Here is a 63,352-nt window from a genome sequence, read left to right on the forward strand (position 1 = left end):
CAAAGGGCCTATTGTACACTTCCTGGGCCCCTATTGTTCGCCGCCGGAGGAAGTTCGCTCTTTTCCGTGACCCGCACGCACTGTCTGAAGAAGCCGGCCCCAAAAAAAAATGGATTCCCTAAAATAACTGAGCAACGCACCGTGTCAAGAACCGGTTCGTTCATTTTCCAAATAGCTGAAGGGGTCAAGTTCAGAACCAGGTAAAATCAAAACCAAGTTAGGGGCCGTCAGGAACCGACGTTAAAAAAACAACAAAAAAAAGTCAAAGCCAAGACGGGAAGCAGTTAGGAGACTCAAGTTAATAACTTAATGGTGTCGCGTTTCTTGAGGTCGTGACGGGACGGGCGCCACAATGACGCAGGTGCGCCATTCAGCCCCGGACTTGATTAACAAACGGGCCGGGCCGGGCCGGGACCCCGTGTAGTTGGCGGATTCCCTTACGGCAATCCGAGCGGCCCCAACAAAAGGCCGGGCGGACCCGACCGAGCCGCGGGTTCCGACCCCTGGACCTCCGGGGCCTGCCGGAGGCCCAGGCAGAGCGGGCAGGGCAGGTGTTCCCCGGGAAGACAAAGTGGCTGCGAGCGAGCGTGGCTCCGTTGGGGGAATTTCATCAACTTGACGGACTTTATGCGAGTGTCAGGAGCGAAGTTGCCCGAGCGGCGGGGTCGTTCCCACAGCCCCTCGCCGGTAACACAAGCGCAGCGTTTTGTTCGGCCTCCGTGTGTGTTTCTCCGGCAAGTAACAGATACAAGACTTTTTCTTGTCAGCCCATCCGCGCACTCGATAGCGGACGGCCATTTTGGGGCGGCGGAACGGATGACGGGCCTTTCCATTGGTTTCAATGGAAAAAGGCGATTTGTCTCCAGAACGGCAACAAGTGGACTTTTTGTCCGCTGGCCGAGACGTAACATAAACGCAGCGACGAATGTTGTGTTTAATTACGGCCTCCCGGCCTACCAAACACGACATCAAAAGGTGCAGCGCTCAGCTGAACGGCGCTGCGCCCGGCGCGCCAAGGCAAACACGGCCGAGGCCAGAGGAGAGGCTTCATTCATTTAGGGAGCGCGGACCCCCCACCGCCCCTCCCCTCGGGGGTTCAGTGCGAGGTTAGTCAAATAGAGGCAGCGCCGCCTGTGCGCACTGTCCATTAACTGGCAAAACATGTGTGGCCATTGTTTTCATTCACAGGCTGACCTCAACACCAAAACACACGGCGGCCGGCCGGACGGACGGACGGCCAGCCAGCCTTGCAAAATGACTCCGATAGCAAACATTTGTCACGATTGCGTCCAAATGAACAAATCCATTTCCATCGGGAATTGCGTTTTTGCCAATATTCCACATGGGAGTCGTGTTCGCAGCACTACTTTTGTCTAAAAGAAATGCCGGCCGGACGGCGAGACTTCCGCTGCGGGTGTGGTTGTTGATCCAAAAGAAATGCGGCTTTCGCTGACTCTGCAAAGCAAACAGCGCTGTGGGAGCGAGCCGTCGCTCCGTTCGCAGCCCCGTCGCTTCCAATCAGGCCCCAGATGAGACTCGCTAAAGCAAAGCCGCCGCCGCCGCCGCCGTTGCTCCCTTTGGCTCATTCCGCGAGCCGCCGTCAAACATCCCGAGTCAAAGCCATCGTTTAAGAAGAATATATGAAAGAAATTGAAATCCAATCATCGCAATTTGTTTTTTACAGTGAATTTGCAAGTGAGGACGTCTGCCCACAACACAGTCACTTTTTTTTTTTTAAATTAATTGACAAAAACAGGGGAAAAAAAAGTATTTTTCCCCCCATCTAGTCCAAAGTTTCCGCGTTAAGAAGTTGGGATTATGACCCAAAGGAAACACTTGGCAAGCAATTTGAAGGATTTGTCACCAAGACCAAGAAGAAGATTTAAAGTCCCGACAATCCAGCCCCCCCCCCCCTCCCATCAGAAAAAGTTAAGAACATTGCCGGGTGAAAAAAAAAGAGAGAGAGAGAGAAGAAAATAAGCAAGCCTTTTCCTGCTGGCTGTCCATGAACATTCCCAATGTTGCTTACGTAACCTTTGACCCCTCTAATGCATTAATTGAGGCGAGTCCATTTGGGGTGAGAAACGGGCAGCCAGCTAAAAAAAAAAATCATTTCATTTGAAAGACATTGACATGATGTAGTCATTCATCAGTGGAAAATAAATAAATAATAGATGATTATTATTAAAAAGCTTGCGTTATTGAACAACGTCATCCATTAGCCGCAGAGCGAGCAACAAACAACAAATAGCGTTAGCCGGCCATTAGGAGCCCGATACCAAAATGAATGTTCACCCTGGGAGCTGCTCCCTGACCTTCACACTTGACCTGCGTCCGTCCGTGTGTGTGCGTCTAAAGGCTATCATCCAACTTTTTAGGAAAGTTTCTTTCTTTCTTTCTGCAACTTTTTGTGTCTTTGAGGCGTCAGGTGTCATTACGGCTTAGCTTCTCGCGCTTCCCGCCGTTGACGTGCTCAACATCTTAGGAGGTTTTGCTCTTTTTGCTAAACTCCCAAAACGCACACACTCGTGTTTGCGCCAGGGAGGAAAAATGAGCACGTGTAACAATAAATATTTCCATTTATATGCAAATGACGATCTGGTGACCAAGAAGAATGGATCAAGCTCAAATGAAAAAAAGCAAAAGAAAAAAAAAGCGCACGGCTCGTTTTAACCCCAAAAAACGCGTAAAAGAGGTCTGATAGAAAAGAAAAAAAAAATTGGAATTTACGACACTTAAAAAAAAAGAAATGTCACATAGAAGATCATTTTGTTCTTGTTTATCTTCAAGAACAAACTTTTGGCGCTCTGTCTAATTGTGGCAATCTTGCAGATTCAGATTTGGTGGCAGATAGAAAATAATTTTTGCAGAAAAAAATTGTTTTGAAGCATCAAATCCTATTTTGCCAGAGAAAAGAACCGTTTCATTTGTGTTATCTTTGGTCAAAAGTTTGGGCCTGCAAATAATCTTTGACTGCATTCTATTATTTTGACGGCTGCCTTGAAAGCAAACTTCTGAGTAGTTACTCTAAACTGCTCGCGTGTGTGTGTGTGCTGTGCTTAGCTGACTTCCTCCCAAATTGCTGACATAATTACATGAATGTCATTTTTTATGACTCGCAGTAGAAGAGGGGAGCGGCGGCGGCGGTGGCGGCGGCATCTCCACTGAAGCAGATAATTAGAGTCGGAATAAAGCAGGGGCGGAATAATTAATACATCAAAACTAGATGAACTTTTTCTAATTATTTTTATTTAATCTCCATTCTAATTATTGTTCTAGTCGGCTGAGCCAGATTGGCTGGCCTCATTCACGGCTGTGAAATGCACCCGTGGCGCTCAATCCGCACGCAGCCAAACATCAACTGCGCCGGCAAATGGCGGGGTCGCCCCCCCCACCCCCCCACACCACTATGTGATTGAACTGTAATTTAAATTCCGCCAGTGCAAAACAAACAATTTGCATCCACCTGCCGCACTCCTCCTCCTCCGCTTCTTGTTGTCTTCTCGCCGAATGGATTTGTTTATCGCGCTCAGCTTGTTTGAAATGAGTTTGGTCATTAGCATCGTTTATCGCGCCGTGTGACGTCCCGCTCTTAAAAAAAAAAAAAAAAAAAAAAAAAAGCGAGGAAAAAGTTGCAATCTGACAAGTCTTGTATTGTTCCAAAGGCAAAGCTTTGCATTTTGAATGGAAAAAAATGGTCTAGCAAAAACTTATGAAAAGTTGTTTAAAAAAAAAAAAAAATGTTTTGGGGGCAAACCAAGTTTTTATTTTGTGTCTTGTTTTTGTGTGCGCCTTTGAAAGCGCTGACTTGGTGAGATGAAAATCGACCAAGAAGAAATGCGCGGGAGATGCTCTGATTGCACAAAACGAAAGCGAGAGGAAAAAGAGGCGGGGCTTGTGTTGGGGGGGGCTTTCGGGTGGTTTTGGAGGCGCGTCAGATTAGGAAGCAATGCAAGTCAGCTAAATAAAAAGCCAGAGCTTCATCACAAGCATGAAATTAAAGTCGTGCGTGGCGCCCAGATTCAAATGGAAATAAAAAGTCGTGTTGACGAAATTCAAATTGCTGCTTGATGAATGCTCAAAACAAGATCAGATTTAATTAACATCAGATTTAATTGAGGCTCCCGCAATTCAAGATGGTTTTTTTTTTCCCAGCTCCTCAGTAATTAAACGCCGTCTCGTCGGCCCCGATTGAGGCCACAAATATATTCCACTTATTATTATTATTTGCATTATTATGATGATGATGATTGTGCCTTTATGGTTAATTTGGGAATAATTTAATTAAAGAGATCATCTGCTTTTGGAGGAGATGCCACGCAGCTTTCTTTGCTGTCTGCCACTGATTGAGCGAGCGAGCAAGAGCTTCCTTCAATGCTCCTCATTAAGCTCATTTGCTGTGAGAACCTTCTTGCAGGTTCTGCTGGTGTTTCTTTTTCCTCTTTTCTTTCTACTCCTTCCCCTTGTTTTGGTCGGAGAAGGCCGGATCTCCTGCCGCTTGGTGCTCAAGCGGAGGCCAGGCCGTTGAGTCCTGTTGGGTCGCCCTGGTGCCGACCGGCTCTCTTCAAGGGGTGCAGTGACACCTCGTGGCCGGGTGTGGCGGTGCAGCCAACACGTGGACTGTCAAGGCACACCTTCGCCTATCCGGTCGGTATGTGTGTGTGTCATATTTGGTTGCGCAGGTCTCTGCGGCGTCACGCTCCGTTAGCGATGACGTGCGCGTGCGACCTGCGCGTCTTGTTGGGGAATGCGCTTGGAGGCCTCACCTGGACTTGACCCCGGCGGAAGTAAAACAAGCCAGCCAGCCAGCGCCGTCCAAATAGTTTTCCACCTGGTGACAAGCAACAATGCTGTGGCAGTTGGAAATTCACCCCGTGACTGACAGGCAGCAATCATCACCTGCAACAAGGAAGTGAAAAATATTGATTCATAGCGTGGAAGTCAATCGACCTTAAAGTATGGCGAAATGCTTGAAGCATGTGCAATCAATCGTTTGCCATGTTGACCTTACAGTACGCTCAGTACTCTCTTTGCCAGCAAAGTGTCCTTTCAGCCTTTGAGGCCGCAGCAGGTTTTGCTTGCGCCGTATCAACCGAACCGCCGGTTCAATTAGCCATCGCGACCTTGACCGTGAAGGTCAGCTGGCTTTGGAGGGAAAAAGCCTCACAAGACCACGGCGAGGAAGATGGATGTGTGTGCGTTTCCCTGCCTGCCTGCCTGCCTGCCTGCGTGTGTGTGCACGCGTCTCTTATCTGTGCAGCTTGCCGGAGTTTTAAATTATTCATCCTCCTCCTCCTCCGCCTTTGCCGCCTTCCACATCTCCATCACACGGCTGCCCGCATCCGCCCGGGGAGCAGGCGGTCGCCACGGCAACCTTATCGGAGATCGCAGATTTGGGGCTCCAGAAATGAAATAAAAGAGGAAATTGGCTGTATTAGCATAAGAGGAGTCAGCCCGGAGTTGAATACACACATCACCGCCCCCCCCCCCCCCCCCCCCCCCCCACACACACACACCCATGCTCCCAGCAACAACCCCACCCACCCCTTTCCTTTCTCCTTATCTGATGCCAGCTATATATAATATATATATATATTTTTTTTTTTCTAATTCGACTCTCCTTTGTTCCTTCATGAAGAAGACGAATACGTGGGGGGAAGTAAAGCGTGGAAGCGGCCGCCGTCACCTCTCGACGTGTGTGATTGACAGCTCACTTTATTCCCTTCCTCCTCCTCCTCATTTTGTTTGCTAGGTGTTTATTTGCTGCCGTTGAGTAACTTGTCTCCGTCTCGGAGCGTCTTAACACCCACCGCCTAGGAAATGCCCGATTTAATGTAATATCTTCGCCAATGAATTCAAGCGCGTCGTGTCAGCGGAATATCGTCAAAGATTGGATTCATTCCTGTGAGTTGACTCGCGTCATTAAAATTGATCCAGTCAAAGGAAAAGAAATAAATAATAATATAGTCAGTAAGACCTCCAAATGATTTTTCTTTATTTTAGTATCATTTCAAATGAATTGCTATTGTCTTTTAATGTTCTATTGTTGTGAGTGCTCGTCGTCCTAATTGTGTTGCTACCGATTGGCTTGTTTTCCCAGATGGACTGCATCTTTAGCAAGCGGGGGGGGGACCTCTGCTTCCACGGCTGCCAGCGACGTGGGCCGCAAACGCCCCCACCCTGCCTTCTCCCCTAATTGAAGTTAAACAGCTGACAAATAGAACCCCCCCACCCCATCCCGCCCGCCCGCAGATGCTTATAAATGTCAACATACGCTCCCACTTGGACTGACACTCCCCCGGGGACAACAGCAAGTGTCTCTTATGCTAATCACTTATCTTCCTCTGGCGGCCAGCTTTTGGTGCCGGAAAGAAAAAAGAAAAAACGGTGGTGGATGATAAGACCACCGTGTCTCAGCTGGGCTTAAGTCACCAAAACTAACATGTCAAATCCGACCTGTGGAAATTCAAAACTGGACTTACGGAACGATAACGGGATGCCCAGAACCGAACCACGCAACAGACTCGAGTCCAAAAAAGTCAAAAACCTGCAGAGGGAAGCGAGCGCTTCTTCTGCTCTTTGTGCATCTCACCACTTGGCGGCGCTGCCCCAAATGCAATTTGAAGTGGCGCTCGCACTTCCTCGGTGGTCCTCGCCATGCGTGGTTCCTCATCACCGTGGAAACGGCGGCCGGGCGCCTGTGGCAAAGGCCCGCCCACACGCCGCCGCCGTCTCGTGTTTGTGTGTGCGCCTGCCAATACGTCAGGTTGGCTAACAGGAAGTGACACGGCGAGACGGGCAGACAATGGATCTGCGCCGGCCCCGCGTCCCACGCCGGTTCGGACTCCCTGGCCCCGAGCAGATAACCGCTCCGGGATCCCATCCCGGGCGTGTCCTCTGAGCGTGGGCGCGGTGGGCGCAAGACTGCAGGGGCTTGTGGGGAGCGGCGTCAGAAAATGCTTGTCCGGTCAGGCGGCAGCGGTCACGGTCCCATTGCCGGAGCTTCACGGTCCCACGCTGTGTTTGGGCCGCTGGCTTGGACGGCGTCTGGGCGCGGTGGGCTGGAGATAGAACCTTTGGAACAAAAGTGATTGTCAAGAAGGAGGAGGAGGAGGAGGAGGCCTTGTGTTGCTTGTTGAGATATTCATTGCTTAAAGCGTCAAGGCCGCGACATCAATGCTAACTTTGTTAGCCCGGCGCTTTGCATGATGTGCCGGTGTTATGCTATCTTCCATATAAAGGCAAAGGCAGTGCTAAAGATGGGCATGCTAAGGATGAAGATGTTTAGGATTCAAGACAGAGATGCTGAGAAGGAAGATGCTCCAAGCGGAGGAGGACCTCACTTTGTTTGGCAAAGCGTTTAAGAAGAAAAGTGAAGAAAAGTGCGTCTAATGCCGAAGATGAGCGTGATGGTGAGAAATGAGGAGGAGCGACAACAATGACAAGACGGCCACCGCATCGCAATTGGCGTGCGAGGATCATGCGAAGACGAGGAAGTGTGGGCGCCGTCTGGCTCTGCTTGAAAGTTGGACATCAGGCAGCGGCGAGTGGGAACGGCGCCGGCCTTCTGCGGCTCATCTGATTGGCCGGCGTGGGAAGCGCACCACCGTTCCCGGGCGGACAATCGAAGCAAACTCGGACACGGGGATGCCGGCGCAAGGCGCTTGTTCCCGAGGCGTGGGGGCGGGATTTGTCCCACTTTTCCGCAAGCGATGGCCAACGGGGTGGACTCGGGAGATTGCGGCCGCAGCGCCGCTTTCCAAACGGGCTTTTCTCTTAGCGTGCAGTTTCTGGCCTCGCCGCTTAACGGCATCAGCGACAAGCGCCCCCGACGCGTCTTGTGCGTGTCCTTTTGTCTGCCTTTTGCAACTACTTCTTTTAGTCTTGTAACTTGTCGTCTTCGGCCTCTTCCCATATGAACGGGATCGACAGAATTTTCCATGACAAGCGTCGCTTCTGATTTTTTATGTTTTTTCTCACCAAATGGAGATTAGTGAGAAATAGCCGCATGGTGGAAGCTGCTATTCAAGTAACACCCGTGCGCTTGAAGCCAACTCTTGTGTTGACTTTCGTCCCCCATGATGCTGCCATGGTGACACCCGTGTTTGGGCCAGACTTCCACCCGAGTGTGGCGGCGGCGGCGGCGGCGGCGGCAGCGGCGGCGTCTTTAGTCCCGCTCAGTCAAAACAAAACTTGTTACATCAAAAGCCGTCCTTTTCCCGACCTGGTTTCGCCTCTCGCTATCCGGGCCGGCTCCAAATTCCCCCCCCCCTCCCTTGCACGTGAAAATGTGCGCGTACAAACAAGGGCGTCTCGGTGGGCCGCTGGCAAACAATACAGAAACCGCGTGTGGCGTCTCGCCGTGATAAGATGAGCAAGGTAATCAATGCTGTAATGAAGGAGGGGGGGAGGGCGGGCACCGTTCCTATCGCATGCCCCCATCGATGCAATTTCTAAAAGTGTGTCAGTGTGTGCGCGCGTGCGCGGCAGCGTGACGAACACGCCATGGCGTGCGCGCCGCAGATAAGCATGAAATAATTGCGCTGTGACAGCCTTGAATAATGTCCAAATTAGACAGAAGGTGCACGTTATTCCTCTTAAGGCAGGCCGTGATGATGACGAGGATGAAGATGATGTTGCTGGAGATAGCTCCTTCTTCAACGCAACAATCAATCTTATGCGTACACACAACACAAAGCAGACGCGCGACCCGCTCCCCCACCCCTCCCTCATGTAATGGGCCTGGCTGGCTAACGCCATTTCATGTTTTGTAGCTTGCGAGCTAAGCTGCACTTTTGCCCGGGAAGAGGAAACGGCGAGCGATAAGGCGCACCGGAGGCCTTTATCGGCCGGCGCGCTCATTTCCAGTACCGGTAGCGCGCCGGCGGCGTCCGTCATCATCAGTGTCGCCATTAGCCGGCATTGGCTGCGCCCCAGCGTCGTTAGCGCCGACGTTAGCGCCGGCCTGACTAATGACCTCTTCCTCGTGCTAGCTGCCCGCCGCAGTTCCAAAAGGTTATAATGTGGACAAGACAACCCTTCACACGCATGCTCCTTTTGGTGTCATCGTTTGGTGATGACATCGTCACCATCATTCTGGAACAACTGAAGTTGAATTCCAGCCCCAATTGTAAATGTCATGCGCGTTGGCACGCCACGGGTGACCTCCTTCCTTGCCGAGGGCTCCCTCTGCGGCGGAGGCGCCCGGCTGGCGGCGGCGCCATGAGGGACAGGCGGAGAGGAGGCCGAAAAGTGGACCAGATCAAATGGAAAGATAAGCCAGGAGGAAAAATGGGAAAGTGGATGGATTGCCACGGAGGAGATGGGTGGGGTGGGTAGGGGGGGTGATGCTATTGATAGGAAACGGGAGAGGAAGGCGGCAGCCATTTTCTTCCTGCTGCTATCGGAAGACGTACGTTACCGTGACAACACGGAGACGTCCGCATGAAACGCGGCGGCCCGAGTTCATCCACTTTCTGTTATCTACGCACACGCAGAGACAAAATGGAGGCCATGCCGCAACAATGCCAGCAAAAGTTGACAAAATGGCGCCTCCATTCCTCATTTGGCCTTCTTCAAAATTGTCCATTTGGAGCCCCCAAATGGGGAACGCACACGTGCCACTTTGCTTCCATGCAGCGCCACCTGCAGCCAAGGAGAATGTCACATTGCAGATGGACGGCTGCTAAAGTCCAGCTAGGATGTCGCCTAATGGACCGAGTCAGATCTAATCACGGACACTCAGTGAAGTTTCCTCTCCGGCTTTCAGTCGGCGGAGAATATTTGAGGCGGCGTGAAACTCCATCCCGACGCCTGTGCGCCATCCAATGACGTGTTCAATAATTCACCAGCCCGCTGGCCCGCGGCGTCCAACCGCTGTGCAGTCACAAGTGATCCTATTTTGATTCATTGCTTCCAAAAATATTTACTACCAATGCTGAACTTTTAATGTTGCCATGAATCTGGTCCAGACCCGCCCAAAAAAAAAAAAAAAACCCAAAGGTGTGGCCGGCCGGTCTGAGTGTCCTGCCCTCATTAATTGGGTGAATGTGATTAGCAGGTTATCAGAAACATCACAGGAGCTGTCGTCCTTATCTCCTCATGCTTCCTGGGTCGCTCGTGACAGAGTGGACCAGTAATGGGACAGGACGGCCGCTAGATGCACATCAGATATACGGATTCAGTTTGTTACATTTAAAAAAAAAATCCAATAAAGCAGCTGTTACTTTGAAAAAGTTGAACTCTGACATCTCACTTTAGCGGTGACCTCCAACAAGGCCTAACGCGTGTTGTAGCGTGCGACTTTTTCACACGCTCGCTGTGGACAACAATTTAACGGTGCAACACTGACCTCTGGTGGAATGAAGTAGTACTGCACCTTAACAGGCGTCATCAGTCGCTTCCGGATTTGGGTTCGCGTACGTACGGTAACCGAGAAAGCTCAATTCAAATGGAACCAAGCGCTTTGGGTCGACGTTTAAGCTTCCGTGGCATTAATTTGTTTTTCTTCAGACGTCGTGCAGGTAATCCTGTTGCGTTTTTTAAAACCGTACAGAATATGAAATTCAATCAACCGGAGGGCGACAATGACAAACTAAGATTGTTTTCAATATTTATAAATACAACAACAAAACAAATAGCAATATATTTGTTTGACGCGTTGGTGTCAGTCTTGCATGTGCAATAAAGATAACGAGCGTTGTTAAACTCGGTTGGGTTCATCTTGTATCTATGATTCAAGTAGATTTTGCCACAAAAGGTATTACCCATTTTAAACAAATATGTACAAACCCAAATAATTCAAAATCACTCAAAACCATTTGCAAAGATAATTTAAAAAAATATAAAAAGTGTCTTTATTGTTGCTCAGCAGTGTTGGCTTACATCTCTTTTTTTTAATGTAAAGAATGTCTTTATTGTTGCTCAGCGGTGTTGGATTATCAATCCAATGAATACTTTTCATCTGTCCCTTTTTGCTCCATGAATTCCTTGTGAAATTACAGTCATACAAAACTTAAAAGCACCTGTAAAAGTACTGGAGTTGAAATATCATTTCAAAACTTTTGGGGAAGAGTACAAAACGAATACTGGAAATGTTAAGAGTGCTTTCCGTTAGATACAGTTTCACCAGCAACTTGGTATAAAAATAAAATTGGCTCGGGTAATCCATCGCCATGTTGAAAAAGTGGAGCAAAGGGCTTGTCCGCTGACGTAGGCCGAGCAGCATCTTGTGAAATACTCCGGCTCTGCTCTGCTCTGCTCTGCCCTCCCCTAGCGCATCTCCGTCTTCACCTGCAAGGTAAACAGCTGCCAGAGCAGACGAGACAAGACTCGGTTAACCGTGAAAGAAGGCCCGTTGAAAAGCAACGCAAAGGCGCCAGGCTGACTTTAAAGTCGTTGATGTAGGTGAGGAAGAAGCAGACGAAGCTGAAGGCCACCATCCACTCGCACACGGCGCTGGCCACGTGGAAGGGATAGTCCTGAAAACACACGTCAGCGCACCTGTCAGTCAGTCACGTCAGCGACGGCGTCGCGCTCATCTTCGCCACCCACCTTGCTCTTCGTGTCTCTGTGAAGGTCGTTTTGTTTCACGAAAAACGCACAAATGACGGCTCGGAGGTTTTGGTCGTCAAGGGGGAACGTACATTTGACATGGAAAACGACGTTCCGTTACGCCAAAGGATACTCGGGAAGAAGGCCAGCGAGGCGATGACGGCCACAACCAGCCGCGCCCGGCACACCGCCACCGACGAGCAGTACGGGAAGGAGCGGTAGGAAATGACGGACTGCAGGAGGATGTAGAGGACGCCCGTGACGAAGAAGAGCAAGGCGCCTATGTCGTGAACCACCATCACCGCCGTCTCCTGCCGAGCAAAGCCAACCACCGGACTGTCAAAAGCGCAAACCGGGGCGGGCGGTCGGACGGACGGACGGACGGACGTGGAGACTCCACCTGGAAGGTGGCCACCACGCACATCCCCAAGCAGGCCAGCAGTCCCAGCACCAGCGCCGTCTTGTTCAGTCGTGGACTCCCCCTGATCACGTCGCCGCTCATCCTCTCCACAAACTTAAACCTGGCGTAGATGGTGGCCATGCCTACACACGTACGCAAGTGCAGCCTTTCCTTTACCTTTCGTTTTCTTCCAAAAGCAGAAGTGAGTCATTTGCAGGATGTGTGACTAAAGAGCATAAGAATGAACTCCCGTGGCTTTCTTCTCAGAAATGTGTGACTAACAAGAAATGACTGCATAGATGTGTTGTGACATACAAAGTGTAAGATGCACCTGTTACAAATATTGACTGCAAAAATCACAGTTTGTAGCTGTCCAAAAAAGTTCCTCGTTTGCCTTTTTTTTTTTTAATGGAAACAAATTGACGACCAATCCGATGCGGTGTCAATGAATCAACAACAAAAATGGAAGGCCATATATTGAACGTTTGACGAGTACAGCAATACCTGCACATGCAGAAACAAATGTCATCAAGCCGAAGATGCAGCTCTCTGGAGGTCTCGCTGCCGTATCACTGCAAGTTTAAAACTCATTTATTTTTTACAAATAAAAATGGGGAAATAAAAAGTTGTTTTTTTCCCCCTCACTGTCATGCAAACGTTACAAAATGATGTTGTGTCATTAAAAGTTTATTCTACTTAAGTGATCGAGCGAGAAAGAGTTTCAGTTTCCGTTCTGGAGAAGTTTGGGTAGCAGCCAACGGAAGCTGGAAAACGAAACTAAACTTGTCAAAAGTCGACTTTACTGCTTTTATAAGAAGTCACTTGAGAAGCTCATCTCACCTGATGTAGGGAAACAACACGTCCACGTCGCGTCGAAACAACGCGATCACGTAGGACACGATGAACGTGCAGGAGGACCACAGCACCAAAAAGACGGGCAAGAAGCAGAAACCTTGCGTGAACCACCACATGGTAGTGACCGCGGGACAGCGACGGACCATACAACGCGCTCGCGTGGACCCGTCCTGGGGTGACCTTAACTTAAGCGCCGGGCGGGCGGGCGGGCGGAGGCGGAGAGGTGGGGGGAACAAGTGTCATTTTTCAAAAGTGTCCGTCACGTGACTGGCTTCCTCAAACATGCCTCCGCTTCGTCATGGTCCTCCTCCATCTTCTGCATCAGTCGCGACGTGTGCGGTGCAATATCACTTGCTGTCTGTGCCTTAACATGAAATCGGCCAAGTGACAAAAATGTTTGGATCTGAAAGTTAACGTGATTCAGAAGGGCACAAATTGTTTCAAGATGACAAAAAGCAGTCTCGTTTAAAACGACAGCCATTTATTCATCATTGTAAAATATACGTAGTACTTCACAAAAGTACTTCACGGGAATGAAAAAGAGGCTAGCACCACCTGTTTCACTAACTTCACATCAACATTTGATGACGGCTCCTATCAAAGCTGGTCCTCATGTGCAGGAGAGCTGTTGGAATTTTGAAGCTCAAACTCAGATGGTTGCGGGAACTTTGATTGGTAAAATTGGGTCAACTTCTTCTGCACTTCCATAGCTATGCTTTGGGTGTGGTCAAGGTCGTCATTGATGCAGATGAACTTCCTGTTGGACGAAATACAGAAGCCATTCAAAGGCCAAGACCAGAATTGCTTTACGATTGGTTCTTCTCACCTTGGGTTTCTCTGTAGGTCATTGAAAATGCGATTGGCCTCCGCCATGTCATTATGAAGCATCTTGAAATGGACCTCCCCTTGCCCCATGACCTGATATCTGTCGGCAAGTTGACGTATCAGCAGAAGCCTCGATGGAGCTTCTGTTTCGGCGTCGGAGGAGCACTCACCTATATTTCTTCTGGTCTTTAACGGCACTGCGAATGCGATCTGTGACGGGCTTGCAGTTCATCACGACTTCTTTGGTGACCCGAGGTTTTTTTGCGCAGTCGCGCAACTCAGTATTCAATCTTTGCAAGTCCTAAAATGAACCACAGAATATCTATCGGACGTCTCGTTTGATCAAAATCACTTTTGCTCCGGCGGTATCTCAATAAACGAACCACCTCGGGTTTGGGCTGCTTGTGGATTTTCATGAGCAGATCTTGAATCTCCCCAGCGGACAGAACGCCAGAACGGTCTTTGTCGACGGTGTCGAACATGTCCGAGATGTTAACCGGCCGCTTGACGCTCATCAGGAAATAAAAGTAGGCAAACGCAAACTGCATGTTGTCCGGATGGCGCAAACGATGACTCGAGGTCTTTTGAAATTCTCCTGGGAATCTGCGGGAATAGGAAGGCGGTCGATTCAGCAGTCAGGAGGCCCGGAACTGGGAAGTGGTCAGCACTCACGTGTCCTGCAGCTCCTGCATGACAAGCTTGTCAATCATATAAGGAGCGTGCGAGATGACTCTTCGGCTCATGCCGCCAAACTTTAAGTTGTATAGCCGGTCGACGTACTTCAGCGTGCCGGCAAAAGTATCTCGTAGCTTTCGGCCGGTCATCGCGCCATTGGTCTCGTAGCTCAGAGCTTTTTGGAGACCACGGTCCTCAAGTAGTTCTTGAAGGAATGTCTTGTCAGAAAGGAAAAACTCTTGGAGCTTGTTGCCCAATGGAGTGTTCCAATCTTTTGTGTCGATTTGTTTTTCTTCTCCAAGCTGGTCGCTTTGGGTTTGAGGATCTGAGAAGAAGCTTGACCTCTGTCCGTCACCGGTGCTGCTTAGAGACCTGCGTTTTCGTCCTTCAAACATCACGCAGAGTGTATTTCAAGGCGGACTCTTCCGATTGCGCGAGTGTTGCGGTCGCTACCTTTGCAGTCTCCTCCGTCCCATTGGCATTTGGCATTGTTGCACGCTTGGTTGCACTGCCCGTTGTTGATCAAGCTTGATGGACACTGTTTTGAACAAGGGCCTACAGGCCAGGCGAGATAGACCTCCATGGAAGAAATGATCAATCAATCAATCCATCATCAATCCATCATCAATCAATCAATCATTCGGAATGTGGATTACTTTCTGGCCGTCCCTCGGGGTGTAGAAGTCGTCCAGAAAGACGTCTTTGCCAAACATCATGTCATCGTTGAGGTAAAGAAACCTCTGCGAGATTCCCGGGATGCGGTGAATGTGGCTTTCGATGGCGTGGGAGTTGAAGTTTGGGAGATGGCTCATGTTCAGGAAGATTTCCTGTCATTCACAACAAATATATCATCTTTAGGCATTTCGGTCAATCCATTTTTCTTTTTTTTTCTTTCTCTGTGTTTGATGCTTTGTCTGAAAACAGCTCTGTATCATTTGTAATATTTGAATATTGGGAATAAAAAAATTCCATTCAATCTTACCTGATGCGTGACAATTGAAACTCGGGGGTTTTGAAGGTTGAGCCAGGATGGAACCTGCCCGTTGGTGACGATGAAGACGTGTCGCACCCACGGAGCGTGCTTCTCCAAAGAGCGTAAGGAATACATGAGTGCGCCGTTGTCCTGGAAACGGTTCGGCGTCAGAGAATCCCTAGTCTCTTTTTTGGGAGGGACAGACTGGAAAAAAAAGAAATATATATATACGTATATTTGACATTATCAGAGAGGGGATCACGTTGCATCCTGTGAATTGGCAACGTTCAACCTGTTGGATGGCGCTCATGTTCCAGAATAAGTGAACAGGACTGATGGTCACTTTCTTTTCATCCACTTTCAGTTTATTTGTAGTCTTTTGGAGATCAGTCAAGTCTTGTGGAGTTCTGAAGAAGAGCAGAGCGAGGCTGGCCTCCGGGTACAACTCAAACTGAGGAACACATTGATATATTCTTAATAGCTCGTCTTCGGGGGGAAAATGAGAAACGGAACAAAAATAGCTTTACCGCTGTTATCTTTTCCGTGACGGCCGGCGGCAGTTTGCCTCGCAGTTCCTCTGACACCTTGTAGGAGTTTGGAAAGCCGTGCAGGTAGGCCAGGGTCTCCATTTGGACTAGACCCGGAGCCGCTTTGTCCGCGGTCTGGAAAACAGGACAGAGTGAGGCGGTGACATCGCGCCCAGACACAAAATAAGACGGGTGGGTGAGAATCAAAATTCACCAGGTAGCCTTTGTAGATGGATAATGTCTCGTGTCGGAGCGTTTCCGTCAAGGCCTTTTCAGCTAGAAGACAAACCATCAAGTTCCGTGACTGGTCGGGGTGGTAGAACCCGACGGCGTCGCTTTACCGTCAGCTTGCGAATGGAAGACCACCACGGTGACTCTGTGGGAGGGTTGCTGGGGTTTGGCGAGCTGCAGCACCGCCTTGGCAGTGGAGAAGGAGGGCAAAGTCACGGATAGGTCTTCAGAGGTGATGTTTGCCAGTAGACCAGGATCAAACACCACCACGGGTGCCGCCACGCATTTGGACAGCGGGCATTGCGGCTTGCCACTGGAATGGAGAGCTTTTCACACACACACGCACACACACTTCCCATCTGGTCAACTTGGTTTGCCTAACCTCAGAAGTCCTTGCTCTCTATCCAGTTGCTCTTTGGCCGCCCTCAGGTTCCTCAGTAGGGTTTGGTCTGAGCCATTGACCCAGGTGTATACCAGATCGATGGGAATGGGTGTACATTCTCTGCGAGACCAGAAGAAATGGAAACGATGTCATAGGTGTTAGCGCAACCTTGTCATCACTTGTTGTTTTTTCTTCACCTGCTGTGGAATGATGTACATGGTTCCGCCAAAATGTCAGTCAACCGGTGGGCCACCTTCTTGTTTTCTTTGGGAACGTCAGTTAACTTGTAAGACCGGTCCGGATTCTGCCGTGGTATGGACTGCGTACATGAGAGTAACGTCTGGTGTTGACTAACATTGTGATGACATTCGTGCACGGGCTCATCTTGGGTTTAAAGTCTCGGAATGTACCCGTGTGACTTGCGACACGTTTCGCTTTGGCGGTTCACCAATGACGAAATGATAAAATACAATCAAACCAATACGAATAAATATCATTTCATATATACATGGATTGAACAATCGAGAGCACTGTGTGTGTGTGTTAAAATCACATTCAGACATTTTGGATCAACCAGAGTCGACTCACCTCTCCTTTTGTTTCGCTTTGGTGCCTCACAAATAACGCTTGTAAAAGGGTTTCCGTTTCCTTCCAAAGTCAATCATAACAAATAATCAATCATAATAATCACAGTAATCATCATAAATAAATACAATAAAGGTAAATGATAAAAAATGAATAACATATAAATAAAATAAAAACAAGTCAGTTTAGTCCTTACTATTCAAATCACATTGCAACATTTTGGATAAACCAGAGTGGACTCACCTCTCCTTTCTGTTGAAAGCCCAACATCCCGAGAAGAACAAAGAAGGCGCAGCAGACCAAAATTCTGTATCGCCGACCGGAACAAACGTACAACAGCCTCCGAAATGGCCTGAGCGCCATTGTGATGCCTGACACGCACATTGAAACACACACTTCACGATATCTAAATGATCAAATCATTTATTTTTCTTCCAATGTCTGTGGGCATATTTTGTGACCTCAAGATTGAGAGCGTTTTGAAAACTTTGCAGGGCTTTTTCACACGGCACTTAGGCTTGATGTTGGGATCATGGACACTATCAACGTGACTTGCAAGTGTGCTTTCCCTCTTGACAGCAATCTGATTTTACATCTGCAAAACGTGCTGCGAATCTTGCAAGGCAAGTACGATGGAAACCGACCGACTGGTATGACGAGAACAGTCATCAAAATGACATGTCGTCGCATCTTGTCTTCTGCGTGTACGCGCACAAAAGCCATTTCGCAAAGTCTGTGTTCAAGATTCTCTGTCGCTCGTTAACATTGCGTTTGTCTTCGATGTCTTGTATTCTTTGGTATTTTGTTGGTATTGCGCAATAACACCGCTTTCATTGGATAAGAGTGATTGCCTTACTAAAGCATCTCTGATTGGCGGGATCAGGCACTTATGTATCATAGGAAATACAAAACTAAAATGCAAAAATGTTCTGAAAGTTTGATTTTATTTTCCAATTTTTCATAAAGTGTGAGAAGATAAGAGAACTGGAGCAGCCTCCCTCAGTCTGTCACGCTATTGGTGGATGGACTCGACTGTTGATGGTTGACTTTTCAAACTTAAAGATGATTTGTCAATTCTCTAAACAGGTTCTTGGTGCTTTTTTTCCCTTTCAACTTATTATGGCTACCGGTGTGTGAAGACAGAAAGAGAGGGAGAGAAAGAAAAAAGCACGAGTCTCACCTCTTTTTACAAACTCGGAAGAAATGATTGTTCACGTCTTCTTTTCCAAATATCATTGAGTATAGCCGGACAGCGAGCATCGATGTAAAATAGATGACGTGAGCACCTCTTTCAACACCGACAATGACTACTTTGCAGATAGTTGCCACGCTTTACCAACCACTTGAACATGTCTTAGAGCTTACCTCTCTATCTCCTGTCCGCGTGGGATGCTCAAGTCAAAATGCACCTGACTTTTTTTTTTAACTTGCTCGCTGAGTAGGACGTAATCTTTTGTTCTAGAAAAGGGGTGGGGTGAGCAGTGGCTGCCACCCTGTAAAACCGCCTGTGGTTTATATATATATATATATATATATATATATATATATATATATATATATATATATATATATATATATTATATATATATATAATATATATATATATATATATTATATATATATATATACACACTGAATGGCTTGAATTTTTTGGAATGTGTTTGAGTGGTGTGAATAGTATAATGCCATGCTTTCCATCTGTTATCATTTTCGAACAATTCTATTCATAATGTCCATTAATAGGTATCCGATCCTTGGAATGTGTTATGGCACTTTTAATTGCTAAATGATTGTTGCCGCTTGAAGCCAGATCGGGTGGAGGCCAGGCGGGTCAACCACTTTCCGCCGCTAGAGGGCGACAGACTGCGGAAGCGGGGTTGCTGAAACCCCGCCGCCGTCGTCGACGAAGAAGTAACAACACGTATGGCTGTCATGTGTTCTGGCGGTCAGCTGACTAATCCCGCTCTCTTGTGATGCCCCGTGTGTTTATTTAGGTGTTTTGAGTCGCTATTGTCGAATGAATGCGGCGCTATGGTTGGCCCAGAAGAGCCATGGTAGTCGTCAACTCGGTGCTGAAGCTTCTTCAGCGGCAGACGTACACCTGTCTGTCCCACCGTTATGGACTCTACCTTTGCTTCGGCGGCATCGTCCTCATGATTGTTTCCGCTTTCCAATTCGGGGAGGTAAGATGCTCCCTTTCGTTGGGTCGACACAACTAGCATTTGAACATCTTCTCGTCGTCTAATGTTACCAGCTGTTAGCTTGGCGTAATGCGGTTCTGAGAAGAACCCGTTCAACATTCGACTGGAGCGGATGGTGTTCTAAAATTTAGCCTCAAAGCCAAATGAAGTGAAATGCCGCCATTTGTGAGCTTGACTGTCCTCGTTCTTATTTGGTGGTGTTTTACAAAGCAAATTCAGTTTTAACAAATATACTTCTATTGGAGCTTCCTACACAGTTCAAAGTTAAAAGGGCAGCGAGCTAAGGAGGAACTATAACACTAGCATCAATATTTCAGGTGGTGGTGGAGTGGAGCCGAGACCAGTACCATGTGCTCTTTGACTCCTACAGAGACAACTTGGGCGGCAAGTCATTTCAAAGCAGGTGAGCTTAAGATCAGGGGATGCTTTGAGAATAATTGTCAATTTTTTTGCCTATGTGAAGCCCTTTGAGACTGTTTGTGATTTAGGGCTATACAAATAGACTTGACTTGACTTGACTTGTGAGCACGGTTGGCTTTCTCCAGCCTCAAATCCGCACATTACTTTGCACACGTCTGATGCCTGCGCTTGGTTTGTAATCTCTTACAGGCTCTGCCTACCCATGCCCATCGACGTGGTGTACACGTGGGTGAATGGCACCGACGTGGCTCTGCTGAGGGAACTTAAAGCCGTGAGAGAGCAACTGGCAGAGGAACAGAGAGTTCTGAGGTAGCCCGACAGACAGCTTTTGAGTCAAGGTGCCACTGTGCCACTGTTATGTGTCTCCACATAGAGAACATCTGGGGAAAAATTCAAGTGAGACGACAGATGAACCGAAAGTCAGGTAATACTCAATGTCCCGATACTTTCGCAAAAGTTTGTTTTTCTGACTGCTGCGGCACACTCCTCCAGGGCCAAAGCAGAATGCTTGCTGTCCCACTGCATCATGGCGCCCATGCTGGCGTTGGAACCTGCCCTGCCGGCAAACGGCACGCTCCGGGAGTTGCCGGCGCTCTCGCCGGCGCTGGCGGCCGCCAAGGAGCTGCTGCAGCTCCGCAGGCCCGTTCACCCGTCCACCGCCGCCTCCGTGCTGCTCTTCAATTCCCAGGCAGACGGTGGGTCTGAAAAATAGCCCGTCTGGTGATAAACCTGATGATGAGATAAAGAAATGAATGTGGAATCCCCCCCCCCCCCCCCTTCTCTCAGCTGAGAACGCCTATGTAGAAACGTTCAAGGAAGACAAGAAATTCTCCGTGTCCCGATGTTACCTAGTGAGTTTAATTTTAATGTCCTCACCTGAGCTTTCCAAGGAAGTCGCATTTCCGTCACTATGTCCTGTTTTCCGCAGACCACGGATAAAGAAGCTCCGGGTCTGATCCGCATGCAGACGCTGGCCTACCTCAGCGGCTTCCCGGCCACCTTCAAGGAAACGGAGCAGCTGCGAACCAAGCTGCCCTCATTTGTCACCGACAAGATAAAACAGGTCAAAAGTTCAAATGAATCGAAAATTTGGTTTAAAATCTTCACAAACAGCGGCTGGCCAAATAGGGTTAAGGGTTAAGCCGTTGAAAACAAGCAGCAGGTGGCAGCGTCGCACTCTTTCCGCCATCTCCTCTTGCCGCTGTCCAAAGACGAGCTTCACGTGGTCCAATTTTACAGCACGGCGGGCGCGTTAACGTACGCTGGCGTGTGCGTAACGTGACTCTTTCCATACATTGCAAGAATGCGGCTCCGAGGCAGGGCTATTCCGAGACGGTGTCATCATCCTTGAAGGAGGATGGAAGCGTATATGGCTAGATCAGCACGGATTACGTCAAAGCAAACACAACTCCATTTCATCTGCCATTTCAACCACAAGGGAGCGCTGTGTGGTGTTTCCTGGTGTGGCCAAACCCATTCTGCGAAAAGCGGTGTTGTGAGTCCATATTATTAATAGCCGATGTTGCAACCGGCACCACACCCCCAACACTCTCCTTTTGACGCTCGCATGTGGCATATTTATACTTTGGAACGTTTGTATACCGCGCGTGAGTGAAACTGTTGACACTGGCCGGCGATGAAAGGCGTCTTTGTGAGGCCGCCACGCTCAATGTTTGTATACACGCGAGAGCATTATCAGCTCTACCATAATAGAGATGCAACGCGATCCGGGCCGGCCGCTCCGTAAAACCCCAGTAATCCTCACCTAAAGGCAGCGAGAGGAGGAGGAGGCGGCGGCGGCAGCGCGCCAGCTCATGTGAGACGCTCGATGATGGAGTGAGGCGACGAGCAAACGCTTTCCCGGGAAGCTTAGATTTGGAAAGGGGGGGGGGGGCTCTCGGTGGCGCCCCTCACACACACGGTTTATCTGCAAAGTATGTGGTGGTGATGACATCACAGAATTTTCCAAACTCAATCCATTTGTTGGTTAAATTTAGCAAATGAGCTTTTCATTACGGCGACATATTGAATGTCACTTTGGATTCAAAGAATTGCGCTTGATGGGGGTCTGAAATGGAGGTCCAACCGTCTGTCAAACGTTGCCTTCCTCAGTTTGAGCTGTATTCGGAGGCCAGCATCGCTCTGCTTCACCTCAAAGGCCCGCAAGACTTCACCGACCTCATGCAAAAGTCCAAGAAGAACCTGACGCTGGATGGGAAGGAGCTGACCATTAGCCCCGCCTACCTCTTCTGGGACCTGAGCGCCATCTCGCAGGTAATGACTGGAGTCTCGCCGCCTGGCTTTACAAAAAACAAAGGTGATATTCACAAATAATATAGTCCAAGCAGGACGAGGACGTCTCGGCCAGCCGCTTCGAGGACAACGAGGAGCTGCGCTACTCCCTGCGCTCCGTGGAGAAACACGCGCCCTGGGTGCGACACGTCTTTGTGGTCACCAACGGGCAGATTCCCTCCTGGCTCAACCTGGACAACCCTCGCGTTTCCGTCGTCACGCATCAGGTAGCGTCCCCCCCCCCCCCCCCCCCCGTCGCCTCAAGGGCTCCAACGAACCAAAAGGATTTCCTGCGAACGGCAGGAGCTGTTCTTGAACCGCAGCCACCTCCCCACCTTCAGCTCGCCCGCCATCGAGAGTCACATCCACCGCATCCCGGGACTCTCGCAGAAGTTCATTTACCTCAACGACGACGTGATGTTTGGCAAAGACGTCTGGCCGGACGACTTCTACAGCCATTCCAAAGGACAGAAGGTACCGCTAGTCGTGGTTGCCGCGAATATACGACTCGTAAGCTTGGGTTCCCCCTTCCGTGCAGGTGTATCTCACCTGGCCCGTTCCAAATTGCGCGGATGGCTGCCCGGGATCCTGGATCAAGGACGGCTATTGTGACAAGGCGTGCAACAACTCGGCCTGCGACTGGGACGGAGGCGACTGCGCTGGTAAAGATGCGCTGGAGGCTTGGCTTGGAACATTTCCGTGGAAATTAGAAATTGTGTTTTTCTCTGTCAGGTGCCGCAGGGAGCAGCAGGTTCCCTGTCGGCGGCCCCGGCGAAGTCGGCGGGCATTTGTGGCAGTTCGCCGGCGGTCAAGTGGGCCTGGCCGCAGCCTCGTACTGTAACCAAGGTTGCGCCACCTCCTGGCTGGCGGACAAATTCTGTGACCAAGCCTGCAACGTGCTCTCCTGCGGCTTCGATGTGGGCGACTGCGGCACAGGTGACCCTTCGGGCAAATCGGAGTGCTTCTGCTTCAATTGCTGATCCGCTGCGCGTTTACGCCGCAGAGCATTTTGGAGAGCTGCACCGCGTCACTCTGCTGAGTAACCAGACTGCGTACGTCCTCCCGGTCGGAGAGATCCGACCTTATTTCAGCTTCGACGGACTGGCGCACAGGTAAGGTTCTGACAAATTTACACTAGCTTCCCATGAGAAATGGAATTAGACTTTTTGTCTCCTCCAAAGGGTCTCGGAGGCCCACGTGAGCGACAACCCGACGGTGCGTCACACCTCCGTGGCCAACAAGTGGAAGAGCATCCACCTTCTGCTCCACCCCGGCCACAACGCCAGCACGCTCCATTACAACGTCACCTTCCAAAGAGAGGACAGCACGGCGTTTACCAAGATCTTCAGCGTCGCCGTGGACACGCGTCAGATTCCGCCGCTTAACAGGACACAGAGCGGCAGGGAAAGCTCCAGCCGGAAGCCCTCGGTGATGACGGAAGCGCCCTTTGTCTTCTCTGACGTACCGGAAGACAAGAGGGCTCCCAAGGTCCAGAAGAAGCAAGCGGAAGAACTGGTGGCCGTCATAGTCGTTCCCGCTCTCAACGAGTCGCTCTTGCCAGCTCCCGTGCACAGGGAGCTTGAGAAGCTGGATGAGAAACTCCTCAAAGGAGACATCACACTGAAGGGTTACAACCTCACCAAGGCTCAGCTGCTAAGCACCCACCAGGAGGAACGTGACGGAGACAAGCTTGACCTTCCTATTCTGACGGAGAGGCCCAAAACCTCCAAGCTCCTGAGCCACATTACCAAATCAAAGAGCACCGAATGGCAAGTGCAGCCCCACCCCGTTTCTGCGGTGGGGAGGAAGCTCCAACACTTTGTCCCGGCTGACAGAGGCTTCCTCCCATGGGAGAAGAAGAAGTACTTCCAAGACCTGCTGGAGGTGAGCTCACAAAAAATCATCCTGCTAAGATCAAGTTGGCAGCCCTGATTTAGGGATTGATGTCCGAGATGGTCCTGAAGCTCTCGTGACGGGTGTCTTTGTTTTCAACAGGAAGAAGAGCGCCTGCAGAGGGCGCTGACGTATGACACGGATGGCGGCGCCGGCGGACGCAAGTTGCGCGACACCTTTGCCGACTCGCTGCGCCACGTCAACAAGCTGCTCAACCGCCAGTTTGGCTTTGCGTCTCGCAAGGTCCCCGCGCACATGCCGCATATGATTGATCGGCTGGTCATGCAGGAGCTGCAGGACACGTGAGCGACCCGGCCGAATCGCTCGACTCAAAAGCGAAGCGGGGTGAGTCTCGCAACGGGCCCGTGACGCGCCGGGCGCCTCTTAATTTCCCCGCAGATTCCCAGACGACTTTGACAAGACGTCGGCTCACCGCGTGCGCCACCCGGACGACATGCAGTTTGCCTTCTCCTACTTCTACTTCTTGATGAGCACGCAGCAACAGCTCAACGTCTCCGAGGTGTTTGACGAGGTGGACACCGACCACTCCGGCGTCCTGTCCGATCGCGAGATCCGCACTCTGGCAGCCAGGATTCACGAGCTCCCCCTCAGCCTGTTGGTCGGTCTACTAAACTTTTTTTTTTTTTTTTTTTATTGATAATATTCCTTTGAGAGATGGATCGAAGACACGTTGTTTCTCGTCCAGGACCTTACGAGCTTGGAGCAGATGTTGATCAACTGCTCCAAGACACTCCCGAAGAACCTGAGCCAGCTCCACCTGGTGAACCCTACCCAGGAGGCCTACTACGACCACAGCATGGTGAACGGCCAGCTCAAAATGCGTACGCAAGCTCCATTTGGCGCTTTTGAGTCACACGATGGATTTTGTTTTCCAGCCGCCCGTCACCAAAGGCCTCATCATGCACTGCACGCCCATTACGGATCGCATTCGCAAAGCCTTCGTGGACCAGAACAAGTACAAGTGAGTAGCAACACCGGCATGTTCAAAATCCTTCCTCGCCGGCTTTTAAGACGTCGAGCGCTCCTGGCGCAGGTTTGAGATCAAGGGCGAGGAGGACATCGCCTTCAAGATGGTCCGCACCAACGTGTCGCACGTGGTGGGCCAGCTGGACGACATCAGGAAGAATCCCAGGTGGCGACGGTCTCCGTGAAGATTTCCCGTTGATGTCCCTCGCTAACACACTCGGGTTTGCTCCCGCAGGAAGTTCATCTGTCTGAACGACAACATCGACCACACCCACAAGGACGCCGCCACCGTGAAGGCCGTGCTGAGGGACTTCTACGACTCCATGTTCCCGCTGCCGTCCCAGTTTGAGCTGCCCAGGGAGTACCGCAACCGCTTCCTTCACATGGACGAGCTCCACGAATGGTAGGTCATTTCCGCCACTTGATTAGGAGCAGAACAGAAGCGATTGAATTAATAAATATGCGGGGTGTCTGTGGAAATCTGGTGAAAAGTTTAGAATTGGGGGCGGGAGAGTGTCCATGTTGTGATCATTCAAAGCGTAGCAAGGACGTCAAACACGGGCGTGAACGGCGTGGCTGTGAAAGCAACAAGCTTTCCTTGGCGGAGGTAATGAATACGTCTCTCAGCGCGCGGCAGCTGCTAATAATGGCAGCATCATAACCTCGCAAGCACCCGGGTGGCTGTCAGCTTGTCACCATGGGGATCCTGATAGAGGGAGGGCAAGGGGGCGACCCCCCCCCCCTCGCTCGGGGTCAATGTCAGGCCTCACACAGAGACTTTAAAATTAGACGAGCCCCCTCAGATGGAAGTGGTAAGCTGAGCCTTTCATCACCTCCCCGAGTTTCTTTGGAGCAAAGTGCTGCCACCGCTGGATGCCTCCCTATTGCATCACCGGCTTTTTCTTTTGTTCATTGCTCGCATGCCCATTAACACGGCCCCCTCCCTCCTGCTCCCAGGCGAGTCTACCGGGACAAGCTGAAGTTCTGGACCCACTGTGTCCTCGTGGCGCTGGTGGCCTTCACCGTCATGTCCTTCTTCGCCGAACAGGTCAGTGTCTCCCGCCCGCGTCTTCCGCGTCTCCCCGTTGCCGTGATTTGGCCACCCAAATTCCCAACCCGCCGGCTCATCCGTCTCATGTGTGGCGAGCCGTGCCAGGACCTGACTCGGCTGAAACCAAAGACAACCCCTCCCCTTTGGGAAGACTCCATGTCTCCCAGAGAGTCAGTGGCCTTGCGCGGTTCGCACCCATTTTGTGGCAAGCCGGGTTTTGACGTCATCGCGATGTCTCCAAAAGACGCAAACACCTACGCTGACCTTAAGCGATCCCCGCCGCTTACCGCTAGCCATCCTTTAGCGACCAGAACGCTTGATATCTTGGTCAAAGCGCGTTTCTTGCGGTCTTCCAGTATCACAATGGTCTCCTGGCGTACTTCCATTTTCTCACAGCTGGTCCACTTAAAGCGCAAGCTATTCTCCCGTCGCCCAATGGCCAAGCACGACAACCCCGAGAGAGTTTGAACCAGGAAGTCCTCTGACGCGTCTTCGTACTCTGAGGATCCATACGGATTTTTTTTTCTTTCACTCTTTTGCACTCCTGAGTCTTTCTATTTCAATTGTTTTTTTTTTTTTTTGACCACAGACTGATGATTTGACACGGGTTCCTCAAGCGCTGGTTTCTTTTGCGTCAGGAACTGTTGGACACTTTGCTACTCGGTACGTTTTAATGAAATTGTAAAACAAGGAGTCGTCCATTTCCAATCATGTCTTCGACAATATGGGACCTACAAGTGCCTTCTTTGTTCCTTTTACAAATGTTTTGTCAAGATGTCGTCTACTATTGTGTGTGTGTGTGCGCGCGTTTAGGACTCAACGGGCCTTTGTTGAATGTGTGTTCGTCAGTTGCGGCAGCTTCCTTCTCGCGCGTGTGTCCCCGTGGGACTCGGCAGACTCGCTCTAATGTCTGAAATTCAGACACATCGGCTCTTAACTTATTTTTGAGATTGTGACGTTGCCATGGAGACTGAGCGCTTTATACTGTATGTCGCCGCCCTTTACGAGTCACCTGCTACGGGTCTTCCGAAATAAAATGTGTCCGGACGTGTCCATCGCTCTCTTCTGCTGTTTCCCAAAAGCACCACGACAAGAGAAATGCATGAAAAATTGTTCTGATACAAGGGAAGCTTCTGTATTGCAGTGATCAGTGGAAAACGTGTACAAAGTTGTTTTGCTTTTCAATATTCATAATCACTCACTGAATCCACCTCGATTGATCACATTTAGTCACATTCATTGTATTGACCTGTTTTGTCTTTTAGCATCTTTTGTAACTTTGGGCAAGTTCGTCGTCTGCTTTCAGGAGCGGGGAACGGTCCGCCTCGCCGTCAGTCGCGGTGGGCGGAGCCGGGCGGCGTGATGCTGAAGACGCGCATGCCCAAGTGGCCGGCGATCTGACGGCACACCCCCGTGAAGTAGCACGTCAGGTCCACCAAGGAGAGCACCTGAAGAGTTTATAGTTGTTGGCGTTAGAACAAGTAGGTTCTCGCTAACGTCGTGTTTCGCTACTTTTGCGCACTTGATTACAGTAGGAATGAACAAAGGCGAGGGCGTTTGTCCCACTCTGAAGCTTTAACAGGGCTAATTCTGAAGTACTGACCGTGGCGATCCAGAGGACGACGTACTCGTCGACGAAGCTGTCGAAGAGCTGGTTGAGGAAAAGGAGGCCTGGGCCGATGAAGGCCGTGTCTGGCAGGTGAAGTTCGCTCTTGGTTATGTGCGCCACCTGCTAGGAGCAAAAACTTTGTCGACGTTCCACACGGCGCAGGAGTGTCGAGAGCAACCCACCACAAGCTTGTTGGAGAGCTTGGCGATGACCATGCCGAAGGCGAGCAAGTAGAAGCAGGGGTGGTGCTCAAACAGCTGAGTAGACGACTTTTTGAAGATGATGAAGGCCAGCGTGAGGATGAGGCCAATGTGCAAGCCGGGACTCAAACCTTTACCCGCACCGCCATTGAGAATGACGTGGAAGTTGTTGTGGCAGGAGTAGAGGGCCCCCCCGATGATGCCCATGATGGGGAAGATGTAGAGTTGCAGTCCAATGAGGGGCAGCTTAAAAAACGAGACACGGATTGAAGAGCCGCAAGTGGACAACTGCCAGGCTGCTGAAGGAGCCGCTTCAAGTTACCGTGGTTTGCCAAAGGCTCACCCCACCAAAGGCGGACATCAGGTACATGACGATGATGGCAAACTGCGCCTCGGTGACATCCACCCTGCCCAGGAGACAAAGCGGCTGAGGAGGATGAGTGCAAGGTTGGGTGGACTCACTCACAGGCCAAAGCGAACAGTCCCCGAAACGTAGGTCTGCCAGTGGGCGCAGAAGTACATGAACATCCCGATGAAGCCGCAGAAGAATATCCAGTGCGGGTATCGGCCGATACCGCAGGAGATGCACGTTCCCACGGCGACAAACACTGCAGCAAGATAACGCAAGACCTCAGCAACGACACCGCGGGAGCCTCGAGGCTGAATCAAGGAGCACCTGTGGAGACGGCATCGCAGCCGTGGTCAAAATGCTCGTCGAGGGCCGATTCCACGTTGGTCCTGCGGGCCTGCTTGCCGTCGATGGCGTCCAGAGACTGGTACACGAAGAGACCCAGAGCACTCAGGATGAAAGCCCATGCTGGAGCCTGAAGGTAACCAAAACTACTCTTAATTCATGCGTGTAAACGGGTCAAATACTTTGAGGGAGTAGTTATTGACGAATCAAGTGTATTTAACAAGGGAAACATGTAGGACTGGAGTTTGTTGGGATCAACAACAGGGGCATTGGTGGTGGTGTGACATCCACGGGATTTCAAATACTATTTTTAAGGCAGAAGTATCAATAGCGCTCCGTTATCACTGTCAATAAACTTTGTTTAAGGTCGCCTCGACTCACCTCCTCCGTGGCCGTGGGGCAAAAAAACACGAGCAGGAGCGTGGAGGCGATGTTGACCAACAGGCCCGCCATACTGAGCGCGTTGGGGGCCACCCACATGGGGATTTGGCGGACCAGCCAGTTCCAGTAGATCTGACACGGCGGCTCCAGCAAAGAGCGACCCGAGGGACTGTACTTGTACACCTCCAGCTGCTTGAGCTGCGCGCTTGACAGCGGCTCCGAACACAGAAAGTAGGCCATCGCTTCTCCTTCAAAATGACAAATCTTTGAAGCAAAACAATAAAAGCTACTGACCCTGCATCCAGGCAGCCGGCCTTCATTCCGTAAGTGAGAGAGAAGAGGCGTCAACACCTTTTGCACCTAAAGCTTGACAAGTATCTGCTTTTCTTCTAAGACAACCGTCATCTCCATCATTTACATGTCAATCAGGTGCAGGGGCACGCCGCATTGCATAAATTCATAGATGATGAGCCCGCCTATAGATCAGGAGGACTTTGCAAGCAGTATTGACGACAGGAATGCTTTTCAAGTGCAGTTATCATAGCGCCGCATGTTGCGCAATGGGTCCATTACACTCTTGGACGAGCACATGACAAGAGGAACGCATGAAAAATAGTTTCTTTATTACAAACTCCTACACACATATTCTTGTTAGTAAAAATGTGCCGTCCAGTTCTATTAGTGAGCAGTGAGAAATGGCGGTTGTACATTTCAAAACAAGAAAAACATGTCATTTTCCAGAGTAGAAAACAGAACCTAAAAATATGAAAGCGCTACCACAGAAGAAGAAATCCCATCAACCCGAATAAGCACATCAGATTCGCTGGAGGAGAAATGTGTCAATCCGATGAAAGGGAAGCTTCTCGATTGCAGTTCTCAGTGGAAATCGCATACAAAGTTTTGGTTTGCAATATTCACAATTATTATTATTTTTTGTAATTACAAGAAAATGAATTAAGGCGAATTGTATACAATCACAACATTCATTATTAGCCCTTAAGGGAGAAGAAGTCAGAAAGCAGAACAAATGGCGATGACATGAAAACGCTTTAAGTAGCCTGCTGACCAAAACACCTCATCGGAAATTTTTTTTTTTTTAATCCTCTTCATTGAATCCACCCCGATTGATCGCATTTATTCACATTCATTGTATTGACTGATTTAAAAAAAAACAAAAAAAATGTTTTAAAAAAAACTTTGGTATTTCAGATGTTTGTTTTTGAGCATTTTTTTTAACTTTGGCCAAGTTTTTATTTGATTTCTTTTTTTTTTTTTTTTAGGCAGAGGTGATCACTCGGTCAAGGCTTGAGGTGCGGGGTCTCTTCTCGATGTCATCGTCGTCTGCTTTCAGGAGCGGGGAGCGGTCCGCGTCGCCCTCCGCCTCCTCCCGCCGGGCAAGCCGTCAGTCGCGGTGGGCGGGGCCGGGCGGCGTGATGCTGAAGACGCGGATGCGCAAGTGGCCGGCGATCTGGTGGCACACCCCCGTGCAGTAGCGCGTCAGGTCCACCAGGGAGAGCACCTGAAGAGTTATTAGTTGTTGGCGTTAAAACAAGTAGGTTCTCACCAACCTGTTTCAGTAGTTTTTGCACAATCGGTTGATTACGACACGAATGAATGAACGTGAGATTCTAATTCTCAAGCGCAAGACAAGGAACTGACCGTGGCGATCCAGAGGACGACGTACTCGTCGACGAAGCTGTTGAAGTACTGGTTGAGGAAGAGGAGGCCCGGGCCGATGAAGGCCGTGTCCGGCAGGTGGAGCTCACTCTTGGTCATGTGCGCCACCTGCGTCGAGCAAAAACCCTTTGTCGACATTCCACACGGCTTAGGAAAGAAGAAATTTCAAGAGCAACCCACCACAAGCTTGTTGGAGATCTTGGCGATGACCATGCCGAAGGCGAGAAGGTAGAGGCAGGGGTGGTGCTCAAATAGCTGACTGGATGACTTCTTGAAGATGATGAAGGCCAGCGTGAGGATGAGGCCGATGTGCAAGCCGGGACTCAGCACGCTGGTGTCCTGCGCAGCGTCAACGGTTATATGGCGCCACATCACGACGCTATTCGCCAGGGCTTACCGCCACAGTGGAGCCATTTTTACCCACGCCGCCATTGAGAATGACGTGGAAGTAGTTGTGGCAGGAGTAGAGGGCCCCGCCGATGATGCCCATGATGGGGAAGATGTAGAGTTGCAGTCCAATGAGGGGCAGCTTGAAAAACGAGACACAGATTGAAGAGCCGCAAGTGGACAACTGCCAGGCTGCTGAAGGAGCCGCTTCAAGTTACCGTGGTTTGCCAAAGGCTCACCCCACCAAAGGCGGACATCAGGTACATGACGATGATGGCAAGCTGCACCTCGGTGACATCCACCCTGCCCAGGAGACAAAGCGGCTGAGGAGGACAAGCGCTAGTTGGCATGCGCCCAAGTCGGGGGAGGACTCACAGGCCAAAGCGAAGAGTTCCCGACACGTAGGTCTGCCAGTGGGCGCAGAAGAACATGAACATCCCGATGAAGCCGCAGAAGAATATCCAGTGGGGGTATCGGCCGATGCCGCAGGAGATGCACGTGCCCACGGCGACAAACACTGCAGCAAGATGACGCAAGACCTCAGCAACGACATTACGGGGAGCTTCGAGGCTGAATCAAGGAGCACCTGTGGAGACGGCGTCGCAGCCGTGGTCAAAGAGCTCGCCGAGGGCCGAGCTGCTGTTGGTCCTGCGGGCCTGCTTGCCGTCGATGGCGTCCAGAGACTGGTACACGAAGAGACCCAGCGCACTCAGGATGAAAGCCCATGCTGGAGCCTGAAGGTAAGATTCCATTGACCAAATACACTTCAATTCATTTACGGAGCCTTGACAAAGTGCTTCTTTTTTTTTTGTGAATGAATTTCTTGTAATTGACCTCTGAAAACCATGAAACTCCAAAGTGTGCTTTCATCTGAACAACTTTTTATCTTTGGGTTTCAGATAAAAAGCCACTTGGAGGTGCATGCTTTTTATTGCACGGTGGCAATTCAGAAACATGTGTTTAACATTTGATCCTCTAAGTGTTTGTTGCTTAATAAGTGAATAATCAATGCAGATAAGTGTGCAATCAGATCAAATGTGGACTTTGAGTGAGTAGTAAGAAACGTAATTAGCACTAAAAGCAGGGTGAACTGGTCCAGCACGTGTCGTTTATCCAGGAGTAAAGGTGATGCCAGATTAGTGGCGTCAGCACGGACGATGACGTCATCTGACGTGTCATTTAGCAACTAGGCTAACTTTATGCTAAAGTGCTCGCTCGCTTGTTGGGATCAACAACAGGGGCGGCAACGTCCTCCGCATTGTCGTGTTTTGACACCCGCACCCCGGCGTCCCATAAGCGAGACAGGCGGACAACCGCAAGAATGAACCGCGCACTCATGACGGATCATCGATCCAGACAAATAGATGTGTTTGAGATCCAACCACCGAGCAATTAACAAGGAAGCACGAAAGGCTCGTTTGAGACTTGTTTACACGTAACAGTGACTAAATCCCCGAATTAAACACAAACAGAAGGGATTTTAAATACTATTTTTAACGCCGAATTTCCAATTGCACTCTGTAATTACTGTTAATAAAGTCTCCCAGTGAGTTCATTCGACCGGTTTATTTAAATAGTCAAATTCACATTGATTTGCTCAATGCAAGGACTTGATTCCGCGAGCGGGTGTCTGGAGAAACTTTGTCCAAGGTCGCCTCAACTCACCTCCTCCGTGGCCGTGGGGCAATAAAGCACGAGCAGGAGCGTGGAGACGATGTTGACCAACAGGCCCACGATAGTGAGCGTGTTCGGGGCCACCCACGTCGGGATTTGCTGGACGAGCCAGTTCCAATAGATCTGACACGGCGGCTCCACCAAGGAGCGACCCGAGGCGCTGTACTTGTGCTCCTCCAGCCGCTTGAGCTGCGCGCTTGACAGCGGCTCCGGCCACAGAAAGTGGGCCATCGTTTCTCCTTAAAATGGATCGTGACGAGATCCCGCAGGCTCTCGGGGAAAGAGGCTCAGACTCGGCTACCTTCTCGCGGCCAAGTCCAAAACATTGCAGTGCATTTGGCCTGTGGAGGAAGGAGAATGTGCCTAGGCCATTTGCAAGGCGGAACAATGAGCGGGCGATGACGTTTCGGACAGTTTTGAGGGAAGGACCGGAAGTGGGAGATTGGCAAGGGAGCACACTTCCGCTACAGCGACAAGTTTTACCGATTCTTTTTGAAGTTCTGCCAGTAACGGTAGGCTTGACCAAAAGCAGAGAACAAGTGACCACAAAAACTTTTTTAATGAACAGTGTTAGTTCTCAAAATGTGTATTGTTATGGTGTCTTATAATTGTTTAAAATATATATTAATTTTAAGAATGAAACCGAGTGTAAAATGACAATTACTTTGTGTCCTTAGTATACTGTACACATACAGTAAATCCAACATTTCCACGATAATCAGATTTAAACATAGTAGACACTTTCATTTGAAGTAGGAAAATAACTCTTCAGATATCCAGAAACAATGCCATAGTTAACATTGCCATTTATTGTAATCCATGAATCATAATTACAAAGGCATGCGCATGTTTACCGAGCTTCAATTTTTTTCCCGAGTCACCAATAATAATCCGAAAAATGACAAGATTTCATGCAGAATCAACCACTTTTCTTTTTTTTCCATTCGCTTTGCCCTCTTCTTGAGTCATCGACACATTCGTTTAGCCAACAGTTTTCTTCAGAGACTCCATACAAAGACAAAACAAACATTTGTTTATACATGCCCCGCCCCTCAGAGTACCCCCACCCTCACCAAAATAAAGAACATCGAAGTTTTCCACACGTAAGCAAAACAATAAGAGCTGCTGACATGCATCCGAGCTGATTGAGACGTACAAATAAAAAACAGAGGGTGACACAGCATGCCACACAAAGACCAGTGCGTCCTCCTCCCCCCCCTGTCCACTCCTCCATCCCCGCATCCAGGCTACTGGCCTCCCGTAGTGGTTAGGTGTAGGTGAGAGAAGAGGGGTGTCACTCGTGGCAGCACGTTTTGCAGCTAAAGCTCGACAAGTCTCTACTTGTCTTCTTCGACAACCTTCGTCTCCGTCATGTACTTGTCAATCAGGTGCAGGGGCACGCCGCGTTGCATGAGTTCATAGAAGGTGAACCCTCCTATAGATCAGGGGGGACAATAGGGGAACACTCGTGAACAAAGTGGGAAGGAAGGTGTAGGTTGTCCCGTTTCAGTTCTGCTTTGCTCTCGTGCATAGTGAGCCCCAAACAGTCGGTAGCAAGCAGCATTGACGGCAGAAATGCTTTTCACGTGCCACTAAATCATGGCTTCACACTACGCCAATCTTTACCTTTATGTGTTTACCTGAAGCATTGGCCTCTGTGTGCTTACAGAAAACTTCAACTGCTGGTGGCAATAAGCGACATAACTTTTTGGAGAATGCTGCTTGTTGGAAAGTGAGTGGCGTTACATTTAAGGCTTCCGCAGGCCATCCTCGTCCCAAACTGACGACATGCAAGTGGTGAGTAGTTTTACGTTATTTTACTGTTTGACGGAGCATTTAACTTATATTGATGCTTTTTTCTTTACTTTTTATGCAGTGCATCTACGGTGCAAGATTCCATCAAAAGTAAGTCAGTATTACTTTTTGTTTGTGGCTTAAAAGGATTGGTTGAGTCCAGTTGAAACTATTCCAAACAAAGTAGAACTGACCTGGGACACAAGCTGAGGCTTTGCACATACAGCCGCTTGGCCAAAAACAAAAACGTTGAGCAGGAAAAAAAGACCCAGAAAAAATGATTTGTTTTCAGTGCTGTAAAATGTCCGCCGATGGCAGCCACGAGAGAACCAAAAAAAGGTACGTCGGCTCTTGTTTAGCAAGCAATTTACTCACCTCGTGTCGTCCGCACACAACACTCACGAGTCACAAAATGGCAAGCGACGCAAATTACAAAATAGACTTCTAAAGGAGTCCAGCCGTGAGGATTCATGCAAATCCCATTACGCTAAAATGGCCGCCGGAGGGGGACTTCCTGCAAAGGGAATAGCGGCCATAGTCCCAACCAGCAAGTCAAAGTTAGAAGCAGGCTGACGGCGAGATGCATCATGAATGACATAAGCTTCATATGCCAGATCCATATGAAAGCTTACCTTATGTGAGAACAAACATTCATAATTCTTGAGTTTGGACTGGGGGGAGAGAGAAGAGAATATGGGTTAGCAAAAATGTTTACATGGGGTTATATGTGTGCACCAGGGGGGTGTACCGCTGTGAAAATCTTTTTATATGAGGAGTTAACAAGTGAAAGTGGCACCACTGTGGATACAAAATTGCTGTCAAGTCAAAGAAGTGAGGATGGAACTTTTTTTAAAGGTGAAATTTGACACATGAAATGACATTTAATCGTCTACGCTACCTGCTGGTGTCGTTAGCACACCATGAGCGGAGTAACATTAGCTCGTTTTAAAATGCTTATGTAGGTAAAACGTGTTAAAAAAAAAAGAGAGAGAGAGAGACCTTTTGCTCTCAATGAAGTTAGCTTGAGGTTAACCATCTAGTGTATATTTAAATTCCAAAGGAGCCAACCAATGAACGCATGTATCTCTGAACGTGTTTTTTCTTTTTTTCCTTCAAAAACAACACATGATGGAGATATATGCTTTTCATTGGACACGTTGCTGAGTATTTCATCTAGCTTCTGTGTTAAAAACGACAACAACAGATACTTACATGTCCTTAAACGCCAGTCATGTTTTTTTTCCCCACAACACACATTTGACCCTACTTTGAACTGGCCTCCCGTAGCTCTCTAAATCACCGGTTACTTTTATAAAAGATTACTGTGAATTGAAATGAAAGCTCTGCGTCCACGCTTACCCTTAACCTCCAGTTTACACTCCACCTGGGCTTCCCCCAAGTCGTTGCTGGCCCTACAGGTGTACATGCCGCCGTCGTAAGGGCTGGGTTTCCTAATCTCCAGCGTGCACACGCCCTGGTTGCTAAACATGCGGTAGCGAGGGTCCTCGCCAATGACCATCTTGTTCTTCATCCAGATCACTTTGGGCTACGGTAAGTACACAAAGACAGGGTTTGGTTTGGCTCGGCTCGGCAGGGTCCTTTTTGCATGCTGGGTTCTAACTTGGGCCGATCCTACCTTGGGGTGGGCACGCACGCTGCAGTTAAGAGTGGTGTTGTAGCCAGCAATGCCAAACGTGTTGATGAGCGGCTGTGTGAATTTGGGAGCCTCGTTGAAGTCGTGGTCATTGAATTCAAAGATTTTCAACTTCATGTCTGCGGGTGGAAGAGTCATAGAACGGAGTGGTATCAAGTGGCCATGCGATCGGACTTCTCTGAGAAAATTCTCCTACCATCTTTGAGGATGAGGGCGCTTTTCTTGGTTTGGGTGGCCGACTCGCTAAGTCCACACATGTTCTCAGAGAAGACCCTGAAGTAGTACTCGTTACCGACCACGAGTTCGGTGATAGCGATGGACATGCGGTGGTAGTGCTCAAGGCACGTGTACCATTCCTATGTTGGGAACATGAAACGTGTCATTGCGATGAGCAAACATTTGGCCTAAGTTCTCCAAATGTATCGCTTACCATTGTCTTCTTGTCCGCCTTTTGAATGGTGTAGCCTGTTATTGCCGCGTTGCCATTATCTCGAGGGGCAGTCCAGGACAGAGATACATTTTCTCCCCAGACGTCATCGATATTCACCATCTGAGGAGGACCAGGGAGGTCTAACGGTATAGAAATGGGAGAAATGAGCCAAAGGTTTGGTCATGAACATATTTCTTTCCACGCTTCATGAGTCCCTCACCTATGATCTGGATGTCCATGTCAGCTGTGTCCTCGTGGCTTTCTACCTGCACTTTCATTTGATACTTCCCAGAGTGACTCCGTTCTGCTTTACGAATGAAGATCATGCTGTCACAGTCGGTGTTCCGAATGCTCACGGCGGCAGGATCAGTGGGTTGACCGTCCTTCAACCAAGTCACTTTTGGCCTCGGTTTGCCCTAGATGGACATCGTCATTGACTTATGGTCAGTGATTCTGAAAAAAGAACTCAAACTTGCCAATCGCTTACCATGAATGGCACCACAAGGTTGAGAGTTTCGCCAACTCGTCGAGTGTAAGTCTGCTTCAGGTGTCGGGGGACACGGATCTTGGGTGGTTCTTGATGCATAGCACAAAATGGAAGGCTTTGAGAAGCAACTTTCATTTGTCTTTATTTTTCCCCTTGGAATTATTTTCCTTACCGATAACTTCCTTGACAAGAATGGCATGCTGAGTGGTTCGTGGAGCACTAGCTCCCGCAGCATTGACGGCCTTGACTCGAATGAAGACTTTCGAATCAGGCTTCAGGCCTGTGATGGTGTATCTTGTCTTATCTATCAGTTCAGTGTTGGCTGGTACCCAGTCTTCAGCTGTCGCAAAAGAAACATGGCATCTTTTTAACCTTGAATCCTGTCAAGGATAGCCCAGTGTGCGGGGGAACGGGTCGTCTTACATCCTTCAAGGCAGTACTCCACCAAGTACCCGTCGAGACCAGCAGCTCCGATGGTTTCTGGAGGACGCCACTTGACGGTCACTGTTGTGTCAGTCACGTCATCCACCACCAGCATGGTGGGCTCACTGGTCACCGCTTGGAGGATGCAAATATCAGACTTTTGTTACACAAGCAAGATCAACACACAAGGACATGGGCGAGGCGAGGCGAGGCGAGGCGCCTCTCTGTCTGTCTGCCAGCCTCTGCCCATTCTTTATTCAGAATCATTTCACTCCTACTGAACTCTCTCACCTAATCTCCTAAACCTATAATCCGCAGATGGTTTGGCAGTGGTTATAAAGACCTTTTTTTAATATCTCCTTAAGCTCCTGCGTGGCCAATGAAAATCTTAGTTAAATGCTTTGGATGGTGGTGAAACGGGAGGCAACAGCTGTGTGCATGCTGTGCCAAGGGCACATCAAACACTTCTATTCAACCTGAACAAAACAAAAAAAGCCATGGCATGCTGGTGATGTGTTCAAATAAGATAGTCCAGATAAGGATGGCATAGAGAGTGCCGATGGAAAAACTGACCCGTTGTCCCGGAGGACATGAAAGTGTCATTTGTATGACTTACCAAGCGGGGTAAAAGCTTTGGATGGTTCACTGGGCTTGGACACCCCAATGGCATTGACGGCAAATATCCGCACTTCATACGGGACGCCTTCAATCATTTTCTTGGGCTCGTACGTTGTCTCTTTGATGAGGTCAAAGTTAATTCTCATCCATCTTGAGCTCTGCTTCTTTTTTCTCTCAATGTAGTAGCCTGTGGGGGACAAACATAGTTAACCTTTTGCTGCGCAATCGATCTGTGAGCTAGATATTTGGACGTTTACCTAGAATTGGTGAACCCCCATCATATTTGGGTGGCTCCCATGTCATGGAGCACCAATCGCCTCCAACCACGGGGACCAAAGGCGCCTCTGGAGAATCAGGGATGTCTGCAGAAAGAAAATGTGCTGTGAGCTTTTTGAGATTCTTTAAAGTCCTGCAATGCTTTTTTGTTGTCATCTCTTACCTACAACCTTCAACTTGATGCTAGCTGAGGCTTCTCCGGCCTCATTTTGAAGGACTAATTTATAGTTGCCCGAATCCTCGCGCTCCGTGATATCAATTGTCAGGCTCGTCTGGTCAACGTACGTTTCCGATCGGACTCGGTTGCCCGCCTCGGCGATGACCTGAGACAGAGATGCGGGTAGCCATTTATTTCAGACCTCCTGAAGTAGCGTCTACCCAGGCTGCGGACAAAAGTTAGATACTGACCCTGTCACCTTTCATCCATACCACTTTGGGGGCTGGCTCTCCACTGATGGGGATCTCCAAGCGCATCTTGTTTCCAGCTACAACTGTCACAGTGTTGTCTATAAAGTTCAACCCCTCCAGGTGCACCTTTGGAGGGTCTGAAGAAAATTGTATATTCATTACTTGAGTATTTTTTGGTGTGTGATCTCAAGTCATTGAGTCTTACTGGAACCTACCAATGACGTTAACCTTCGCAGATAGACTGTGTGAGTACCCCTCAGGTACAAAAGTGTAATCTCCAGAATCGTGAAGTGAGCTAACTTCAATTGAAAGTTCGTGAACTCTGCAAAAAAACACCTTGCCGTTATTTATTATCGAAGACTTTCATTTTTGTTGGTCTAACATTGAGGTCATACCTATTTTTGTGTGAAATCTTGATGCGGTCGGTTTCCTGGATCAGCTGTCCGTTCCTGTACCATCGGCCTGGGACGTTTCCTGGAGAGATCTCGCATTGCAGTTTGAGAGGCTTGCCCAGCAAAACTTTTGTATCCGTCAGGTCTTGATGGATCTTCAGTGGTTTCACTATTGACCAGAGTTGAGTTCATCTTACATCTGAACAAGGCGGTAACAGCAAGTCAATGAAGCATCACTGTTTACATACAGTCAACCTGGACATGAGCCTCTGATGAGCCACCAGAAGCCATGATGGAGTATGTCCCGGTATCTTCCAGGGATGCGTCGTCGATCACCAGGTAGTGTTTGTTTCCCTCGCACTTGACTCTATATCTGGAGCGAACCCCTGTTGGAATCTCCACGCCATTCTTCATCCTGAGATCAGAAAGAAAATCAAGTTTCCATGTTGTTCTTCTCACAATTTTACACCATCATCTTACCATTTGACTGGGGCGCCGTCCTCTGTCACCTCACACATCAGCTCAATCCTCTCATTCACTGTGGTCGTCACGGGCTCGAGACCTTTTGTAATCTTGACTGGCAATTCTAATGTCCAGAAGTGATGATAGCGCTGAAGTAAAGGCTGACCCAGGTCCACCAAGGGTATTCATGAAATGTTTGCTTGCAATACCTTTGACAAACAGCTCTGTGGAGCACTTCTCATCTCCTGCTGCCACAGAATATGCTGCGTCGTCATTCAGAGCGCAGTTGTTGATGACCAGGATCCTTTCTGTGCCCTTGTGCTCAAAAATGTACCTAAACGTGATTCATTAGTCAGCTTGACCGAACAAGTTGCTTGAGCACCTTTTCCTCTTTGTAAAGTAGGGCAGCGTCTCGTCAGTTTTTCAGCATGCATCGTGCGCATCAGATCAGACAACAGCGAACACGAAGACAAACGGATCGACTTACTTCCTTTGACTTAAGGTCAGCAGCGGTGCCAGAACAGAGCCAGAGCACACGGAGTGGGCAGGAATTGATTATGGCAGACAGGAAGGAGCATACAGACAGACAGACATAGACAGAGAGACATCATGCCTGGGGGTGGGGAGAATGACAGGAAGTCCTGGTGATGGAACCAGAACACAGCAATAGCCTCCCAAATGGCTTTAGCTTGGCACGGCATTGACTTTGACTTCAAATTAAGTTTCTCGGCAAGTCTTGCGTCTTATCTACCCTAGGTGGCCCACGCGCTGAAGGCATTTATCTTCCCTTTCTTGTTATGTAATTCATTCAAACTTGACCTTATCTACTGTCATGTCAATGCTACGCTCAGTTAAAGACCTGTGTGGGAGGTACCACCTTCTCCTGTACGGAAGCATACAAAAAGCAATTAAAGACAACAATACATGAGAGATTATCACTCAAATGTAGCTCCGCAGTCATGGAAGAGCCACATTGAAGTCGAGAAGACATCTGAGACAACTGAAAGGACATCGTTCCACAAATGAACGGCATCGTGTCAAATGCGCTTCATTTGTGTGTGTTTTGGGCTGACGACGTTTTCCCGGCACAATAGGCGACATACTTGGGACTGGGGCGGATCTCCACTCCGTTTTTGTACCACTTCAGGTCGACCGTGGGGTCAGTCAGATCAACAGCAAGGCGGATCTTGCCACCTTTATCTACCTGATACGCAGGGTCCAGTTTTTTGGCAAAGGCTGCAAAACGCCAGGCGTATTTTCGTCAACATTGTCCTCTCTGGATTTACAACATTGGCCGAGCGATTCTTTTTTACCTTCGCTCTTTTTCTCCTCTTTGGGAATTTTCTTCATTCTACGCAACAGGCCTCTCAGATCCGTAATACCATACATGAAGGCGATCTTCTCATATTGATCCGGACGGGCGTTCTTCAGGATCTCCCACACGTCCACCTCGGGAGCGTCGTCCTGCTGTTTGTGCTCCCTGGGGGTGTTGGATGTTGTGTGAGGACCACAGTCATGGGCAGGTGTTTGCAACATGTCTTGAGGAAATTCAACTGTAACATGAGATTGGATTTCCTCAGGACATGTCACACAAAAGGATGGGCTTCATGCAAAGTAAACTTGAGTTTACTTTGATCCCGGAGATTTCTGGTCGAAATCCACCTCGTCGTGTGTGCGACAATCTTGTTGCATTTTGCTTCCCATGACCAGTTCTTTTTTGGGTTACCAACAAGTAGCATGTTCTGATCCCCTCGAGTACATTTGGCTCTTGGATTTGGGAACCATTTTTTTGATCCAGTCAGGGAAGCTCGCATAGTGTTAGAATCTTGGAGGTGGGCGTCAGATTAGATTTGTGAGCTCTCGGTTAGTAAACCCATTGACCGTTTGCGTTAAGAGAACATTCAGTCAATTCTGTCGTTCATGGACATTCTTCCAAATGTTAGCAAGGTAAAAAAAAAAAGAAAACATGAGCAAATGTTATTCCATTCGTACTCCTTCTGTTTATTTTCGGCCATGATTACGTGGAAAGCCGAAATAAACATGGCTGTATTTGCCTTGTATTTCTCACCTGAAATAGAACGACAACGTAGCGATAACACTATTTTACGGGCATCATTTCTCTGTGGCTCATCTGTAACAATGGGAAACGGTGCTCCAAGAGCGTTTCCGTCATTGCTGACTGCAAGCAGGAGCCGGTCAGAATGTTGCTTTCAAATGAAGTGTTACCAAGCTACTGTACGCCAACACTCTTTGTTCGTCCAATTCGGGGAGACCCCGTCATGCTGGGGACTCGAGCAGATTACGGTACTCACCCGCAGCAGTAAGGTCTAATGCTTTTAATACCTATGGTTTTCGCTCTACTAACCTCTGTTGTCTGAATATGTAGGGGAAAAGAAGAGACAAGCCCAAAATAAATGGATCATTTATCTGGTCGTCTGTGCTTTGGCTTTAGCCTCGATTGTAGGCATCTCTGGGATAATTTGGAGCAACCAAGAGAAGCGTGCTAGACATAGGCTCGCCATTCCTAGGGTGGCTTCATATGAATCATTCTTTCAAAGCAAAAGAAGCAAACAAAACTGGAAGAAAGGGCAACATCCTCTCAGCGGCTGAGCAAATGATTCTCACCTATGTTTAAGGAGAGCACTAAAGTCAAGCTCCCCTGCATCTTCTTGGCCGTCGGTGCTGTTGTTAACAAGGGAGAGATTAATACGGATATCATGAAACAGGAAAAACAATGCTCAGAGTACAACACAAAGCCAACGCTCAATCAGCTGTGAGCTAACAAGTGATTGGTTCTTACACAAGACCTCAGTCTTTGGTTTTGAAACAAGGCGGTTTGTGTAAGTCTCGCGTCCAGGGTGACATTGACGGCGCAATGGCATCACGGTGCTTTGTATTGCCTTCCGTACACATTGTTTGTGGGGGATTTTTAGATACCGGCGGGCGGCCTTTAATTGTCGAAAGGCGCTTGAGTCGGGCTGATTGTGTCAATCATGTCGTACTGTATGCATTTACAGGATTGTACCTTTGGTGTTGCATACTGAATACACAATCCACAACCTAGCGTCTTGCATTACCTCCTCTTGAAAGCAGATCGAATATCGATACTTTGCGATCCCCCAGCTGGAAGACAGCGGAACAAGCTCACAGTAACTCGTTCATTGTCTTGACGGCAGCGCCTGCCCGGTGCTTTGACCCACCTTTCACTTCCAGGTCAAAGGAGCAGCTGTCAAACTTGTCCTTGAGGCTGACCTCGCACCTGTAATTGCCCGCGTAATTCTCCTTGGCCTTGATGATATGCATCTCAAATGTGTAGACCTATCCGAGAAGATAGCGTCAGAGAACTCCGCATGGGATAGAGGCTGGAGGCCAAGACCAAGACCGACCTTGGTGTTGCGATCAAAGATCTCTTTGAGCTGCAGGTGCTTTCCTGTCTTGCTGGCCAAGTCCATCCATTTTCCCTTAAACCACTTGATGGTGGGTTTACGGAGAAGGTCTTTCGCTTCCACTTTGGCAACAAAGGTTATGTCCCCACCTTAGTCAAGACAAACATGGGCATTATTGTGGACGTCGGGTGTGCACTTTCCATCCCCAAGCGTTCTTCACGTCCTGCTTACCGACTGTCACCGTGCCGCTCACGGGTCTTTCTGATAGCAGGGTGGACGTCGGTGGGTTCTCCGCTGGCTTTTCTGCCGGTGGGTTCTCGATGGGCTTTTCCAGTTCCTCTGGGGGTTGGGATTCACCCAAAGACCACACTGGCTCACAATGAGGACAAACACAGTTGTACATTTTAAAAAGGAGCAAGTAAGTCAATCATTTTGGTCGGAACCACATGACAAACGCCCACCTTTTGGTCCTACCACTCAGACAGACAGGAAGACACATTTGGACATGTTCTATCATTTACACCAGCAGCAGGAGCAGCGGCGGTTTAAGCGACATTGAAAGCATGAAATAGACACGAAAGAGCAGACAACTTACTTCTTATGATGTCCAACACGGGCGACGGAGGATCTTTATAAAAGCAACGCAATTTTCGATTCCCGAGTGTATGTAACAATATCAACATTGGCTAGTGACTGTGTCTACCACTCAATTACCTGAGTCTTTTCTCCCCATGGAGGTAACAGGGACGCTATCATCTAAATAAAGACAAAGAGAGATTTACAGCATAGTGGCGGGAATCGTACTGTAAAGTCCGCCGCAGCAAGCACACGTCAAGACAAAAAAAATGCCAAGCGATTAGTTTTGTGGGGGGGGGGGAGTATTGCTCAAGAATTGTATCTGCTGTTTGACGGGAACGACTCAAAGGGCAAAATTGAAAGTATAACCTTGAGTTAAAAGGTGGCTGTTAATTTGTTAGCAAGGGGACAGCCCCACTTCTATCTGCTGTACTTGTCCAAACACACCCCAAAAACATGTCTGCCAGCATGTTTCCTATGCTCTAATTTTATTTGGGGGAGGGGGGGGGTATTTAGTGATTTAGGGAAGGTGACCGCGTTTGTCAGGAACTCTGTCATGGGACTGAGCAGAGGCATCTTACTAGGCAGCTCAATTGACAGTTTCTTGAGTGAATTGGCTTCCTCTGTGAAGAAAAGCACAGTCATCGCGGAAAGTGATCAGGCTAGGCTCATGTATGGAAATAGAATTCACTCGACAGTTTAGCAAAATTGATTACAGTCTTCCAACATGACCCATCGGAACGAATGCGCGTCAAGGATAAAGGCCTAGCAAGACGGTGCAAATTGCGCAAAATGGGTAAATGTCACGACTCACCTTTTCTATAAATCGCATCCATAGCTAAAGCAAATTCTTCCCGTTTTTGACCAAATACTTTTTGTCAATCTTGCGTATGTGTTCCCATTTCACTCCTGCCTAGGACACTTACCTTTCGCGCCTACCTTGACCTCCTACCACCCTGGTGCGCCCAGAGCATACCATCTTTAAAAACATCTTTGCGTGGAGAGAGCACGGCACGCTAAGAACCACAAAACACCACAATCATACCTCCTCCACAAAGAACCCCCCGCAGGCCTCGCGTAGTGAATTAAAAATCGGAGAATACATGTGACGGCACACCCCAAACCAACACGTGGCGTGAGTTGTTGGAAGAATGGAGGTGGTCAAGCTTTTACCCACCTGGGGGCGGAGAGACCTCCAGGGCAATCACAGGGGGGGGCGGGGCACCGTTACTGTCTGGTGCGACACTTTCTGAACATGTGACAAATAAAGCGGCCAATGGATTTGGATGAGCACAAAAGCTTTTCAAAGCACGTGTGGTGCCGCTTGCACTCTGGTGTACGACAACAGCACACATAATACACACATGTACGCATACTCGCTTACACTTTGATACACGAGACAAACACCAACAATGTCATTTCTGGCTTGCAAATGTGTTGATTTGGATGAATGATGTTCCCCGGTTACCGAAAGGTGACTACCAAACTATTTTGCAAAGGTAATAGTGAAGTCATCTTTGGGTCTCCCCATTTGAGCCACTGCTGTCGTTTTTCTGCAAAAGTCCCAGGGGTATTTTTACTGAGGCTTTCGTAGAACTTCTCCCAACATGAGCCTCAAGATGCTGCGGCTCCAAGGTCAAATCCCAGCGGCGACGGCAAAATGCTCGTCGCTCGCCGCCCACCGCCCCCAACCCCGCTCGTCCTCGCATAGCGCGGCCCGGTGCGTCAGCTGAAACAACAGTGAGGGATCAGCTGCTCTGCGACAGGAATGTTAGAGATGCTGACAGCTCGCTGGTCGTCACAGCGGCGACGTCCTGTATTGTCTACGAGAATCAACCTGTCTTAAGGTTTATGAGCTTCTCTTTGGGAGATGTTGCCTGGTCTTCTCTTGCAAAGTCAGAGTCCCTTTCTGTCTTTTCTGTCTGCAAGGGGAAGCCATTAGAACTGTTGTAAGTTTCGGTATCATATGATACTTTCTTTCTCAGGTCTTAGGTCAGCAGTGACCAAATGGGTCAAGATGTTCTAGTTGGTTCAAAACTGGTTTCATTCAAGCTCCTGGTTTGTGGGTTCCTACGTTGACTTGGACCTTTCTGTTTGCTTGGGTTTTCTCTAGCTCCTCCAGAGAATCTATCAATTGTTTAGTTGTCTACATATGGCCTTCCATCGTCCAGTGACCGATCCAGGGTTGATTTTTGCCTCTTGCCCCAAAATCAGCTGGGAAGGATCCAGCTCATCGAGATGGATGGATGGAGATGTTATTCTCAGTCCCTCAAAGATACTATCTGTAGGAATGTGCCCCGTGTGTTTACCCAACCAGAGACAAGTCTGAGTCTGTCTGATCATCGTCTGAGGGTGTGAAGTGACAAGCGGAGACCCGTCATTGCCCACTCACCTTCCGGCTGTCCGTTGGCCGTCTCATCTAAAAGGAGAAAAGAAAGGAGATATCCATTACGAAACAGTTGGGAAGCATTTGATGTGCAACACGCTGACCTATTTGGTTAACTGACTCTCAAAAGTCTTAAGTGATTAAGATGGTGGCACAACAGCTTCTGCGACATCCAAAAACCACAGACAGCCCACAGAACCACGGGACCATGGTCCAGTGCTTAAAGGAAGCTGGACTTGCCTCTTCTTTTTATAGCTCCAGTTGCGGTGCGTTTTGGTCTATTGTACCATTGACGATGAGAGTCACCTAACCTTTATTTAGGTGTTTATAGTCTTGCGCAAAGACACATCATAAATTGCCAAATCCATGCAAGGCGACATGTTTTTATGGAGCTCAGCGCTCCCCCCCGAGGTTTAGTGGAGAAGATAAACACCGGGAAAGTGATAACAAACATGAGATGGATGAACATGAAGGTTGGAGACCTTTGTCTGGCATGGATTCAGCACTAATTTGGATCGAAAACCTAATTCGTCCTGCTTTATCAGATCCTTGGAGACCTCAACTCCGTGTTCTGCACATTTGCTGACTGCGTATTGTCTTTTGAGGGCCGCTTCTCCCGTTGCCGTCTCATCTTCAGATATTCCTGAATTTGCCGATTCCCTGTCAGCATTCCTCCGCCACCCAAAATTAGCCACGAGGCTCGCTTCCAAACAATGCGTTTCTGGCTACCGCCGCGCAATCCTGCTGGGTCACATCATACGGGCCCAGAACGAGGCTCATGGCCGTAGAGATAATGAGGGGGCAGAAAGGTTTTGTTTTACCTCCGAGGTCTCCCAGTTCAGCTGACAAGGTTGCAGGTATTTTCAGCTGTCGCCTGTGCTGGCGCTCAGACAGAAAGGGGCTCACCGAGGCTCCAACTGTTGCCTCGTCGCTTCTCCTAACATAGACCAGTCTTTGAATTCAAACGTCTGTCAGAGCCCTCATCAATCCCGCCGTCCGTCGCGCTCCTTTGGTGGAATTGGATGAGATCCCCCTTTTGCCTTATGACAAACTGTCTTGAATTACGAGACATGAAATGGAGGAGGGAGCCATATTGGAACTCTGCCACAAGAAATACTGTATCAAGCGGCGGGCTTCTCGGCGAGTGAAACCCAAGACAAAGCAGCACGAGGTGAGGACAGTAGTTGAAGGAGGCCGTGCTTGGGGTCAAAAGGGGTGGCTGCCCTTTGAGTAGCTGTGGGGTTGTCAGAACTGGTGCCTGGCCAGGAAGGGGGAGGAGGCTTGGGTGTCAGTGGAGGGAGGGAGGGAGGGAGGGAGGGAGGGAGGGAGGGAGGGAGGGAGGGAGATGGCAGGGAACAAGGGATGGGGATTAAAAGTGAGCTCATTCCAAACTATTCCAGGGACAAGAATCTTGGCCCCCGAGAGGTACTCTGTCGACCCATCATCTCCTATTGGCATCCAGAGTGGGGGGTGGGGGGGGGGGCGTCTAAAACAACAGCTGGTCCGACTCATTTGAAGAACAATGCACATTTACAGTATCTGCCGGGGGTTGTTATTATTTTGGGGTGATGCTCGTCACCGATTGGATCCGTGGATGCACAAGGGAAAGTCACCCTTTGAGCAAATTCTCACTGAAGCGAAATGGCTGATGACGCAATTCAATGTGGCAGACCTCATTACAAACAAAAGCCTCACGTACCAAAGTCTTGTTTTAATGAGGCCAATTAACGCAAGGAGGAAGTTCCTGTGAAAAAAACACTCCCTTTCTAGTCATACCTGCACTGATATTTACTTGCTCCGTCAGCTCATAGCACCATCGTTTTGAAAAGAAAATATCTATACCATTTATGTATAGATAGTCCTCTGATAAATCACCGGTCCTCGAGGGGATGGCAGGTTTACGAGGAAAAAACAAAACACATCGGCTCTCCCTAAAGTTTTAAATGTACTCTTTACGGGCATATCTGATCTGCTAATGGAGAAGGTAGAGGTAATAGCATCGCATAACGACAGACAGGCGTGGATTAAACAGGAATGTGGATGGACGTGATATTGCCGATGACAGATGTCATGCTTCCAAAGAGGGGGGCGGGACCACGGGGATGCTTTTAGACGCGGTGTCTAGTTTAATATGGACTTTGCCATGAATCATCCGGGAGACACCTGGAGCAACTTGTATCGTTGATCCCAAGTCCAGCCACCGTTTCTGCAGGGACGCTCCTCAACCATGCATGCATCCACCGTACAACACCAAAACCAAACAGCACCGAACGCGGGGGTTTTTTGCCCCTAAAACATTCAACTGGTGTTTGTCGCAGTCCCTTCTGCAGCCCTACCTTTCTTCGGGGGCTCTGGCATCTTGAGCCGGGTCCCAATTAGAGCGTCAGGCGGTCAAGAAAAAAAAAAGCGCAGCTTCCGAGCTGTGGAACTCAACGGGAGGTCGCCGGGTTGAGGCGCGGGGAGTCCACCGGCAAGGGGGAGGGGGGCGGCAGGTAGAGCGAGAGAGCGTCGCTGCACTCGGACGAGAGTGATGCGAGATGAGGAGAGCACGGGGGGTTACGTTTTGGAGGTCTCGGCGGAGGGGTGGGGGAGAGGAGGAACACTGACCCATCCAGGGGGGGACATGGCTTTCAGGCCTTATATAGATAGATGGCACGCTCCTCCTCTCCTCTCTCGTCTGGCCCACAGCGAGCATCTCTGTCCTCAGCCCTTCTGCGACCACGCCAGCTTTTTGGATCGGGGCGATGAGAATCGTTCCACATCCCAGCCCTTAGTCAAAAGTTGTTATTGAATGAGAAAGCCGTTCAAAACATTCGGCCGACGCTGTTCGCCGCAACTTTTGATATTCTTTAATGAGAGTTGCTGTCGTCCATTCCTCCAACTCTTTCGGTGTCACCCAAACGTTTGGGGCTACTTTTCTTCACATGCACCCCAAATGGCTCTTTTTGAGTGTATTGTCAGGGATTATTACTTTCAGCGCTGAATTGAAAGATTATTTATAGCCAAAGGATGGTGTATGTGGGATGGACTGAAAATAAACTACAGTGCCCGGGCGGACCCGCCCCCCGTAGTCCTATTTGCGGCCATTGTAATTAATTCAACACACGAGTTGCTCTGCCGCCGATACGTAGAGAGCCGCTCAACAAAATAGACGTCCACCAGGACTTAACCCGCCACCGAACCTCCGCACGCTGCGTCTAATTTTAGAAAGCGGTGGAGACATTTCCACATAAACAAACAGGAGCAATTGAAAATATCAACCTTAATATGTACTTATTAAGTTTACAGCATGTGGCCTTTCTTGGTAACAGACACTCGCCGCCTCCCCCCTGTTGGCCCATTTATAACCGGCCGGGGCGGTGGGCTCCAGCATTAAATGCTGGGCTTAGGAGGGCCGGCCGGGTGTCATGTGGATGCAAAGAGCTCAAAACCATTTGGTATTGTCGGCACTGCACCGAGCGTTCACATCACAGGGGTGATTGAGCCATGAGGTCACCGGAGAAGGTGAGGGAGGGGCGGGGGCGAGTGTGGGTGCTCAGATGGACTCTAGTGACACCTTTTGGTTCAAGCAACAAATTGTTCTTTTTATTAGAGATGACATAAAAACCCCACTTGATATGTAATGTTCAACTCCGCAGATGTGTTCACGGCCCGCTCTGCGTTACAGTCCCCCCCCGGCGATGCTTGTGCAGCAACATCAGCGTGTGCTCGCCAAACTGGTACGTGAGCTTCTTCTTCACCTTGACGATCTCGCCAGAGCGGGCGTAGTTCCTCAGAGCCCGAGACATCTTCTGGTAGGTCATGGGCCGCTTATTGCCTTTCCTCTGGCCCCACAGCGCCGCCAGCTGGTCTTTGTTGTGGGCGGAGAAGCGGAAGACGCCCGAGGCCGACGGCACCCAGGACACGCAGTGGGCCATGGCGGGGTCCTCCAGCATCTCGAAGAGGAAGTGATAAAGACGGACCTTCCTACCTGCGAGAAGCGGTCAGTGGCTTCTTCTATTTTTTTTATTTTTAGATATTTTTCAAATCTCACCCAAGTTCTAAATACAAGCCAGACCTGAAGCAGTTGCAGCTGACGTTTGCCAGTATGCAAATGTGCTGGCCGGCGTGTGGCACACTAAATTAGGCAGCCATCAAGTTCCAGCCACAATAGATCCCTAACAGTAACACCCACATCTGTGCCACACCATTTACAGTTAATCATTTCCTCAAAAGCAACAATTCCCAGAAAATAACTCGCAGCATAGCAAACACTGCGGTTATCTCATAAATGGTAGAAAGAAAAAAAGCGCTTGTATTGTTTACCATCTCTTTGCTCTGAGGCGGCAAGCGCCCCGTGGCAATAACCGGAATGAGGTGAGCGAGGGAAAAAAGGAGAACTCACCGCCGGCCGCCGCCGCCACCGCCGAGGCCTGCTGTTTGCTTAATTGTCTGGTGGTCACGGAGGCAGCCGGCGTCTCGCACGCCACCGCCTCGGGGCCACCTGGGATGCTCTAGCGCAGGCAGACAACATGACAAAGCCAGCTTTTGACATATTGTGGCGCTCGGCGATTAATCGAGTTATTGGTTACATTTTTTAGATTTGAGCTTGAATCGTCCTTAAAAACGGCGCCTTTGAAAAGTCACATAAAAGCACATTCAATGAGCTGGGGAATTAACACCATGTGAGGTTTCAATGTATTTTTTTATGAAGTCATTTTTTTAGTTAATACGAATTTTGAACATTTTTATATGTACCGTTGTTTTTTTTAAATGACAAATATTTTTGTATCACTACATCAATCTTTTAGCAAAACAGTCTTCAATGTTCAAAAGAAATTTTCAAATAGCGTAAATGCTTACAGGTGGCTCCGAAGGCCTCCAGCATTGCTCCCGAGTTTGGTCGTCTACCGCGCTCGCGTCCTGCTGCACGGTCGCTGTCAAAGTCAACGTTACATCAAATATGAGGTCGCCAATGGCAACCACGCTGCTTTCTTACCATTGTCCGTGTTTTGTCTGTGGTACTCCTCCAGAAACTCTAAAATGACCTCCAAGTCAGACTGAGCCTCCTGGTAAGAATCCTGCAGGACATTGAAGAGTCAATGATTCGATATTTTGCGAGGGTAATGTGCCTTATCGCTCATTACCATCCCCGCCGGTCTAGTTGATCCGAATAAGGCGTCGAAAGTACGTCGGGGGCGCCGTTCTTATACCTCCCCCAAAGGGAGCGAGGAGCCCGCCGCCAACAATGAGCTCCATGCCGCAGCAGAAGCGGCAGCCCGTCAAGAAAGGCTGACCACATCCTCCCCTCTGGGCCCCGATAAGGCCGCGTCTGGAGCCCGCCGCCACTCTCTCAGGAAAAAAACACTTGCGGCCATATTTTTCCTCACAGGATGTGTCGACAAAGTCACAACGGCCGTCTTTAAAAATGTCAGCCCCCAAAGCCCCTTTTGCTCATCAACATGAAATTTGGTCTACCATGAATAGGCCACCCCCAAAAAAAAATGTTTGAAATTAACGCCAATCAGAAGGAAACTGAGGTCCTGAACATTTTATCTGAACAAACTGGTTCATCAAGTCTGTCAGGAACACAGCAGGTGTGTGAACGACATTCATTTATGGCCTCAACAGCTCCTATTCTGACAAATTTGAATCAGTGTGAAGTGAAAAGAAGAGCACCGGTCGTCGATGGCACGTTTATTGCAAAGGACAAACAGTCAAACGCTCAAATACAAAATGAAAACGCGTGATTTTTTTTCTGATATTGTCATGCGCTCTTATGTTAAGACAAAATTGGCACGTTTGATTCAATGAGCCATCTGAGCCTTAACCTTTTTTTTTTGTTCTTTTTTAAACAAAGGTGAAAACAACATCATAGAGTTTTATGGGCTGATTTTGATGAGGGGAACATCAATTTGACAAACTTGGTCATGGTGTCCGCTTCAATTTGCAGGTAGAGTCTGAAGTATTTCAACAAAGCACATCGAAAGCGCCCACATGCTCCAACTCCTGCGCCAGGCTCTGCGCGGCGTACCAACTCTGCCAGTCGGGCGCCGACGGGCCGCAGTAGCTCTGTGCGGCCACCGGGCTAGGCAAAGTCCCGCCGGGCGCCCGTCCTGAGCCCAACCTGCGCAAGACCTCGGGGTTGAACTGGTAGGTGAGCTTGCGCCGCACCTTAACGATCTCGCCCGTGTGCCTGTAGTTGCGCAGCGCCCTGGCCATCTTCTGGTAGGTCATGGTCTTGCGGTTGCCCTTACGCTGGCCCCAGCACTCGGCCAAACGCTCCTTGTTCTTAGACACAAAGTGGAAGGTGCCGCTCGCGCCGTCACTCCACTGGATGGAGTCGCCCATGTCGGGGTCGTGGAGGGCCTCGTGGAGGTACTCGTACAGGCGCAGCTTCTTGCGACCTGCGTGACAAAAAATGCAAGCTAGCGACGAAAACGTTTCTTTACCGGCGCCGCCTCGCCTTGTACGTCACCTCGGCCGTTCCTCTGCGCCGACCGTTGGGACGAGTACAAGTCGGCGGGTTCGCTTTGCATCGGTGGTGGGACTTCGGGCAACGCCTGCGACCAAGTCTGCTGCCAAACCAATAATTGGAGTCATATTCCCAATGAGCCGAGATGTATATTTATTGGTATTTTTTAATATATTTCACAAGGCGCTATTTATGACTCACCGCCCCGGAGTCGTGCCAGTCGCCACCGGGGGTTGCCGGCACGTCGGGGTGAGGGCCGACCAGGCAGTAAGACATCTGACACTGCTGAGTGTCGTAGTACGCGTACTCTGAGAAGGCATCAATCACTCAAAAGCCTCCCAAAATATCAGCCAAAGAAATATGAAATGCCGGGATACCTGAGTCGTAGTGGCGATGAGAGGAATGCCGCTGGATAACGTCGATAGCATCCTGGAAGTGTTGCTCCATGTTGTCCAAGCAGTGCTGCGACGGCAAAGTTTTAATGGACCCCATTGATGCATTGCAAGTGCATTGTTGTGTGCTCTCACCATCTTGTAGGAGTGAGCGTGGCCCCGGGGCGAGGAGATTCCAGCCCTCATCGGTGGACGCCGACCTCAGACAGGTATCAAACATTTTCCGCTACCTGTCGGCTGGCATAAATAGTCGGAGGACGCTCGATTTAAATGCGTTAACGTCACACGCAGCCGTGATACACTTCTCTTTTTTTTTTTTTTTCTGTGTGTGTTGTCGGGAGGCAGAGATACAGTAGATACGCCGGTATCGAGATTAAGAGAGAGAAAAAAAACACAATGAATCTTTTTTGTGCTGGGAATCTGAGCCCCCCGATTGATCGGAAGTATTTTATCTTTTGTGCAACTGCCGCGCGTAAATTTGCATGACAACCTCAACCACGGCTGATCGCCATCGAATAAAAACCACAACATGACAGGTGGAGGGAAAAGCCACCGTTAGTTTTTTTTTAAACGTAAATATATGCACTGTGTCCTCCAAAAGTATTGGCACAGCAAGGTGAATTAATTTTTGCTGTATTTGGGTTTGGGCTCAAAAGACGAATATGAGACAAAAGTTTAAGATACCGGATGAACATTCTTATTTGTTCTATTGCGCTAATTCTTGTGCTAATCGATGTTAATGGTTAACACAACCCAATGTGTCAAACACACAACTCTTCAAATAAACACGTCTTTTTTTCCCCTTTTTTGAGAAGTTCATTTAACTCTGGCGCCGCGTTTTAAATATCAACCGACTTGGCGCTCAAGTTCCCCTTTCGGGCCTGTTAAGTGGGCACCCGGACCTCAACCGTGTAAAAAAAAAAAAAAAAAAAGGTGGAGGCCGCAGTCGAGCCGCCATATGATATGTCATTGTGTTTACTCATTACAAAGTCGTCTTATTGTGCTCACACACCTCGCCTCATTCACTTGCAAATGTGTGTGTGTTTCCTGTCACGGCTGATTACACAAAGAACCACAAAGCTTTGCTCCCAATACTTGTTCACTGCTTTCCTGGTGGGGGGGTTGCAGGGGGCTTGAGGGCTCCACCTCCATAAATATGCCACCGCAATGTGTCAGGCGCCGGCTGAAGCGTGACGGCTGCGTGCAGGTGTTTTGGCGTCGTGTTGTTATCTTTTTGGGAAAGTTGTCGCTCATTTCATCAGGGCATGATGACACGAGAGAGTTCACAGAGAAAAGCACCATTTTCTTTTTTTAATTGACACCAATGGTATCAATTTAATGAAACTGCGGTAGTTGGATTTGCAGGTGCGGTCTATTTTCTGGTGTGTGTGTTTTTTTTTTTTCTCTCCCTCTTATCAATCCAAACAAAGAAGCGAGCGCATTCCTTCCTCTTCTTCATTCAATAGCCGCTTGCACGATGACACAGTCCACACTGGCACATTGTTCTTCTTTCATATTTTTTACAGTCACCCGGTGTGAAAATGAAGAAGTGTGGCAAAGTCAATCTCGGAAAACCACACACACCCACCCACAAAGAATAAAAAAAAAGCAGCATTATCTTTTCTTTCTTATGGAAAAGTTGAAGAGCAGGTCACTTGGGTGGATGCATAATGTGGCCAGCAGATGGCAGGAAAGAGCTGCTAATGTCACATTTGACTTTGGAAAGGAGACAATAGAATGATGACTGGAGATATCATTTATTTCGATTTATTTTGTCCTTTGAGCAAGCTTTCAACTCGTGTCAACACAATTTATCTTTGCCCATTGAAAAGAATAGAAATGTCATTTATAGGTGTCCACCCCCTTGATAAAAACAACAAAACATTTTTGCAAAGGGTTTCGGATTAAGTTTCATGATGGAGAGACACCAAAGGCACAAAAACAATCTTTTCTCTTGTTGTTTAGTACTGTCAAGGCCATGAGCTCTGCCATGAGCTGAGGTAGCAAAGCCTGGCCTTGGCCTGCTGAGTGACATGGGTGTCAGGTCCACAATATAACACTCCCTCGAAAGCGATTAGAGAGTAGGGAATGAGCGAATGATTCCGAAGACAGACATTATTTCAATCCTTCTTTTCTTCTACTTCTTGCAGTAGGCCACGGCACAGTACGCCATCACGCCCACCGCGGCCACCAAAGCGGCGCCCCCGCACAGCAGCGCCGGCAGATCGGCGGGACTCGCCGCTTTGGAGTCCTCCTCCGAGGGAACATCTCGGGTGACCACTGGCGGGAGGACGGATGAGGGAGGGAGCAGGCCCGGTGGTGCGTACGGGGGCTCTTCGGCGGAGGGCGGCGGCGTGGAGGTGGCGGAGGGCGGCTCCAGACGGAAGACGGGCAAAGACGTGGGCGGTCGTATTTGCTTGAACTCTTCCGACGACAGCTGGAGGTCCAACACGCTGGTCTGAAGCTCCTCATCTTCCTCCTCCTCCTCCAGGTGTACCATGTCGGAGTTGTTCTCCGCGGCAGCTCCGCCGTCGCTGCTGTCCAGGCTCTTGGCGTCCTCGCGGTCCGCGTCGCCCATGGTGGACCACGACTCAGCCAGCAGGCTCTCGCTCTGCCAGGGTTCGGGGCTCGGGATGGCGGCGGCGGCAGCGGTGGACCCTTCGCCGGACTCGACTGGGGCGTTCCCCTCCAGGATGGCCACTGCGGGGACACAACGCTATCAGGTCAGCACTGAAAGCTAAAACTCAAAATGTAAAAAAGTAGCATATAAATAAATGTATTTAATTTAATTTAAAAAAAAGGCAGTTTTCAGGAGAATATTCAGAAAATAATTACAGCTAAAATATATCACGTAGTACCTCACACACAAACATGTCTTTTAAATCCTGGGGAAATATCCGCTCGCTGCAGGGCTTATTTTAAGACATTGCTCCTTTTTAAAAGTTTCCATCATGCGCGTGCCTCCAACATGACACCAAGGTGACTCCACTTCACCCGCGTGTCACGACTCCGACGCCGACCGTGGAAAGTATTCGCCGGCCGGCCCGAGCCCAGAATAGACGCGACTGTGTCGCCTCGTGTAAGCATCGCAGCAAAATAAACATCACGCTTGAAAGGGGATTAATAATCATCACTTAGCTTAGCTCATTAGCTATCAAGTCTCTCGCTTATGCGCTCTATTGGCTCAACTGTAGATTGTTTATACAGTTTGACAAAATGTGTTTTGGAATGAGAATAATCCATAAAAACATACAACAATGGCAATTGCATCGAATGTAAAGAATTAAATAGCCACATCTTTTTTTTTTTTGCTTCTGCTGTGTGCGCCTTCGTCACCAGGGGGCAGTATACTACATACAGACACACAAAGAAGAGTTTCACAACTGACTCGATAAGTAAGCTTCAGTAATAATCCCCCCACACGCACACTTTGTGATCCTCCTTAACTTTACTTTAATTGGATTGCCATCGGTCCCATCCCGGCCATAAAGAGTCTCGATTCAAAAGTACATACTGGGTTCGGTTCACGTTCCGCTAATAAAGAGGCTCACGCTCATTCAAGTGCAAGGTTACCGTCTGCCCTTCACTGCACCGACATGACCCATAGTGACCTTTTGTGCCACTTGTGTGTCCACACACAGCACACAAAAGACAATATGCTGAAATGACTTGTTGAAACTTTTCCACTCACACAAAGAAAACACCGAGCATACCTGTATGTCGTCGGTGATGTGGCAGACGTGTCAATTAAGAAACAAAGTCACAGCAGGCGAGCGGCAGGCAGGCAGGCAGGCAGACATACACGCTAGGTATCCGATGCACAAATAACACAATGTTCAAGCTCCCTCGTCCTCTCTCTCTCTCACCCGCCCGCCCGCTCGCCCGCCCGCCCGCCCTTCCTTCCAAATCCATGACATAACACTTGGCCATGCATCTGCTATGGGTGACTTTGCAGGGGGGGGGGACTTGAATCATTAATCAGACCTGGGTGTAAACAATAACAAATGTGAGTTAATGCTTCACATGATTGAAATCCAGAGTTTCTTCTTGTACACGTTTAAGTTCAAGATCCCTTCAGAAGTGTGATAAAAGATTCTTTCAAATGTGTAGTATAGATTTGGTGTTTGATAATACCCTTGGATGCGATATGTTATTTGTATTTTACTTAGCGTCTCGTTAAGGCAACACAAATGACCGGTTTATTTCTTTTCATTTCAAATCAAAGTTTTGATTAATTTATCGACGCGATAGAAACGTCACTCTCCCATTCCCGCCCCCCTTGTGCCTGATTGGCCATAAAACAGGAAGTCGTCACGTGACTTTGCCAGTCAGCTGACCGTCAATTTGTATTGAAGACGTCCCTTCCGAGTCACGACCGCTCGGATTAGCTCAATTGTCGTCCACTGCACATTTTTCGGGTGAATTAAAATGTTGCTCGATTATGCCGCCAGTTATGTGTTACAGTGCTGCATTTTAATGAGGTTTGATTGACATTTGTGTGTTCGTTGAATGGCAGGCCCGAGCTAGCAAGCAGCAGCAGTAGCGACCATGGCGCTCAGCGATGCCGACGTTCAGAAGCAGGTAACCTCGACTTTTTTTTTATTTTGAAAATGATATATTTCACAAACACATTTTTTGGCGAAGAACACCGTTGTAATTCTCTTTGGTTGGTTTACGCTGGTGTTTTGTTTGCCAGAAACCGCTAGCATCCTGCTCAATGACATTGAGGTAGCTCCTGGAGGTTAATGATAAAATGAATAAAAACATGACCGTTTTTTCCTGTTTTGTGTGTGTGGGCGGGTTATATTGTTATTAAACGTAGACTAAGTCATCTTCACCAGTGATCACATGACAATCACATGACAGGCCAGATGAGGAACTGCTGTGTATAAACAGTACAAGAGGAAATGTAAAAGTTAAAGTCGAATTTTAAAGCTGACACTGATGACTGTTCACGATCAGTGACTGAAATGGACGCAAACATTCTTCACGGTTGTGAGAAAAGCAGCCGCTTCACAGCTCCATGTCACGAAATATTTCGGTCGTCAAAACAAACACTATTAAAATAAATGAAAAAATTGCCTTGGGTTTCCCCTTCATATCTGCAGATCAAGCACATGATGGCCTTCATTGAGCAGGAGGCCAATGAGAAGGCGGAGGAGATTGACGCCAAGGTATGGTCGCAATGGATGGATGACTTTTTGGAAACTTGCTGGTAAAATAAACGTAGCCCCTTGCGTCCGTCTCCCCCTGCAGGCCGAGGAGGAGTTCAACATTGAGAAGGGCCGCCTGGTGCAAACGCAGCGTCTTAAGATCATGGAGTACTATGAGAAGAAGGAGAAGCAGATCGAGCAGCAGAAGAAAATGTGAGCGGTGCTGGCACAGTGCGAATCCGCCTTTCCCCGTGATTGCGTTTAGTTGTCGCGCACGGCACAATGGCCTACTGTGTGACAACAACGGCCACTTAGCACGCTAAACCGCGCCAACGTGTGTGTCATTTGTCTCCTTGACAGCCAAATGTCCAACCTGATGAACCAGGCCCGCCTCAAGGTCCTCAAGGCCCGGGACGACATGATCGCGGTAAGCCGCGTGCTCGTCAGTGACGCTGAATTGTGTTTTAACTGTCCCTAACTTTCAGGAAATGCTGAACGAGGCCCGTCAGCGGCTCGCCAACGTGGCGCGAGACCCGGCCAGGTACGCCGCGCTGATCGACGGCTTGATCCTGCAGGTTAGCCAGCGCTTGACATTCACAAGGAGCGATTCCGGGCCCGGCTCCCGATGTCATGTCATGTCGCGGCCCTTAATGGCACACATCCAAACTATACACGGTCCACTTTGTTTCCTCAGGGTTTGTATCAGCTGCTTGAGTCCAAAGTGACCATCCGATGTCGTAAGCAAGACGTCCAGATGGTGCAGGTGAGTCTTTGCTCTTCCGGAAATGACATCATCACATCGCCTCACCTCTCGTCGGCTCGCAGGCCTCCATCCAAAGGAACATACCCATCTACAAGGCGTCCGTGAAGAACAACCTGGAGGTCCGCATCGACCAGGACAACTTCCTCGCTCCCGACATGTGAGTGCCGCTGCGCCGCTTTTTGGGGCTTTCCTCACAAGAAGCAAATAACAAACGGAGCGATTCGACAGCTCCGGAGGCATCGAGCTATACAACGGAGACGGCAAAATCAAAGTGTCCAACACGCTGGAGAGCAGACTGGACCTCTTGGCTCAGCAGGTAACGCGTCGCCGCATGCTGACAAGCAAACAACAAGCTGCACTCATTTTTCAACAACATCAAGTGAATTCAATTATATTTTTGAAGTAATTGAATTGTTTTTTGTCAGACTGTCTCCCCCCCCGTTTTGTCTCATGATCTTGTGATATTGATCATTTTCCATCAGAGCTGGCAAACAATCCGTCTTTTGTCCGTGTTTGTCGCCTTATCTGCAGATGATGCCCGACATCCGAGTGGCCCTTTTCGGCGCCAACCCCAACCGCAAGTTCATGGATTGAGAAGCCCCGCCCCCTTGTTTCTCTATTCCTTTCCTTTTCTATTGTTTTGGGTCACATTCCTGCGAAAAGGGTTGCTTTGTCGCCGTTATTATTAGTAGTGTGTGTGTGCGATTGCGTGCGCGTGTGTGTGTATGTATGTATGTATGTATGTATGTGTGTTGCTGTTGCTGCATTCCTCTGTGCATGAAGGAAGAACGCCGTTACATAAGAGCAGGGACGGCGGGGTGACCGTCATGACGTAAGTTCGAATGCTAAAGGACTTTAATTTATTCTTCCACCGTCTGGATATGAGCTGTTTCGTCTAAATTATGTGTGTGAACGTGTCACGTGCTGTAAATGTACAATAAGATAATAAACTCTATGAATGGTAATACTACAACCACGTCATTCGTGTCCTCGCAGCGCGCATGCACATACACACACGCACTGGCGCGCACACACTCGTCATTCATGCCGGGCTCGTTAGTTAATCACATGCTATTTGTCAGACGAAAATGCCTCAACTGCCGTTGCTCCCAGAGTTTTGCTGACTTGTTAGGCAGGGACAGACGGGACAAGCGCAGTCGTGGGAGAAGACGGCAGAGCGGACGCATCGCTTCTTGTAAGTACTTTGACTTTTTTAACGTTGCATTTTCACGGTGGTTGTCTGGCTTGTCCTTGTGTGCACTGTGATGTCATTGACAAGGAATGTCATCAAAATCCCCCTTCCAAAAAAAAAAGTTAAAGTGCATTCATGTGCAAAGCATCATTTCATTTTGGGGATTAAACATTTTGAGCTAAAAGAAGAAAAAAACAACCTTATTTTTTGTTCAATTTTTGTTTTGTGCACAAACAACTAAGATGATCCTTTATGGAAAAAAACATCTGATTTGGTTAAGAAATTGAATCTGCTTTTGTGACAATGCGGTTGTCATGGTAACTGTCTACAACTCAAACCCTAACCCTGCAAACGTCAGTCTGGTAAATTGTATCGTCTTCTGACACTTGTCTAATAGTGAACAGCGCCTCCCAGTGGCTTCCGAGGGCATGGCCGCCTCCCTCCTCGGTGGAGCAGTGTCCCTCCTGTGCTTGGCGGTGGCGTCGGGAATGCTCGACCCGAGCCGGCGGGACCTGCTGATGCGCCAGGAGGCGTCCAGACAGACGGGCGGCGGTGTGGCGCTAACGCCGGCCGAGCGGCGCTTGGATGACGAGCTTCGGCGGCTGAAGGAGCGCGAGATGGCGGCTGAGCCCTTCCCGCCCGCCGTCCACTTCTTCAAGGCCAGGAGCCTCATTCGTGACAGTCCCGTCTTCAAGCTGCTGCAGAACATGCCCAAAGGTGACCCGGCGGTGCCGAGCCACGATGTCGTGCACCGAGAGCTAACGCGAGACACCCGCAGGCGGCGCCCTGCACATCCACAGCTCGTCCCTGGTGAGCGCCGAGTGGCTGGTGAAGAACGCCACGTACCGGCCGCACTGCTACGCCTGCTTCACGTGGGACAACTCGGTCCGCTTCGTCTTCTCTCTGCGCCGGCCGTACCCGCGCTGGGACTGCTTCTACTGGCAGCTTCTCAGCACGCTCCGAGCCAAGGTGGCCGATGCCGACGCCTTCGACCGCAGGTAGCGCCCGGCACGCTCGTGCCTCAACTTTACTACTTGCTAATATTGGCTCGCGTTCAAGCTTGATGAGCCAGCTCACATTGGTCACCGACGACCCGGACGGCGAGTACCCGGACGAGGACGCCGTGTGGAACAAGTTTGAGAGCGCCTTCATTGCCAGCGCCGGGCTGGTTGGCCACGCCCCCGTCCTGAGAGATTACCTCCTGCAGGGCTTGCTCGAGCTGCACCGAGACAACATCATGTATCTGGAACTGCGCAGCGGCCTCTCCAGGGTCTGTCTCAGCATTCGTGGCAAATAGGACGAGCAGGAAGGGCACATGATGTTTTGTCGCCTCGCCTTCCAGACGTACGAGCTGGACGGGACCGTCCACGACAAGACGTGGACGCTGAGGACATTTCGAAACATCACCAGGAAGTTTGTGGCCGATCACCCCGATTTTCTGGGCGCTCGCCTCATCGTAGCCGTGCACAGGTGAGCGCGCGCTCCAACCCGTTCGTTGCTATCCGTCGCCCGCCGCTCAAACCGCCGGCCGCCTGCAGGTCATCGAGCTTCTCTGAGGTGAAGGCGGCCGTGGAGGAGGCCGTAGCGCTGCGCAGGGACTTCCCCGACGTGGTGGCAGGATTTGACCTGGTAACGATTGAGCTTTTCTGCCGTAGCGATGTAACACGGAAGGTAGCTCTGGTCTTGTGCGGCAGGTTGGCCGAGAGGACAGCGGGAAGCCACTTTGGTACTTCAGGGACGCTCTTACGCTGCCGGACCGGCTGGGCGTCACGCTGCCTTTCTTCTTTCACGCGGGAGAAACCGGTAGTTTTTTTGTTTTTTTTCCCCCCATTCACTACAAAGTTCAATTACTTGATCATATTTACGTGCATGTTGTTCGGCAGACAAGGAGGGCACGGAGGCCGATCAGAACATTCTGGACGCTCTGCTGTTCAACACCAGCCGGATCGGGCACGGCTACTCTCTGGCGCAGCACCCTCTCGCCAAGGAGATCTCCAGGGTGAGCAATGTAGCAGTGGAGGTGTGCCCCATCTCCAATCAGGTCCAGTACGCCGACCGGCCTTTGTGTGTTTTTTTTTTTCAAGTTGTCCCTGTATTTGTGTTCTAACCAGCTTTGCAAACATGTCCAGCAGGTCCTGAAGCTGGTCTCGGACATGCGCAACCACCCGGCGGCGGTGCTGATGTCGGAGGGCCACCCCATGGTGATCAGCTCGGACGACCCGTCCATGTTCGGCACATCGGGCTTGTCCTACGACTTCTACCAGGCCTTTGTGGGCATCGGCGGCCTGAAGGCCAACGTGGGCACACTGAAGGAACTGGCGCTCAACTCCATCAGGTGACACCGCATGTCAGATCGCAGGCGGTCATTTCTTTGGAGGTCGGCGCCGTCACGCTAACAACAGTTTCCTTGCGGCTCTCGTAGGTACAGTTCGCTGCCGGCGGAGCTCAAGGACGCCGGCCAGGCTGCCTGGCAGAGGAAATGGGACGCTTTTGTTTCGGCTCACTCCTGAGAGCCCAATGGAACCTTTTTGACCACTTGATGGACTTTATTGTCAGCACCACACTTTTGCCTGAGTGATGAACTCTGCCACTTTTTTTACCCATCGTGTAACCACCAGTGAGACATAAAGCAAATAAAAAGGACACCACGTTGACTGGCTGGCTGATTGGACCTCAACAATTGAGAATGATATCATTAGTGACCACCAGAAGGCGCCATCCATCCAGGCCCAGCTGCCACAACTTCAAATGCAATTTTAATAGTTGATCAATGGAAGGTTTCTAGCACATGTTCATCCTTAAATGGTATTTATTTTTTTTATGTTTGAACTGGTAAAAATACACTGACCAAGTAACTTATCTTTGACTTTTATTTTCATTACATGTACACATATATATATATATATAAAAAAAAAGAGAAAACAATTTTGTTGATTTCAAAAGAATATTTACATGCATTTTGGAGCTTAAGCTTGTTCCCTCTGTGGTCAGGTGGCGGCGCTGCTGGGGTGCAGCGGCTTGACTCGGACACGTCGGGACAGTCCCAGACGAAGACCCTGACCGGGAGACCTTGCGGTGGGACTCTGGGATGAAGGAGGACTTTTTCCAATTTGACCTGCAAGATGAGGCAGAAAATTCAGAACTTCTTTTTTCTTCCATATGCTTGGACCAATTGTAATAACCTGGTGGGTTCCATTTAGGAATCCTGGCTCCCGTCGGACTGACTGAGATTGGCGGTTTGGACACGGCAGCTTTCAGCATCGGGGGGCTTCTCAGCGTGGGCGTTGAGGGTGCTGCGCATGCTGAAAAGACATGGAACTATGTTAAAGTGAGACGACAATTAAAGTCGTTTTCTTGCCACCCTTGTTTGCCATCTTAATATGAATGTTTGAGTGGTCACCACCTTTCGTCGTTTACTGCCGAGGCAATTTTAGCGGTATCAATTATTCACAGGTTTTGCTGTTGTAAATTGAAAGTTAGTTGAACCTGTTCTGGGTTGCGCTTTCAGCTTCGGCGGCCGTCTTTCGCCGTCGGGACGCTTGTGAGGCTTGCGCTGGTCACGCTGTTCCTTTTTCTGGCGCTTGCTCTTCATAGTGAACTCCTCGTCCTCACTGAGGTCCTCCTCACTCGCTGA

At 49.3% G+C, this 63,352-nt stretch overlaps 11 protein-coding genes across 22 annotated transcripts in view; 3 read left to right on the plus strand and 8 right to left on the minus strand.

The window, feature by feature from the left end:
• Nucleotides 1–10,829: 10,829 nt before the first annotated feature.
• On the minus strand, nt 10,830–13,043 carry dram1 (DNA-damage regulated autophagy modulator 1). The gene is made up of 7 exons (XM_049760939.2): nt 12,794–13,043; nt 12,458–12,525; nt 11,954–12,096; nt 11,687–11,864; nt 11,554–11,612; nt 11,388–11,480; nt 10,830–11,307 (listed from the first exon to the last, which is right to left on the minus strand). The coding sequence occupies exons 1-7, from the start codon at nt 12,952–12,954 to the stop codon at nt 11,272–11,274; spliced, it is 738 nt and encodes a 245-aa protein (XP_049616896.1). The 5' UTR covers nt 12,955–13,043; the 3' UTR covers nt 10,830–11,271.
• A 229-nt stretch (nt 13,044–13,272) lies between these two features.
• On the minus strand, nt 13,273–18,481 carry LOC125992207 (N-acetylglucosamine-1-phosphotransferase subunits alpha/beta). 4 transcript variants are annotated; one of them, XM_068649626.1, is made up of 18 exons: nt 18,372–18,389; nt 18,187–18,223; nt 17,250–17,377; nt 17,010–17,069; nt 16,619–16,740; nt 16,422–16,541; nt 16,150–16,352; nt 16,023–16,084; nt 15,809–15,943; nt 15,574–15,732; nt 15,291–15,485; nt 14,965–15,135; nt 14,762–14,885; nt 14,306–14,693; nt 14,020–14,236; nt 13,804–13,934; nt 13,635–13,733; nt 13,273–13,565 (listed from the first exon to the last, which is right to left on the minus strand). In XM_068649626.1, exons 3-18 carry the CDS (start codon nt 17,367–17,369, stop codon nt 13,406–13,408), a joined length of 2,466 nt encoding a protein of 821 aa, XP_068505727.1. In that variant the 5' UTR covers nt 17,370–17,377; nt 18,187–18,223; nt 18,372–18,389; the 3' UTR covers nt 13,273–13,405. The 4 variants fall into 4 exon arrangements, with proteins under 4 accessions (XP_068505727.1, XP_049616895.1, XP_049616894.1 ...); XM_049760938.2 differs by lacking the exon at nt 18,187–18,223 and having other exon boundaries at nt 18,372–18,481; XM_049760937.2 differs by having other exon boundaries at nt 18,187–18,422.
• A 546-nt stretch (nt 18,482–19,027) lies between these two features.
• gnptab (N-acetylglucosamine-1-phosphate transferase subunits alpha and beta) lies at nt 19,028–26,903 on the plus strand. Its single transcript, XM_049761601.2, has 22 exons — nt 19,028–19,189; nt 19,525–19,610; nt 19,817–19,936; nt 20,001–20,051; nt 20,120–20,322; nt 20,414–20,478; nt 20,556–20,690; nt 21,740–21,901; nt 21,967–22,146; nt 22,223–22,393; nt 22,458–22,581; nt 22,652–22,855; nt 22,923–23,031; nt 23,101–23,803; nt 23,915–24,114; nt 24,212–24,431; nt 24,519–24,632; nt 24,709–24,794; nt 24,867–24,965; nt 25,035–25,202; nt 25,757–25,847; nt 26,247–26,903. The coding sequence occupies exons 1-22, from the start codon at nt 19,028–19,030 to the stop codon at nt 26,316–26,318; spliced, it is 3,525 nt and encodes a 1,174-aa protein (XP_049617558.1). The 3' UTR covers nt 26,319–26,903.
• A 73-nt stretch (nt 26,904–26,976) lies between these two features.
• On the minus strand, nt 26,977–28,974 carry LOC125992503 (cholinephosphotransferase 1-like). 2 transcript variants are annotated; one of them, XM_049761607.2, is made up of 7 exons: nt 28,735–28,974; nt 28,336–28,483; nt 28,126–28,267; nt 27,982–28,066; nt 27,642–27,905; nt 27,454–27,579; nt 26,977–27,298 (listed from the first exon to the last, which is right to left on the minus strand). In XM_049761607.2, the coding sequence occupies exons 1-7, from the start codon at nt 28,972–28,974 to the stop codon at nt 27,182–27,184; spliced, it is 1,122 nt and encodes a 373-aa protein (XP_049617564.1). In that variant the 3' UTR covers nt 26,977–27,181. The 2 variants fall into 2 exon arrangements, with proteins under 2 accessions (XP_049617564.1, XP_049617563.1); XM_049761606.2 differs by having other exon boundaries at nt 27,454–27,582.
• A 362-nt stretch (nt 28,975–29,336) lies between these two features.
• Nucleotides 29,337–32,703, minus strand: LOC125992502 (cholinephosphotransferase 1). Its single transcript, XM_049761605.2, has 8 exons — nt 32,464–32,703; nt 31,385–31,532; nt 31,174–31,315; nt 31,017–31,101; nt 30,809–30,940; nt 30,592–30,750; nt 30,394–30,519; nt 29,337–30,253 (listed from the first exon to the last, which is right to left on the minus strand). The coding sequence occupies exons 1-8, from the start codon at nt 32,701–32,703 to the stop codon at nt 30,137–30,139; spliced, it is 1,149 nt and encodes a 382-aa protein (XP_049617562.1). The 3' UTR covers nt 29,337–30,136.
• Nucleotides 32,704–33,261: 558 nt separating this feature from the next.
• Nucleotides 33,262–48,356, minus strand: mybpc1 (myosin binding protein C1). Of its 5 annotated transcripts, XM_049761598.2 has the most exons (31): nt 48,101–48,356; nt 45,771–45,797; nt 44,556–44,627; nt 43,960–44,001; nt 43,517–43,558; nt 43,034–43,171; nt 42,803–42,951; nt 42,617–42,734; nt 42,494–42,539; nt 42,042–42,098; nt 40,730–40,896; nt 40,520–40,652; nt 39,626–39,750; nt 39,435–39,540; nt 39,203–39,369; nt 38,958–39,123; nt 38,778–38,884; nt 38,563–38,699; nt 38,318–38,477; nt 38,136–38,240; nt 37,877–38,065; nt 37,261–37,395; nt 37,010–37,177; nt 36,838–36,926; nt 36,571–36,766; nt 36,351–36,490; nt 36,117–36,276; nt 35,903–36,039; nt 35,626–35,812; nt 34,899–34,937; nt 33,262–33,907 (listed from the first exon to the last, which is right to left on the minus strand). In XM_049761598.2, exons 1-30 carry the CDS (start codon nt 48,120–48,122, stop codon nt 34,918–34,920), a joined length of 3,507 nt encoding a protein of 1,168 aa, XP_049617555.1. In that variant the 5' UTR covers nt 48,123–48,356; the 3' UTR covers nt 33,262–33,907; nt 34,899–34,917. The 5 variants fall into 5 exon arrangements, with proteins under 5 accessions (XP_049617555.1, XP_049617552.1, XP_049617554.1 ...); XM_049761595.2 differs by lacking the exon at nt 34,899–34,937; XM_049761597.2 differs by lacking the exons at nt 34,899–34,937; nt 44,556–44,627.
• An 824-nt stretch (nt 48,357–49,180) lies between these two features.
• spi2 (Spi-2 proto-oncogene) lies at nt 49,181–51,381 on the minus strand. The gene is made up of 5 exons (XM_049761615.2): nt 50,891–51,381; nt 50,743–50,824; nt 50,607–50,680; nt 50,149–50,257; nt 49,181–49,734 (listed from the first exon to the last, which is right to left on the minus strand). The coding sequence occupies exons 1-5, from the start codon at nt 50,891–50,893 to the stop codon at nt 49,409–49,411; spliced, it is 594 nt and encodes a 197-aa protein (XP_049617572.1). The 5' UTR covers nt 50,894–51,381; the 3' UTR covers nt 49,181–49,408.
• Nucleotides 51,382–51,425: 44 nt separating this feature from the next.
• On the minus strand, nt 51,426–52,966 carry spic (Spi-C transcription factor (Spi-1/PU.1 related)). Of its 2 annotated transcripts, none has more exons than XM_068649537.1 (5): nt 52,746–52,966; nt 52,596–52,680; nt 52,420–52,526; nt 52,222–52,318; nt 51,426–52,150 (listed from the first exon to the last, which is right to left on the minus strand). In XM_068649537.1, the coding sequence occupies exons 1-5, from the start codon at nt 52,794–52,796 to the stop codon at nt 51,714–51,716; spliced, it is 777 nt and encodes a 258-aa protein (XP_068505638.1). In that variant the 5' UTR covers nt 52,797–52,966; the 3' UTR covers nt 51,426–51,713. The 2 variants fall into 2 exon arrangements, with proteins under 2 accessions (XP_068505638.1, XP_049617567.1); XM_049761610.1 differs by having other exon boundaries at nt 52,222–52,321.
• Nucleotides 52,967–56,878: 3,912 nt separating this feature from the next.
• On the plus strand, nt 56,879–59,491 carry atp6v1e1b (ATPase H+ transporting V1 subunit E1b). Its single transcript, XM_049761613.2, has 10 exons — nt 56,879–57,028; nt 57,127–57,191; nt 57,719–57,784; nt 57,867–57,976; nt 58,124–58,190; nt 58,249–58,338; nt 58,458–58,526; nt 58,589–58,683; nt 58,755–58,842; nt 59,058–59,491. The coding sequence occupies exons 2-10, from the start codon at nt 57,159–57,161 to the stop codon at nt 59,118–59,120; spliced, it is 681 nt and encodes a 226-aa protein (XP_049617570.1). The 5' UTR covers nt 56,879–57,028; nt 57,127–57,158; the 3' UTR covers nt 59,121–59,491.
• Nucleotides 59,492–59,556: 65 nt separating this feature from the next.
• ada2b (adenosine deaminase 2b) lies at nt 59,557–62,372 on the plus strand. 3 transcript variants are annotated; one of them, XM_049761603.2, is made up of 10 exons: nt 59,557–59,721; nt 60,116–60,435; nt 60,497–60,716; nt 60,778–60,988; nt 61,061–61,188; nt 61,257–61,347; nt 61,413–61,521; nt 61,602–61,717; nt 61,848–62,053; nt 62,141–62,372. In XM_049761603.2, exons 2-10 carry the CDS (start codon nt 60,147–60,149, stop codon nt 62,226–62,228), a joined length of 1,458 nt encoding a protein of 485 aa, XP_049617560.1. In that variant the 5' UTR covers nt 59,557–59,721; nt 60,116–60,146; the 3' UTR covers nt 62,229–62,372. The 3 variants fall into 3 exon arrangements, with proteins under 3 accessions (XP_049617560.1, XP_049617561.1, XP_049617559.1); XM_049761604.2 differs by having other exon boundaries at nt 61,851–62,053; XM_049761602.2 differs by having other exon boundaries at nt 59,558–59,721; nt 61,602–61,759; nt 61,851–62,053.
• A 198-nt stretch (nt 62,373–62,570) lies between these two features.
• Nucleotides 62,571–63,352, minus strand: part of rad51ap1 (RAD51 associated protein 1) — a 2,484-nt gene continuing 1,702 nt past the window's right edge. Inside the window, exons 7-9 of the mRNA XM_049761611.2 lie at nt 63,205–63,352; nt 62,901–63,020; nt 62,571–62,833 (exon numbers count right to left, since the gene is read on the minus strand). The exon at nt 63,205–63,352 is cut by the window's right edge and continues 2 nt beyond it. Coding sequence (XP_049617568.1) covers nt 62,706–62,833; nt 62,901–63,020; nt 63,205–63,352 — 396 coding nt within the window. The 3' untranslated portion in view covers nt 62,571–62,705. The remainder of the gene's footprint in view (nt 62,834–62,900; nt 63,021–63,204) is intronic.

Source organism: Syngnathus scovelli, chromosome 22, assembly GCF_024217435.2.
Source record: "Syngnathus scovelli strain Florida chromosome 22, RoL_Ssco_1.2, whole genome shotgun sequence".
Lineage (NCBI taxonomy): Eukaryota > Metazoa > Chordata > Actinopteri > Syngnathiformes > Syngnathidae > Syngnathus > Syngnathus scovelli.

Bases quoted from the DNA above. Each gene is read 5' to 3' on its own strand.
- ada2b (XM_049761602.2), top strand. From the start codon at position 60,147: ATGGCCGCCTCCCTCCTCGGTGGAGCAGTGTCCCTCCTGTGCTTGGCG. The intron at 60,436-60,496 runs GTGACCCGGCGG...AGACACCCGCAG, and splicing joins GCTGCAGAACATGCCCAAAG to GCGGCGCCCTGCACATCCAC. The intron at 61,522-61,601 runs GTAGTTTTTTTG...GTTGTTCGGCAG, and splicing joins CTTTCACGCGGGAGAAACCG to ACAAGGAGGGCACGGAGGCC.
- LOC125992502 (XM_049761605.2), bottom strand. From the start codon at position 32,703: ATGGCCCACTTTCTGTGGCCGGAGCCGCTGTCAAGCGCGCAGCTCAAG. The intron at 31,316-31,384 runs GTGCTCCTTGAT...ATCTTGCTGCAG, and splicing joins CTGCGACGCCGTCTCCACAG to TGTTTGTCGCCGTGGGCACG. The intron at 30,941-31,016 runs GTAACTTGAAGC...TCGTTTTTCAAG, and splicing joins TGAGCCTTTGGCAAACCACG to CTGCCCCTCATTGGACTGCA.
- atp6v1e1b (XM_049761613.2), top strand. From the start codon at position 57,159: ATGGCGCTCAGCGATGCCGACGTTCAGAAGCAG. The intron at 58,191-58,248 runs GTAAGCCGCGTG...CCTAACTTTCAG, and splicing joins CCCGGGACGACATGATCGCG to GAAATGCTGAACGAGGCCCG. The intron at 58,843-59,057 runs GTAACGCGTCGC...CCTTATCTGCAG, and splicing joins TGGACCTCTTGGCTCAGCAG to ATGATGCCCGACATCCGAGT.
- LOC125992207 (XM_049760936.2), bottom strand. From the start codon at position 17,390: ATGTGCGTGTCAGGCATCACAATGGCGCTCAGGCCATTTCGGAGGCTG. The intron at 15,733-15,808 runs GTAAAGCTATTT...TGTGTTCCTCAG, and splicing joins TCACGGAAAAGATAACAGCG to TTTGAGTTGTACCCGGAGGC. The intron at 13,566-13,634 runs GTGAGAAGAACC...TTCGTCCAACAG, and splicing joins GACCTACAGAGAAACCCAAG to GAAGTTCATCTGCATCAATG.
- gnptab (XM_049761601.2), top strand. From the start codon at position 19,028: ATGCGGCGCTATGGTTGGCCCAGAAGAGCCATGGTAGTCGTCAACTCG. The intron at 24,432-24,518 runs GTCGGTCTACTA...TTTCTCGTCCAG, and splicing joins AGCTCCCCCTCAGCCTGTTG to GACCTTACGAGCTTGGAGCA. The intron at 24,966-25,034 runs GTGGCGACGGTC...TTGCTCCCGCAG, and splicing joins GACATCAGGAAGAATCCCAG to GAAGTTCATCTGTCTGAACG.
- spi2 (XM_049761615.2), bottom strand. The intron at 50,681-50,742 runs GTAAGAAAGCAG...TGACTTTGACAG, and splicing joins CAGACAAAACACGGACAATG to CGACCGTGCAGCAGGACGCG. The intron at 49,735-50,148 runs GTGAGTTCTCCT...CGCTTCTCGCAG, and splicing joins GGTGGCGGCGGCGGCCGGCG to GTAGGAAGGTCCGTCTTTAT.
- dram1 (XM_049760939.2), bottom strand. From the start codon at position 12,954: ATGGTCCGTCGCTGTCCCGCGGTCACTACCATGTGGTGGTTCACGCAA. The intron at 12,526-12,793 runs GTGAGATGAGCT...TTAAACTTGCAG, and splicing joins GTGTTGTTTCCCTACATCAG to TGATACGGCAGCGAGACCTC. The intron at 12,097-12,457 runs GTATTGCTGTAC...GTACGTGTGTAG, and splicing joins ATTTGTTTCTGCATGTGCAG to GCATGGCCACCATCTACGCC.
- mybpc1 (XM_049761595.2), bottom strand. From the start codon at position 48,122: ATGCCAGAGCCCCCGAAGAAAG. The intron at 44,628-45,770 runs GTGAGTGGGCAA...TCACATGTTCAG, and splicing joins GGCCAACGGACAGCCGGAAG to AAAGTGTCGCACCAGACAGT. The intron at 36,491-36,570 runs GTGAGGGACTCA...CTATACCGTTAG, and splicing joins CATGGACATCCAGATCATAG to ACCTCCCTGGTCCTCCTCAG.
- spic (XM_049761610.1), bottom strand. From the start codon at position 52,796: ATGAGGGCTGGAATCTCCTCGCCCCGGGGCCACGCTCACTCCTACAAG. The intron at 52,681-52,745 runs GTGAGAGCACAC...TTGCCGTCGCAG, and splicing joins ACGCTCACTCCTACAAGATG to CACTGCTTGGACAACATGGA. The intron at 52,322-52,419 runs GTGAGTCATAAA...TTGGTTTGGCAG, and splicing joins ACTGGCACGACTCCGGGGCG to CAGACTTGGTCGCAGGCGTT.
- LOC125992503 (XM_049761606.2), bottom strand. From the start codon at position 28,974: ATGGCCTACTTTCTGTGTTCGGAGCCGCTGTCAAGCGCGCAGCTCAAG. The intron at 27,906-27,981 runs GTAACTTGAAGC...TCGTTTTTTAAG, and splicing joins TGAGCCTTTGGCAAACCACG to CTGCCCCTCATTGGACTGCA. The intron at 27,583-27,641 runs GTGGGTTGCTCT...TTTTGCTCCTAG, and splicing joins AGCTCTCCAACAAGCTTGTG to CAGGTGGCGCACATAACCAA.